The sequence below is a fragment of the Tachysurus vachellii genome, chromosome 22, assembly GCF_030014155.1.
Source record: "Tachysurus vachellii isolate PV-2020 chromosome 22, HZAU_Pvac_v1, whole genome shotgun sequence".
Classification (NCBI taxonomy): Eukaryota; Metazoa; Chordata; class Actinopteri; order Siluriformes; family Bagridae; genus Tachysurus; species Tachysurus vachellii.
The window spans coordinates 2580832-2642500 of NC_083481.1; the positions used below are offsets into that span (position 1 = coordinate 2580832).

At 40.5% G+C, this 61669-nt stretch overlaps 2 protein-coding genes across 3 annotated transcripts; one reads left to right on the forward strand and one right to left on the reverse strand.

Annotated features, from left to right (window-relative positions):
• Positions 1–28597: 28597 nt before the first annotated feature.
• On the forward strand, positions 28598–41639 carry wnt4 (wingless-type MMTV integration site family, member 4). The gene is made up of 5 exons (XM_060858487.1): positions 28598–29124; positions 38224–38459; positions 38552–38683; positions 38808–38950; positions 39886–41639. The coding sequence occupies exons 1-5, from the start codon at positions 29048–29050 to the stop codon at positions 40354–40356; spliced, it is 1059 nt and encodes a 352-aa protein (XP_060714470.1). The 5' UTR covers positions 28598–29047; the 3' UTR covers positions 40357–41639.
• Positions 41640–49590: 7951 nt separating this feature from the next.
• Positions 49591–60669, reverse strand: cdc42 (cell division cycle 42). 2 transcript variants are annotated; one of them, XM_060858284.1, is made up of 6 exons: positions 60558–60669; positions 56818–56969; positions 56517–56589; positions 54734–54843; positions 54449–54646; positions 49591–50835 (listed from the first exon to the last, which is right to left on the reverse strand). In XM_060858284.1, exons 2-6 carry the CDS (start codon positions 56920–56922, stop codon positions 50746–50748), a joined length of 576 nt encoding a protein of 191 aa, XP_060714267.1. In that variant the 5' UTR covers positions 56923–56969; positions 60558–60669; the 3' UTR covers positions 49591–50745. The 2 variants fall into 2 exon arrangements, with proteins under 2 accessions (XP_060714267.1, XP_060714266.1); XM_060858283.1 differs by lacking the exons at positions 49591–50835; positions 60558–60669 and adding exons at positions 52049–52834; positions 60348–60474.
• Positions 60670–61669: the final 1000 nt, after the last annotated feature.

Genomic DNA, 61669 nt, shown 5'->3' on the forward strand with positions numbered 1-61669 from the left:
GGAAAAGGAGTAGAACCTGAGAAACACTTCAATTGTTGCGTGTAGACTAGAAATTTCTTCCCAGCTCGTTGACGATTAATTTTTTAATCGGTTTTAAACGGTATTTTTTTTTTTGTTTTCAAATAAATGTGCAGATAAATTCTACATCGTGACCCAAATTTCATCAGTCGTTTTGCGAATCATTTGTGAGTCGTTTTGTGAGTCATCACAGACAACGGTATTTCAAATCCAAACAACGATCATTTCTTATCACAGAATCTTTTCATCCGTCATTTCCAACATCAAGTTGTCAAGCACGTTGCCATGGAAACCATGTCCAGCGCTTATCGTTACGCTATCTGACGAGCCTATGCGCTTTTACATATAGTTCTTTTTTGTCACAGAACATGTTGATGGAGGCTTTAACTGCAATGATTAAAAAAATGGCGGATCTTTTATTCCGTGTGGCTCTAACCTTTAAAAACCACAACCATTCTGCTAGGTCTTGTCTTGGTCCACCCTTGTATCGTGTTCAGATCTGTAAATACAGTGCTTGTTTATTATTAATGGATATGTGTCATGGCTGTTTACGATTAAATTGTTATCAAAGATGCATATTTACATATTAAATATGTTCCTGTTTTCCACTTCTAAAGCGACTGGAACAACAGTTTTGGTGGTTGTCGCTATGATTAATGTAGCTTTGGCATGCTGAGTGGCTTGCTAATCGTCTCGCTGCCTGTAGCCATCGACCTCACACACACACACACTTACACACTTGGTGTTTGCAAACACATCTTGCCCGTTCCTCTCTCATGCACAGTCCTGTTCTGAAATGTCGACCACCTATATTGCACCAGTTTGCACCCCGGGGCTTCTTTAACCGGGTTTCAGATCAGACTGACATGAGCTTGTGATGTGTTGTGACAACAAACGAAGGCTATAAAAGTGCTTAGAAAAAATAGGGAGGCATAGTGCATAATGATTCTTTATAATAATAATAATAATAATAATAATAATAATAATAATAATAAATGTGTGTAGTAAAATATGTTTACTGTATATAAACCACAAACACAAAATGGTAACAAATGGGAAATTAGACACAGATAGGAAAGGCACATATTAATAACAATCGCTCCAAATACCTGGAGTTTTGGTGTGAGGAGGATTCCAGCAAGACAGATTTGAATTCTGTATGCTGATTGGTTGGAGAGTGTTTATCGATCTGGGTTTATATGTTAATTTTGCGTTGTTCTTTCCATGGTAACGGTTCCTTCTATGAAGCCCTGGTGAAGTTTTCTGTACGGAAACATTTATTTTTGGAGTATTTATGGAAGGAGTCTCCAGTCTCAGCGCTTTGTAACAGTCAGAGTAAGAACTTGTTAAGAAGAATAAACCACTTCAGTGACTTTGCTTCATTGCTGATTACATGACATCCTATGACAGAACACTGCATTGCGCTTTATTCTGTATACAGTTGTGCTCAAAAGCTTCTCTCAGGCTGCCCATTCTTCTTGACAAAATGCCTCCAGTTCCTGTAAATTTATTGGTTTTCTTGCACAAACTGCACATGTGATATCTCCCCAAAGTGGCTCAATGATATCGAGGTCAGAATACTGTAATGGCCACATTTTTTCGTTTTAATTATTCCATTTCATTGCCATGTGACTGACCGCAGTAGTTTAGTGGACAGGCTAGACATCAGGGTTTTTCTCTTAATGAAGTATCTTCAGAGTCTTAAAGGTAGAACACGGCATCCCTCAAGGTTCTGTTCAAGGCCCAATGTTATTCTCCAGTTGTTTACAAATTTAGCATTCAGTTCTAACCCAGTGACACACAATAATACTTAGGTTCAGCAACACAAGACACAAAAGACAGTGTAACAAAAATAGAAAAACTTTGTATTCCTTAACAGCCCATATGTCAACGTCAGATGATGTGACAGTTCATTTAGCGGTTCTTGCTAATCGGTATCACATGTCCACGCTTCTCTTGTGGTTTTAAGCTGAGACTCTGTTTGTAATTTCGGATTGCTTTGTGTCGGTTTGCGCTTTGCTAATACGTTATACTTTATGATAACTTGTTTGCATTTCTACCCATTTTCTTATTAGCTTTAGGAATTTCATAGCGTTGGTTTTTGTTTTTCTGAGTTTTTATGACGCATAGACCACGATAGTTTCATGATGGTTACTTCAACTTCACTAAATGCAAAAACCGACTCGTTTTTGGCCACATAACATAAAATAGAACGAATGTTACCAAACACTGAAGTTCTTCCAGTTGAACAGTTATTAGTTGAGTGAATAGTTGAGATACAAACATACCTGTTAGTTGATTCTGTACATTTTACACTTAACTGGAAAACTGCCAAGCAAATTGTTGTTACTCAGCTATAAAAGTGTCACATTAACCCTTCCGCCTGTGAAGCGTTAGACCCCGGGGGTGAGCCGAGATGCTTCTTTGCGCAGGTGAGTTACTCCTTCCTACAAAACAGAGGCTTCATTTTTCAAGTGACAAATTACACATACCTCCCTGACACTGGCCACTGTTAAGGGTCTTGTTTTTTTTTTGTTTTTGTTTAAATCCCTCTTGTTGATAGGTGGATATGTGCTCTAGAAAACTGTCCCCCAGTTTGTCATAACACGTTAATATCCACAGATACACCTCACATTAATATACACACGCACTGACCAGAGAGAACGGCTTTATCACCGAGCTTTAGTTCAAACGTCTATGATCCTTAAACCACAAATCGAATCTAAGTTAAAAATTAGTTAGTAGAAGTTAGGAATAGCAAAAAAAGACATTATAAATATATATATATAAATATATATATATATATATATATATATATATATATATATATATATATATATATATATATATATATCCGAAGGGGGGCACGGTGGCTTAGTGGTTAGCACGTTCGCCTCACACCTTCCCGCCTCTGCCTTGTGTGTGTGGAGTTTGCATGTTCTCCCCGTGCCTCGGGGGTTTCCTCCGGGTACTCCGGTTTCCTCCCCCGGTCCAAAGACATGCATGGTAGGTTGATTGGCATCTCTGGAAAATTGTCCCTAGTGTGTGATTGCATGAGTGAATAAGAGTGTGTGTGTGTGTGTGTGCCCTGCGATGGGTTGGCACTCCGTCCAGGGTGTATCCTGCCTTGATGCCCAATGACGCCTGAGATAGGCACAGGCTCCCCGTGACCCGAGGTAGTTCGGATAAGCGGTAGAAGATGAATGAATGAATATATATCCGAAGAGGTATTACATACCATAATACTCTACAAAAACGTCCCATAATAGTGAGATTGTGTTAAAGGACACATTCTTTTTATCCAATTATAGTTGAATTTATAGTTTACATTCACATTAAAGCAGCAATAAAGTCTTTTTGGTCATGTCTTCTGGTCATGTTAACGAGAAACTGTAAACACTTGTGCCCTGAAGATGTCAGAACCTTATCTGTTGCCTTACCGAGTTAACAACTCCACACATTTTTTTAAAATCCGCTTTTTTTTTTCTTCTTTTGTTTTTCACGTAAATTCACTGTGGCTATAGAAATAATAACGTATTAGAATCGCTCTACATGGTGACGTTTACTCTCCGTATTTTCTTTCAGCAAAAGAGGCTGGTGAGGGAACGACCGCAATGTAAGTGATCGTGCATGAAAAAGATTAAATGTAATAATAAATTGAAAAAAAAAAAAAAAAAACAATTCAAGCTCATTCATTGCTGTGGTGTAAAAGACGAATGAAATCTGTAGATATATTTGGACAGCAAGTCATCACACAATCCAGTTGTGTATCACGTTTGTTTAACATCATGGCTCCTCTTCAAATATTCAGTAGCTAACCTGAAGCCAACTCGAGCTAAATCCAAATCCTATTGAAAAGCCTGTGCCTCTGTTGACTAAACAGCCTTGTGTCATCCAGTCACTGAAAGAGTGGAAACCCCTCAGGCTCGTCTTCGGCTGAGGTGCGACTGGGACCTGACCTGCTGTAGAGAAGCAATACATCCACCCAAACACCCACACCATATCCCCCCTGTCCTCCTGGACATCACTCAAGTCTTCTTCATGACAAACCAGTCATGTCTGACGACATGCCCGAAGGCCCAAAACAGATTGGTTCGACTGGAATCCTGCAAAGGTGAAAGACAAAAGACAGAGCCCGACCCCGCTGGTTAACAAAAGAGAAGTAAAGGAAGCTGCTACAGAGGAACCCTAAACAGCATCTTCTTTAACCGTGGCCCAAGGACATTTCTGTACCGTTTTCCTGTTTCGGCGTCTTGGGTGGCTTTGGATGGAAGGAACCGACACTGGCGAAAGGATTGTCACGAGGGAATGCGCTAATGTATGAAAACAAGGCCTGGAGCGACAGCCGTCGAGCTGGGGAAGCGCATTAGCCTCACCGTTTTTAAGATGAAAACCAAGCTGCATGGACGCACCACCAAGCACCGGCGGCTTGATCGATATCTAAGACCACCCGTATCCTAGACTTTCCATGAACCCAGAGAGCGAACATTTCAACAGGGTGCTAGCGAGAAGACGTCACGCTGAGACGATATATAATCTCTCACATAACAATACACACAACAACAACAACATTTTTTTCTTCATTGTTATTTCTTTGTGTGTGTGTGTGTGTGTGTGTGTGTGTTAAACCACATTTCCCACAGTTCATCACTTGCTGCTTGGGCCTGTGATAATAGTGTGGGTGCTGCGTAGGGAAAAACTCTTAAAATGACTCGGAAGAATGTTTACCACAAGTGCACTTTCCAGAAACACTTCCAGAAAGGCTACCTAGAAGAATTCAGCTTTTTAACAACTGTAACAATTGGAGGACGGCGTGAAGCCTGCGGCATTGTCTGATCGTGTGTGTGTGTGTGTGTTTCGTTGGTTAGTGAGACAGAAGGATGAACACACTTTAGTAGGAGATAAGCGCAGAGGACAGACAGAGGGCTGTTTTGCTTTGAGCAATGTCAGAGGATGGGGCAGTAGGATGGACACTCGGTAGTCAAAACATGGCTGACCCTTTGGACCTGGGAGAAAGAGAGAGAAGGAGACGGGGCCCGGGGGTGCTGTCACCTGTCACTGAACGAGAAGGAAGAGAAAGAGGGATGAGTCCATACAAGGGACCGATAACCATCTCACAACATTTCACACCTTCATCCTGTGTGTACATCCTGTGTGTGTATATATCTATATAAATGAACACATTTACAAATATGGCATTTGAGCGTGTCTCAAAAACAAACCTCTAAATTTTCTATATTTGGGATTTGGTAAATTTGAGGTTAAGGCTTTTTACTATTGATCAGAAGGTTGTGAGTTTTAATCTCACGTCCACCAAGCTGAAACTGCCCTTAAACCTCAGTTGTATAAATTGAGATAAAATCTGGTAAGTCACTCTGGATAAGGGCCTCTGCTCTGCCTCTACATATATTTATCGAACAAGGGGGCACGCTGGCTTAGTGGTTAGTACGTTCGCCTCACACCTCCAGGGTTGGGGGTTCGATTCCCGTCTCCGCCTTGTGTGTGTGGAGTTTGCATGTTCTCCCCGTGCCTCGGGGGTTTCCTCCGGGTACTCCGGTTTCCTCCCCCGGTCCAAAGACATGCATGGTAGGTTGATTGGCATCTCTGGAAAATTGTCCGTAGTGTGTGATTGTGTGAGTGAATGAGAGTGTGTGTGTGTGCCCTGCGATGGGTTGGCACTCCGTCCAGGGTGTATCCTGCCTTGATGCCCGATGACGCCTGAGATAGGCACAGGCTCCCCGTGACCCGAGGTAGTTTGGATAAGCGGTAGAAAATGAATGAATGAAGGACACACTCTTTGTTGTACTTCGTTGTAATTATAATAATATGATAGTGTGACATTGTTGATATGATAAAACAAATGTTTGTTTAGGTTTGTTTAAAAGGAGTCTCCAGTCTCAGTCTAGCTTCATTTACACGTGTCACTGGACACTGGTGTGCTTTCCAACCTCCTAGCATTAAACTTGCCACTGAAGCGAAATGTCCTGAGGAAGATTTGTCATTTGAATATAAAATTCCTCAGTGTATATCAGCAAACTCAGTTTTTTTTTGTCTCTCTCTTCACTGATTCCACCGGTTTTATTTCTGCAAGTCTTCAGTCTCCCTGCTATGAAGTTACGAGTTCAGGTTCCCACTGCTGGTTGCCATAGTAACAGCATTCATTAGTGGTTTCTTTTTGCGTCTAAAATACAATGTTTTGGAGTGAGATTTGGAGCTTGTGTATAAAATTCAGCGGTCCCATTGGGAGTCGCTGCAAACGAGTCGCATTGAATTTGTTAAGATTGACACTTCGGTGATGTGGACAAGCCCACATCTAGTCTCCAATGCTCTCTGTCCCTCATGTTGCGGGAATCTCACCTTGAAAACGAATCCATTTTGAGTCACTTTGTCGCTACGTAACACTGTATGTATGTATGAACTTATACTACTGTATGTTATTCCTGTGAACGAGCTGTTACTATAGAAACCGTAACCTATCGTGGCTGTTATGAGTTCAGTACAAGTGAGTGTAGGATGTCTGCAGTTTATTTGAAACATGACAAACTTGTCTTAATAATCCTCAGCTGCTATAACATAAGTGCTAAGTGGAGTCCTTGAAGCTTTCGTGAACATTTCACAACATTAAACGTGTAATTGCTGTGGCATCATGACATGCCGTCACACCCCGCCGATTAGTTGCCTTTATTTTATTGACCTCCTCTTGTTATCTTATTTCTCACAGAAACAGGCTGCAAGGACGCGTGTAAATCTTCACAAAGGGGATTCTGGAGCATCCCTTAACCTCCTCCCTATAGAGAAGATATTGAACACATGCCACGTTATCTGACTCACTCTATGGGTCTCACAGAGAGGAAAACTTGTAGCGCGCCAATATATTAAGGGTTTAAGGGCTTTGCTAGTTAAATTCATTGCTGCTGTAAGTTATATAGTCTTGTTATCTTAAGTGATTGTTAGTTTAAGGCTCACACTCGAGCAGATGTGAAAATTAGCCCACACGTTGCGCCAGGTTTCTTGGACGCGGTTCGAGTTGGCTTCAGCAGGACGACGGCGGAGTGAAAATTTTTTAAAAACTGCTCTTCTGTTCACTGCTGAAAATAAAACGGGAGGAAAAGGACAGATAAAAATAAGCAGGACAATTAGCATAGCCAAAGCTTTAGTGGACATGTCAAGAGCAATTTTTAAGGAGCGCTGCAGAAGCTCAGGGGGAAAAAACAGGAGGAGGAAAGAGCGCTAGATTACAAGATTAACAAAGCCAGGAATAAAGACTGGTGTGCAATTTAAGATGGTTACTTGTCACGCTGTGAGAGAGAAAGGGTTGGTGTGAACGCAAACATTCTCAGAGGACAGTTTTCTGTCCATTAGCATGCGCTCCATCGCGACTAGTGTAACTTTAGGTGTCTGATGACTCTTTTGTCCTCGATTTGGTACCTTACAAATGAGCATCGTTACAGCACTCACAGAATGAAATAAAAAAATTAGACACATATTTGTACATATTTGACCGTAATGGCAAGAATGTTTGACACTCAATAAAAGAATCGCAAAATTTTAGTGAAAAAAAGTGTATGTAGAGAAATGAAGGATTTTTGTATCAAGACACAATCTCTACCTCTCTACATCCTGAACATTTACAGCATTACAGCAAGTCCAGAAGTGCTATAAAGTCTCTGTCGGAAAAAAAAAAATAAAAAATCACATCCTCAGGCTAGCAGAAACAGTCCCCAGTCTAGTAAACCCGTAAAGCTAAAATTTTCTTAGATATCGTTAGGAGTAAACATGAGAGCTAGCTTTTTTTTTTTTTTTTTTTTAAATTAGCTGTGTTTATTTAGTGCGTAAGTGTTTAAGAAGATCTAAAGATGAAGATTCACAGAGCTCTTAGGCAAACTGGCTGTGCTGGAAAACAATGAAAATGTCTTCCAGATGCATTAAAAAGCACGAATCCCAAGAGAATCTGAGACCAAATGCATCATCCTGTAGACCAGTGCAATTATTTTTCCTTTTAATGCGTGTCTCATTTATGCACCGGGAATCTGATCGTGAAAAAAAAAAAAAAGTCATTGCCTGCTAGCAGCGTCATTGCCAGTAACGCATGACTGAATCATATGGGAAAGCGGCTGAAGCATCAAACCACAACAAGTGACTGGTCTGGTTCGCATTGTCTTATTGTCTTCGTCTGCTAAACGATATACCGTCCGTGTTACGCGGGAATCTCGCTCGGAGCATTCTGGAAGCTCGCTACGGATTGTCAGAGGTAATTGAGTTCCGCTCGGCTTGGCGCGTCTACTTTTTACTTAGACGTAGCATCATTTACTGCTACATTAGTCACCAGAAATTCGACGCTAAATGAAGGGGCCTCGTGTGATCCGGCAAGACCAGTCGAGACGACGAATAATCAAGGATCCGGTTACCATGGCGATAAGCAATAGACTGAACGTCTCGATTAGGACATCGTTGCCAGTGAGTGGGTCGGTTTATGAAGTACGAGATGACTCGTTGCCGCAATCTTAAAACAAAGTTCTGCAACATTAATTTTAATAGATAAAGATATAGATAAACGATTACTGCTCGTGCCATGGTTACGGTTTCTATAGTAACAGGGACTTGAATAACATTAACATACGTCGACTCACAGCAACCGAAGACGCTTTGTTTTCAATGAGCACTTCAGGTGACATGACAGCTAAAGGACGTTGAAGACTAGCTGTGGGCGTGGCCACAATGGGAGTGAAGACAGTAGAGGTCATGTGATCCTTTGTAAAGAGCTCACACTGTTTCACCTTCAGATCAGCTGATATGATGCAGATAAACACTGCTGAATTTTATACACAAACCAAATCTTCCTTCAGAATATTTCACGTCAGCTGCAAGAAAATAACAGCAGCGATTGAAGAACTTTTTTTGGTTCCTCAAAGAACATTTCAGTAAACTTTTTTTCAACTACAAAGAACCTTTTGTGCAATGGAAATGTTCCATGGTGATTAAAGATTCTTCAAAAAAAACACACACCATGACAAAGAACCCTTTAAGAACCTTTATATAATTAAGAGCCTTACTTATTATCATGCAAACGTAGGGTTTCATGTGGAACTTTTAAGAATTCCTGCAGATGGACAATTTATTATGGAAGAAGAAGAAGAAGAAGAAGAAGAAGAAGAAGAAGAAGACCAAGAAGAAGAAGAAAAACAACAACAGCAAAAAGAATAACAAAAACTAATAAGTTGAGAAACAACAACAACAGCAAGAAGAAGAAGAACAAGAAGAATAACAACACCAAGAAGAAGAAGAAGAAGAAGAAGAAGAAGAAGAAGAAGAAGAAGAAGAAGAAGAAGAAGAAGAAGTGGAGGAGGAGGAAGAACAAGCAGAACAGCAACAGCAAAAAGAAGAAGAACAGGAACAACAGCAAGAAGAAGATGAACAACAAGAAGAAGATCAACAACACCAAGAAGAAGAAGAAGAAGAGGAAGAAGAGGAAGGGGAGGAGGAAGAACAAGCAGAACAACAACAGCAAAAAGAAGAAGAAGAACAACAACAGCAAGAAGAAGATGAACAACAAGAAGATCAACAACACCAAGAAGAAGAAGAAGAAGAAGAAGAAGAAGAAGAAGAAGAAGAAGAAGAAGAGGAAGAAGAGGAAGGGGAGGATGAGGAAGAACAAGCAGAACAACAACAACAACAGCAAGAAGAAGATGAACAACAAGAAGAAGATCAACAACACCAAGAAGAAGAAGAAGAGGAAGAAGAGGAAGGGGAGGAGGAAGAACAAGCAGAACAACAACAGCAAAAAGAAGAAGAAGAAGAACAACAGCAAGAATAAGATGAACAACAAGAAGATCAACAACACCAAGAAGAAGAAGAAGAAGAAGAAGAAGAAGAAGAAGAAGAGGAAGAGGAGGAAGAGGAGGATGAGGAAGAACAAGCAGAACAACAACAACAGCAAGAAGAAGATGAACAACAAGAAGAAGATCAACAACACCAAGAAGAAGAAGAAGAAGAAGAAGAAGAAGAAGAGGAAGAACAATAACAACAGCAAAAAGAAAAAGAAGAAGAACAACAACAGCAGCAAGAAGAAGGTAAAGAGCCGTCAGTTTTTGTTTCACTTCAGTAAACCCTTAAAGTTAGTTATTATATAGTGTTACAAACTATTTAAAGAACCCTCTAGAACTTTGTCTTTTGCTATTTATGTTCCTGTGCATTTATTATTGAGTGCATTAATATAACACTTAGATTAATAAAGTAAACCAGTCATTATAGAGAAAAACTGACAGACTATTCAAAGAAACCAGAAAGAACAGACTTTTACTTTTTTATGAAAATAAATCTGAGTCCTCAGCGGATTTATAGCGTTTATGTTGTGGACATGTTACTGTGGAACGTAACAAATCAAAACTAATCAATAAATATCATGCTTTTAAACGACAAAGTGTATCCATGCAGGAGTGAAAACTGGAAGGAGAGATTTGTCGTTCTTTGCCAGAGCCTCTTAAGCAGGCCTATCAGTCGCCTGAGGAAAAGAGTGAAAAGGGAGAAGTTGATATTGATCCAACTTCCCAGATACCCACAGTCAGGGATCTTGTTAACAGGATTAAGACGCCCTGAATAGGCTTTCACTTGAAACAAAGTACAAAAAAGAGAGAGAGAGAGAGAGAGAGAGAGAGAGAGAGAGAGAGAGAGAGAGAGAGAGAAATGAAATGGTCGAAAAAAGAGCCTCTCTAACACTCTTTAATTCAGGAGCCACTTCTTAATGAGAGTCCTCGTGTTAACTGTCTGAGAACTGCTACATTTGATTAACAAAAAAGCACTTGTTTTTGCTGTGTGTGTGTGTGTGTGTGTGTGTGTGTGTGTGTGTGTGTGTGTGTACATCCCTGTGCAGCCTTCACCACGTGTCTTCCTGCCTATTACTGTCGCAGTGAGTCATGGCCGGCCGTGCAGACAGACATCCGGGACCCTGGGCTTGGCACCTTTCTCTCAACATAAATCCCAATCATGATCCTCCCTATTACAGCTAGCGAAAGGTCATGTGACCCAGACAACATTCTCCAGCATGATTAGGATTAGAGAGTCATCTCGCCGGGCCGGACCTGTCGCCAGTAGCTCTTGCGACTGCTTAGCGCCTAGCTGTCCCTGATGAAGAACAACAAAACCAGTGTCCGTGCCGCTCAAAAGCCCTCCGGATTAGAGACAGGACCCCCACTGGAGCATGACGAGGCCTGGATTCCGCTGGTGTTCAAGACAGCCTTCTTTTGTTGTTGTTGTTGTTGTTGTTGTTTTTGTTTTTTTTCTGACATCTTGTTTATTTGTTCCATTTCCTTTCATACAGCCGCCGCACGGATTGATAATTGGACCTAGGTGGTGTCACCCGGAACAGACGTCTCGTGTGGTGTGATTGAAGTGGTGAAATAAACACATTCAGATCAGAGGGAAGACGTTTCGTTGCTGCTCCGCTGGGTGGTCCTGCTAAAAGCTGTAGCGTACCGTCATGTCCTGGGGACACGCACCAGATCCAAAACAAGGTTATTTGATCGGATTGTTATCTAATTATTTTCTGCTTTTTTGTTGTTCCTGTAGACTGCAATCAAGATCAGGACGTACACCACAGTGTGGTGCTCAGGAACCGACTCAGGAACCGACTCAGGAACCGACTCAGCACCTAGAACCAAAGCTGATTCTATTACTATAGCGTCAGCTAGCTAAAAACGATGGTGTTTTAGTTAACTACGCAACAACACATTGCACTTTGCTTTCATTTGTAGTTATATATGTAATGTTGTGGAATGTCCAGGAAACATTTTAGTTTCTGTTTTCATTCCCTCACCTTGAATTACTAAAAAAAAAAAAAAATGCACTTGTTTGGAAACTTACTGCTTGCAGCTTTAACGCTGTCGACTCTTTCCGTCTACAAATCCGTTTATTTGTTAAAAAAAGTGGTCAAATCCGTTCATTTGTACGCCGTTACTATAGAAACGAAAAGAATCTGTTTAGAGTAAACCAATCAGGAGTGAGTATTCAACAGCTCTGTGTTTGTAATATATTCGTTGTGATCAAGAAAGGTTTTCATCCGAGACTAACGCTCTTCCCCTGATCACGCCGCTTCCTAAAAATAGTTCTAATTTTAAAACCTAGTGCTGTTCTTTGTCATTCCCAGCCATCCACGTGTAGCGGCCGTGTCCGTCACGCCCGGGTCTCTGCGAGTGGCACCTCTGAGGCTGAGCTCTTGGCACGGATTCCACTCTGATCCCCACTGGCACCTCACACCGATGGTATCTTAATCTTTCCCCTGATCACCGGTCTCCCACCTCCGTGCCTGACTATTTTTGGGGCATGCAGTGGGTTTGGGTTCGAGAGTATTTCTAACCTCATCGTCGAGTGGGATAAGAATGGGGAAGAAGGGGGAGGGGGGGTTAAAGGAAAGACATGGCATTGCTTTGAACCTCCAATGCCACAGTCGTGTTTTAATAGAGGAGCGAGACGTGGTGTGTGCACACACAAGTCTGATTCCACTGGGGATTCCAGAGCTATGATCTAATGGGGAAGAGATTGCAATCAATTTCTGGTGTGTGCCGTATTAAGGCCCGAGTAGAGCGATGCAGGGATTTTTACAGAAATGCAGAACACATTAACAGACCAGAAAAATGCAACAGCGAATCTAAAAAAAAATAAAAAAAAAAAGCAAGTGCAAATTCAGCGTGAACTACGGAGCTCTGCGGAAACGAGTCCTCGAACCCAGAAATTCATTTGTCCTGAATCAGTGTTTTTTTTTTCTTTAATGTTATTTTTAGTTAAATATTTGAAATAAGTTCAGAATATTTGCATGTGTTATTTTATCTGTGGCGTAAAACACATTGTACCGTTTTATAAGTTTGACATGTTTTGTTGCTGTTTTTGTTTCACGTTATTGTGTTATCTGAGTCGCTGTCCTGTTATCTGATTTATCTGATTTTGCACATTTTTTTAAAACCTTTTGTGTACTTCCAGGCCACCGTAGAGCTCTGTGTTGAGAGCTGTAATGGAATTGAAGCACATAAGAGAGGAATTATTGCCTCGTCGTAAAACGTAATTTGTTTGTTTGTGGAAGAAACCGCTGAAGACCTATATATATAAAACAGGCGACAATTCCTGTAGATGCCTACGTGTCATCGGATCCGGTACGATCTGGTCTGATCCTCTTGATGCTTTCGCAGCTTTCGTTTCAGTTATCGATGTACTGCAGCAGAGACGAAAACAACACGATTTCCACTTACATATACTTCAGAGTGGATAAAATAGCTGAAAACATTCAGTTCATACCTCAATAATTAGACTTCTGAACTCTAAGAGCTGCAGTTTACAGTGTGTGTGTGAGTGTGTGTGAGTGTGTGTTCGTGTGTGTGTGTGTATGTGTAATGTGACATGTGTTGGGTTATAAACAATAGAGAATTTGGTACGGAGGGAAGTTTGGCTCTGAGGTCTAACCACAAGGCTGTAAAAGTGGCAAGTCATTCCTTTCATTCTCTAGTGGAAGTGCCACTCATCAAATTCCCAGAGAGAGAGAGAGAGAGAGAGAGAGAGAGAGAGAGAGAGAGAGAGAGAGAGAGAGAGAGAGAGAGAGAGAGAGAGAGAGAGAGAGAGAGAGAGAGAGAGAGAGAGAGAGAGAGAGAGACAGAGAGAGAGAGAGAAAGAGAGACAGAGAGAGAGAGAAAGAGAGACAGAGAGAGAGACAGAGAGAGAGAGAGAGAGAGAGACAGAGAGAAAGACAGAGAGAGAGAGAGAGAGAGAGACAGAGAGAGAGAGAGAGAGAGAGAGAGAGAGAGAGAGAGACAGAGAGAGAGAGAGAGAGAGAGACAGAGAGAGAGAGAGAGAGAGAGAGAGAGAGAGAGACAGAGAGAGAGAGAGAGAGAGAGAGAGAGAGAGAGAGAGAGAGAGAGAGAGAGAGAGAGAGAGAGAGAGAGAGAGAGAGAGAGAGAGAGAGAGAGAGAGAGAGAGAGAGAGAGAGAGAGAGAGAGAGAGAGAGCAGGGTGTAAATTGATTTCATTAAGTTCCAGTTACAGAAAGTGGTGCTGTTTTGGAACAAAGGGGGAAAAAAATCAAATAAAACGAATCATGAAAATGGAATCCGGCTGTTTTGTTTTGGATGTTTTTTTTTTCCCCTTCATGGTTAATGTGGTGATTGTTTAGCAACACATTTTCCTCATTTTTAAAATTTTTTATTCTTCTTCTTCTACACCCACAGTTAGGATTTGAGCATTTGACTCATTTCTGTCTCCTTAGACGAGCCGATCCAGCGATATGAGAATTTTATTAATTGTATCATAAATAACAGCTTCTCTTGAGTCACACCAATAAAATTGAATGGCTGCTGTCGTGATTCTGTCTCTTCAAGACAGGTCAGGAATGACGCGGTGCGCTCAGGAGCTGGATCTGATCTCGAGGAATCTGATGAATGTGACTGAGGATGGAGGAGTGATGAGTGTGAAGGGGCAGTAAGGGAGCAGTGATGAGGGTAGTGATGGGGTAGTGAGGGTGTAGTGAGGGGTTAGTAGGGGTAGTGAGGTGGGTAGTGATGGAGTTGTGAACTGTTAGTAAGGAGGGTCGTGGGGGGTTAGAGAGGGTTTAGTGATTAGGGTAGTTTGCAGAGTAGTGGGGGTGTAGTGTGAAGGGTAGTTAGGAGTTAGTAAGGGGTAAGTGATGGGGTAGTGGGAAGAGTAGTGGGGGTGTAGTAAGAGTGGTGGTGGGGTTAGTGATGGGGTAGTGAGAAGGGTAGTGGGGGTGTAGTGAGGAGGGTAGTTAGGAGTTAGTGAGGGATTAGTGAGGGGTAAGTGATGGGCTAGTGGGAAGAGTAGTGGGGGTGTAGTAAGAGTGGTGGTGGGGTTAGTGATGGGGTAGTGAGCAGGGTAGTGGGGGTGTAGTGAGGAGGGTAGTTAGGAGTTAGTGAGGGATTAGTGAGGGGTAAGTGATGGGCTAGTGGGAAGAGTAGTGGGGGTGTAGTAAGAGTGGTGGTGGGGTTAGTGATGGCTTAGTGAGCAGGGTAGTGGGGGTGTAGTGAGGAGGGTAGTTAGGAGTTAGTGAGGGATTAGTGAGGGGTAAGTGATGGGGTAGTGGGAAGAGTAGTGGGGGTGTAGTAAGGGAGAAGTGAAGGGTTTGTGATGTGGTAGTGAGCAGGGTAGTGGGGGTGTAGTGAGGAGGGTAGTTAGGAGTTAGTGAGGGATTAGTGAGGGGTAAGTGATGGGGTAGTGGGAAGAGTAGTGGGGGTGTAGTAAGGGAGTAGTGAGGGGTTTGTGATGGGGTAGTTAGCAGGGTAGTGGGGGTGTAGTGTGGGGGTGGAGGGTTTCGAACCACCAGATTTTAATCTTAATTATTTTCCTATCACAGCACAACATTTTTTATTTTGAATAAACCACACCTGAAAATTTACATGTACTACAGCAGATGTCATTTTTTACAGTAAGGTTTATTTGATATATATATATATATATATATATATATATATATATATATATATATATATATATATATATATATATATGTTTACAAAATGTGATTTTAAAAAAGTTTTTGCATATCTGTTTTGATCCAAAGGCTTTTATTAATTCATGCTAAATTAAGCTTTCAGTTTCAGCTTTCACATTTTTTCAAACATTTTCTGAATCTTTTCTAGAAAAAAGAAACACACAGAATATATGGTCAATTCTAAAGGAATATCAATCACTGAGTTACAGATTTATCACTATATATCACTAAGTCCTGGGGCAGCGGTGGGGGACCATGTCCTGTTGGGTGGGAGGGTGTAGCTCAGGTAAGTGATAGACCTCATGAACCTCATGGACCTCCTGGACCATTACAGTGACTGATAATCTTATAGAATTGACCATATATTATTTGTGTTTCTTTTTTCTAGAAAAGATACAGAAAATGTTTGAAAAACTAAAAGCTTTATTTAACATGGCTGAATAAAGCCCACTTGACCAAAACAAATATGCAAAACCATTTTTTTTATCAGATTTTTAAAACTTATTTATAAAAAAGAAATGACATCTTAGGAAGTTAAAATGTCTTGTACATCTTAAACGTCTGCTGTAGTACGTGCTATCAATTATCAATTTGTGAGGCAAGCTGTCCAGTTGTTTTGCCGATATTACACTCGATCGTTTGTGTTGCTATGGTTGCAGATTTTAGCAATGATTCCCATTGTCCCATCTGGGAATTTTTAAGTCCGAAGAACCCCCCGAAGAGTGTATTATGCTCAAGAACCGATAAACGTTCTAGAGTAAAGTTTACCTGAATTCTTCCAGACTTACTCCTCCCAAGGGTTGAATGATGGAACAGTTTTAGCTTTCCAAAGAAGTTCCAAGTGGAACCATTTCTTACAAGAAAATGTGTGTGTTCTTGTATGTTCTTCCAGAGAGGAACAATTTGAAGAACCCTTGAATGTGTGCTGCATATAATCTTATTTTTAATCCGTATGAATAACCTATAAGGGTTCTAGAGTCGACTTTATATGACTTCTTCCTGAGTTCCACTTGCTGCTTTTTCTCAAAAGAAAACCTTCTGGAACATTCAACATTCGATTTTTTTTTTTTAGCTCTTCACTATACGAAGAAGCAGAAGCCTTGAGTGTGTGCTAGAGTAAAGTATAACTGACTTCCTGACAGATGCTTCTCAAAGGTATAAATAACCTTCTGAAGCTCTTCTGAAAATAATCTACGTAAGAATCACCTCCACGTTGATTATTTTCCTTTAACCCCATGTCCCCGAGTGTTTTATTCCTCACTTGTTGCATTTATTGCCAGCGAATAAAACAGCATCATTATGTTTGGATCAGGTCCTCGTGTGGGAAAGTTCCTCGCAGAGTCTGCAGACATTTGAATATAAAACAAAGGCAGATTTGCTGTGGAGTTAAGTAAGTCTAAATTCACTGTGATGTGAAAGATGGCCAGACAATACAACAAAGCCCAGGGTCATGCCTCACACCAAATCCCGTTAGGCCTGTCTAAGTCAGGCAAGTCACTCCATTCATCTGACAAACGTGCGGTAAGAAAGCGCAGGTTAGAAATCTTGTAAGCCGTCCGCTGGCCGTAATAAACCTGCACTCATCACAAAACACAGCAGGACACCGGGATCTGGATTAACTTCAACTTAAATAAGGACAAGAATTCCTTTCTTGGATTCTTGGATTCCTGGTATATATCCCCAGATTTCCGGAAAACTACAATTTTAATTATGTCTTTCTCTTTTGCAGATGGATATGAAACAATCTTGGTGTTAAACAATCACATCTGATAAAGACGCACTGTTTTGCCAGAGAATCATTAAAGGTCCCCTGAGAAATACAACCTAACCCCAGGCAAGGGTTCTGCACTTAAGAACCCTTGCACCGAAGCTTAACTAGCTGCTTCCTAGTAGAAGAAATCCTTCTGCAAATTTTGAAGTTATTTTATAGAGAAACAATCTGAAGAACCCTTAACTGTGTGCTGCCTACAAAAGTCTACATGAAGAATAAGGGATCTAGGATAAAGACTAACTGATGCCTTCCTGAGAAAGGGTTCTAACTGATACCTTCCTGACAAAGGGTTCTAACTGATGCCTTCCTGACAATGGGTTCTAACTGATGCCTTCCTGACAAAGGGTTCTAACTGGTGCCTTCCTGACAAAGGGTTCTAACTGATGCCTTCCTGACAAAGGGTTCTAACTGATGCCTTTCTGACAAAGTGTTCTAACTGATGCCTTCCTGACAAAGTGTTCTAACTGATGCCTTCCTGAGAAAGGGTTCTAACTGATGCCTTCCTGACAAAGGGTTCTAACTGATGCCTTCCTGACAAAGGGTTCTAACTGATGCCTTCCTGTAAAGTGTTCTAACTGATGCCTTCATGACAAAGGGTTCTAACTGATGCCTTCCCGACAAAGTGTTCTAACTGATGCCTTCCTGACAAAGGGTTCTAACTGATGCCTTCCTGACAAAGGGTTCTAACTGATGCCTTCCTGACAAAGGGGTCTAACTGATGCCTTCCTGACAAAGGGTTCTAACTGATGCCTTCCTGACAAAGTGTTCTAACTGATGCCTTTCTGACAAAGGGTTCTAACTGATGCCTTTCTGACAAAGTGTTCTAACTGATGCCTTTCTGACAAAGGGTTCTAACTGATGCCTTTCTGACAAAGTGTTCTAACTGATGCCTTCATGACAAAGGGTTCTAACTGATGCCTTCCTGACAAAGGGTTCTTTGATCGATTCAACTGTTCCGACTTTCCAAAGAGTTCCTTTTAGAACCTTTCCTCAATATAAAACCCTTTGGTATAGGGGTCTATACAGAATTATTTAGTTACTGTATGGATAAATGAACTGAAGAATCCTTGAGTGAGGGCTCAAATACTCATAAGGGTTCTTGAGTGTTCTTAAGGTTCCTTAAATGACAGAAAGTTCCAGCTTTCCAAGGGACTACTAAGGTTCTTTTTTGAGCCTTCTCTGAAAGCAAAACCCTTTGTAGTATGGTTCTACATAGAACTTTTAAGGGTTTTCCTGCAGGAACAAAAGAACAAAGAACCCTTCGCGTAAATGAGGAAAATGTATTTCTTTTTTTTTTTTACAGTCATAGAGGTTGCTTTTCTAACACTCTATCAAATAAGGCTAAAAACGAGGAGGGTTCCATCATTTTCCTTTCATTGACTCATTGTATTTTTTTTAAAGATTAGTGCACTTTCTTGCTGAAACCAATACTTTAATCTGAGATTTGTCTCGTACTTGATGTTACAATACTATTACGGTTCTCCAGCCATGAACAAACCTTATCATTCTAAAGAACCCATAATGTTCTGTATTAAAAACAACACATCTTCCAGGTTTTCATGCTAATATACATCTATATATTTTTCAATTTGTCATTGTCTACTTGAAGTCCAAAGTCCTTTAGTTGGTGCTTTTCAACCCTGTTTCCCACCAAGTGACCGCTGAGAGCGTGAGCGCCGTGAACCCTCTGATTGATGCCCCCCAATTAAGTTCGGATCTGAGCTTTGTTATGGGCATCCCTCCGTCCCATTCAGACATTCATGCGGCGTCTCCTTTCAGTGAATCAGCACATTCAGGACGCTCTTTGGAGCCATTGACTCCCTATTGTCTGCTCTAGAGGCCTGCTGTCCAGCCCCCTTTGTTATGACAGTTGGGCAGCTTTTATACAGACTAAATAAGATAACTCAGCTGTTCATTTGGGAGGGACTAACCCCTCAACCCCGTCACCTTCACCCAACACACACACACTTTTCAGCCTAGCACAGCACTAAATGATCCTTACAATATTGTCGCGGTGTTCCTCTGACACTCCAAACTGATGATGCTTAGCCAAATTACATCAAGCGACAATGACTTTAACACCACACAATCATTAATAACGGTACCATGCAGCTCCAGTGGTACAGTATGAAAACTGGAAACAGAACCATTTTGTGTTGTGTGTGTGAGAGAGAGAGTGTGTGAGACAGCGAGAGTGAGAAAGGCGAGCGCCGGGGCACACCGAGGTCAGCAGTCGGAGAGAGAATGCCGATGATGGCCAATGAGCTGAGTTACTCAGTAACTCCCTCTCTCACAGCAGGGTACTGGGCCAGCGCAGGATTAGACTCAGACTGGCAAAGTTACTCCAGCTCTCACAGAGACGTATCGCTTTACTACGTAAAACCACTCTCCATCACCAAAGAGCAGTCTTCAGATATTTACTGTGCTTACTTGCACTTTACTTTCTCTCTGTTTATCTTCCTTTCTTGCTGTCAACTGCAACTGAGACTGCGATTCTGATTCATCTGAAATGAAAACACGTTCCGAACGCTAGGAATAAAAACAGATGTTAACAGCATCAAGTGAATCTGTAACCATGTTGTTTTTCAGCAGGAGCGTTCCATTTTCAATTCACTTCAATTCAATTACGTTTCATTCGTGTAGCGCTTTTAACAATGGACATTGTCTCAAAGCAGCTTTATTGACACATAAAATTATTATGTCAATTTATTTGCATTTAATCTTATTTATCTCTAATGATCGAGCCTGAGGCGACCGTTGTGAATAAACCTCCTTTAGGTCGTATGAGGAAGAAACCTAGTGAGGAACCAGACACAAAAGGGAAACTCGTCCTCATTTGGGAGACACCAGAGAGTGTAAATATAAATTATTATAAACTAAATTATTATAAATTATTATAAATTATTATAAACACTAGAGAGAGTGAATACCATACCATAAACACCGGAGAGTGAGATTAAAAAAAAATGATGTCCTTTCTAAGGTTAAATACAGGTTATTTTATGTGTGGTATGTAACCAGGAAATCCTGAGGAACTCATAAACTATCTCATCATCTGAGTTCAGATCCTCTGTTCTGAAGCCTTCAAATACTGAACGATGGAGATACAGAATGTTATTTTGTGTATTAATTTAAGACGTCGTTCACCTCAAAGTGCTTGTTTGGGTCGGCAACTTCTCTTTAATTGTTTACGTGATGTTAGCACGCTTCCATTCGTGTACAGTATGTGGGACTTGAGTACAGCTCCCAGAGAAAAGCCTCTACAGATGTTTTTTCACTGCTAGAAGTTTAAAAGAAGAATCCTGTGATCCTCGCAATTTCAACAACTCGAGTAGAAAAAACAAAAAGCACAAAAAAAAAAAAAACGCTGTAAGTTACGAGTTGCATCGCAAAGTTTTGAAAAAAGCTGCAAAATCAAACGTTTTTGGCAGCAACACACAAAAAAACTCCTGAAGTGATTGACTTATGTTATAACAGCAATTAACATTCCTTCTCTTTTTTTTTTTTATAGTTAATAAGACTATAAAACAAACAATGACTGAATGTTAACTTGAAAAAACAAAACAACACAAAGCTCTGACACTGGAGACTCCTTCCCTAAACATGTGCTCACAAAAAAAAAACAAAAAACTCTTACACCTATATTTAATCCTATTATTATTAGCGGCATGTTCGACTTCCCTGTACGCCTGCCGTTACTACAGAAACACATTAGAACGCTAATAAAAATGACTATAAACACCTTCTGTCCAATCAGAGCAGAGAATGGAGAATGTAGAGGTTTCAGAGCGCTTGCGTGTTTTTGTGCGATGTGCAAATGTTTGCCGGGACGAACAAACACGTCTGATTTCACCAGACGAGAGAACAACAGCGCATCTGTCTGTTATCTTCCACTGGGACATTTCCCTTTATCGATTTGGGTGGAAGTGAACTAGAGCGCACAGTCAACGGTCTGGGTCGGATCAAGGGCGCTGTGGAGACCTGTGCGCAGAAGACTTATCATCGTCATCATCGTGTCACTTATCTTCATCATGAGCACAAAGCATAGTGTCAGAAAAGTAAGGACATTCAAAATAATAAAGAACAAAACAGAAGAATCGAATATTCCAGGATATATAGATATGTAATCGATAAAATACCTGTTTCCAGGTATGACTATATCGGTATGTTATAGCATGTTAATAACTGTTCAATCCTTCTGTAGGAAATAAACAGGCATTGGAAGTAGCACACTATTTACAAGTTTATATATAAAATGAAATCTTTTTTTATTTATTTTTACATACCGAGTTGGTATGTAAAAATATTTCTTTTAATTGAGGTATAGACTTTTTTTTTTTTAATGGTGTAAATTCCTGTTTCTGTTGTAAATGTAAAATCAACCAATATAGATTTAACAATGACTGAACTACAGGAACGTATTAATTTTAAACAATTTAAACACATTTTAATTTTCATTCATTCATCTTCTCCCGCTTATCCGAACTACCTCGGGTCACGGGGAGCCTGTGCCTATCTCAGGCGTCATCGGGCATCAAGGCAGGATACACCCTGGACAGAGTGCCAACCCATCACAGGGCACACACACACACTCTCATTCACTCACGCAATCACACACTAGGGACAATTTTTCCAGAGATGCCAATCAACCTACCATGCATGTCTTTGGACCGGGGGAGGAAGCCGGAGTACCCGGAGGAAACCCCCGAGGCACGGGGAGAACATGCAAACTCCACACACACAAGGTGGAGGTGGGAATCGAAACCCCAACACTGGAGTTGTGAGGCGAACGTGCTAACCACTAAGCCACCGTGACCCCCACATTTTAATTTTATTTATTTCATTTTATTTTATTATTAAATAGTAGCATAAAACAAACATTTTTTTACAAAGCTTCATTTATTAAATAAATTTATTTATAAACATTTATTCATTTAACCCTTGTATCGTGTTCGTATTTTTGTTACTCAGCCGTTGTCCGTGGGTCTGTTTGACCCGCTGCATTTTTGGGTTTTTAATTCAACACAATCAAAAATTTGATGTTAAAATACTCTACAGATGTTTACTTCATCCCAATTACAAGCAATATAAACAGCATATATGTTAATATTTGTCCTTTACCTTTATTACATCACATTTTTTAATTAAAGTGCAACTCGTTTTTTGTTGTTTTTTAATAAAATGTAATAAAAAAAAAGAAAATCAAATTTAATCAATTTATGAGTGGAAAGAAATCAACAAATTTACAAGGAAGCAAAGTTTTTCAAAACTATTGATGTTTATGAATACGGGTCCCACAGACACGAACAACATACAAGGGTTAACTTGATATTCAAATTACAACAAAAAGTATTTTTGTTTTTTGCATTACTGACCTCAAAAATAAACGTCACTTCAATTAAAATTATTTTAGTATATTGTTATTTCATGAATTATTTCGTTTTTTGTCATCTTATTATAATTAGTAGCGGTGGTAAATCGTTCCTCGCTGGTTCGTCGGATATGTTTACTGGGGTTTTGTCACATCACAAAAGAACCTTCTAGATTTCTTGAAGAGTTTTAATTTGAACATTTTATGTTATATGAATTCTGAAAACGGGGGGCACGGTGGCTTAGTGGTTAGCACGTTCGCCTCACCCCTCCAGGGTCGGGGTTCGATTCCCGCCTCCACCTTGTGTGTGTGGAGTTTGCATGTTCTCCCCGTGCCTCGGGGGTTTCCTCCGGGTACTCCGGTTTCCTCCCCCGGTCCAAAGACATGCATGGTAGGTTGATTGGCATCTCTGGAAAATTGTCCCTAGTGTGTGATTGTGTGAGTGAATGAGTGTGTGTGTGCCCTGCGATGGGTTGGCACTCCGTCCAGGGTGAATCCTGCCTTGATGCCCGATGACGCCTGAGATAGGCACAGGCTCCCCGTGACCCGAGGTAGTTCGGATAAGCGGTAGAAGATGAATGAATGAATGAATGAATTCTGAAAACAGATGTTTTGTTGGACATGTAAAACTTTTTACTTTAGATTTTTAGAATTTAGAAACACAAAGCATCTCTATTCGTTCTATTTGTTCTGTTCTTCTTTCAGTCTTGTCACATATCCATACTTTCGATCTAAATCTAGACAGGACCCCCCAGTTGTCCTCCTTCTCCCTTCCCAAGCATGCACACACATACACACACACACACACACACACACACACACACACTTGCTCTTTACCTCTTTACCTGGTCAATATTTGTGTGGTCATGAAAGAATTGCTCCTCTATATTTGAGAGGTGGAGAGCAAGCGGAGAGCAAACGCAACCTGGTGTGATCTATGAAGATAAGCGATGTGCAAACACTTTCACCGTGATGCACAGTAACAGAAAAGACTGTATCTACCCACACACACACACACACACACACACACCATGTATCAGCACTGTCTGACAAGGTGATGAGAAACATATAGTTTACAGTTTACCATCGATGACACGTTTTGTCCATATTTACAGTTACAGTTGATGTTGCGGAACGTCCCTGAGAACTTTATTTGGAACATCTACATACAGTATGCAGGTGGATGAGGAGCCCACATCAAGTTCCTCTGCTGAAGACTGGAAAAAAAACTGCGTGATTATTTTTATTCTAATCTTTAATGGTCCAATGAGTCTGTGCTTATGATTATTTGAGTCACTGTACAGTACTATTGAGACATGTTGCCCTTTTTTCCACAAGATGTTGTGTGTAAAAATCTCTGGAGATCAGCAGCTTCTGAAATGCTCACACCAGCCCATCTGATACCAACAACCATACCCAAGTCCCAGAGATCAGACTTTACCTTTGTGCTGATGTTTGATGTGAACATGAACTGAAGCTTTAACTTAAAGGTGTAATCTCTGGCACTAGAGACTCCTTCCGTAACTGTTAAATAAAGGTCTTCTTAAAGAAAACATCAACGATTAGACATGAATTTTAAATAGGTTTATGTCTCTAATAGGTTTAAGTCTCTTAAGTTTCTGTTGCTATAGGAGCAAAAACGCATGATAGCGAGCAATTTAATAATAACCTGTCCTACTGTTCTAGAAAAAAAAAGGAATCAACACTTCTGACCAATCAGAGTCGAGGAGATTGTACGTCTCTCCGTGGGACAGCAGGTGTGTGTACGGGACTCACAATACAGCCGTAACTCACAGCCAGGTGCTAGGGAAGGGTGGGATATGTTTATTGTGGCCGATGCTAGTGCAAATGTTAAAGAGGGTCTCGCGCGCCACCGTTAGCATACCTCTGGGATGCCGTTGCCTTGGTTACTCCTGCGTAAGCTGGGGCTATATAAAATCTGTCCAGCTTTGGAATGTCATTGTGGCTAGATATATGTCCCAGTCCCAGTTGCCATGGACGGTAGGGTTGTTAAGCAAAGCCTTTCCATGACTAAGCCCCTTTTTCTCCTTTCCAGCCTCTCCATTCATGGTGGATTTCATTTATCACGGACAGGGACGCTCGATTTGTCACTAACCTCTGCACCTCTGGCATTGGCTAGTGACACTTTTTGTGTGTATACGTGTGTAGAAATGTGTGAAAAGAAGTGTGAAGGCAACCTGATGGATTGGGAACTCACTGTTTGGTTTTCGGGTCGTGTCCTCAGCGGCGTTTTGCTGCAAAGATCCGACCATAATCCGTTTTTAAATTAGTATTTAAAATAAGATTAGCATGAACCAGAAACCTTTGCAGGAGGATTGACGTGTAGCTAGATTTAAATACGTAGCTAGAATGTAGCTAGCAAGGATTTTTCACATTATTACATTTTTTCATATGCCTGTATAAAGCCAGTACATGTTGGGATTTTGAGTCATTTATTTATTTATTTATTTATTTAGCTATCTGAAACCTAGAGGAAAATCCTGGACTCAATTGAATATTTTAATTAATCAGCTAGCTAGTCTCATAACAGTGCAGTTAATGACATTAAACATGAACTATTAAATATAAAATTTTATCCTTCGTACGAATGACAGCGAGAGAGAAAACATCTCACGATACCAGACATCGTAAGTGATGTCATCCAGTTAGTCACTGAGTGCTATAAAAGGGTGAAGTGTGACTGAGGTGGGAAAGAAAATGCCAGAGATGTTGTTATTTCAGGGAGTCAGCTGACTGGCTAATGGAAACCTGGATATCAGTTATCACATGCTGAGCCTGACACTGAGAGCCTGCGGTCACGGAGCGTCGGGATTCACGTGGACGCACCACACAGACACCAGGCTGTTTACCAGGCCTCGGTTTTACCACTAGCCTTAGCAGCTGGTTGCTAGGTTAGCAAAACTTATGACTCATTCAAGCACTTATAAACACTTAACAAAAATGTTTTAAATGCTTTCACTTATTTCTTTTTCACCCTGATCAGGAAACGGATTAACCGGCACTCTGAAGATGAAAGGATGAAAAAATAATCTGTCAAAATTAGTTCGTTCCTCACTTACACAATTGCTACCTGAAGTCTGTTTGTCGCTAATCTACGTGTACGAAAGGTATTTTTAAAGCCAATATTTTTGAACATTAGGAATTTCCTGTGAATCGAACCGTGACCACTTCGTGTCATTATTCTTTGTATTCTCTCAGATTTTAAAGTGTCATGTAAAAAATAAAAAATATTTATAAATCTCACAAAGAGGGACTTCTTTTTTCATTCTGCTCGGTGTTTACTGTAAATCCCAAAAATTCCTGTTTTTACTGCAAAAAAAAAGACTAAAATGTGACTTCATGGAACTGAAGCGTGGCCAGTTTTTCATACATCCACGTTTGCGGTTACTGGTAATATGTATTTGTAAAAAAATAAATAAAAAAATAAATAAAGCCAGTGAATAAACCCGTAGCTTGCTTTAAAGTCATTTCGGAGCACTTGTTTGCTAAAATACAAACTTCCTGAAGCAGCTCAGTACCAAACTGTCAGTCAGTTACACCGCCCAGAACGAGTAAATCTCCCTGATATCCGGTTAATCATTTCCCCTGGACGGATTCAGCATCACTGCGCTGTTTCCATGGCGAAAGAAATGAGTGTGAGTTCATCTGTGAAACACAGGGCAGGAAGTTCTGAGTGACACCCAAATAAGCTGAAACTGTCGATCCAAATGTAAAGCGGTGGCAACAGTCACACTCTGAGCCAGTCACTAACCAAGGCCTGCCATTCCCTCTAGCCTGGACAAGCAAAGCTGCCTGTGTTGTTTGCGGTTCCAAGACTGATGCGTCGTTTTAATGGAAAATGTGGAGAGTGTTAAAAAAAAGGGTAAGAGAAAGAGAGAAAGAGAGAGAGAGAGAGAGAGAGAGAGAGAGAGAGAGAGAGAGAAAGAAAAGTGTGCTGTCCGGAAGCCAAACCCCATCTCCTTGGCTCCGGCGAGTCTTGTTGCCGACATCATCAGCGGCGTCTGTGGGGATAACAGATCGCACCTCTTTTGTAAGTGTGGGATTGTGCAGCAGCCAAAGCTCAGTAAATTCTCACCAGCGGGTGCTGAAGGAGCGATCGGAGTCTGACCGAAGGGATTAACTCTGTGACGATGACATTTTGACAGGAGCAGGCGTTAAAATGTGATTATGAAGGTGTAGGGAAGGGTTTGTTCATCAAATCTGGAATGAAACACTCAGTTTTGTGCCGTTTTAGAAATATAATCATATGGAGCTAGCGTTATCTCGGGCCAATCAGCAAACTCTATATGAGGCAACAATGCATAATACTTTTTATCTGTTTATAATTATGTAAAATTGACCTCTGAAGATGTGGGAAAAGTTATATAGCATTACCTGTTACAGTTACTGTGACTGTTACACCTCTGACACCGGAGACTCCTTACTCCGTCTCCTTGCAAAAAAATATCACCACATCAATATTTTTTTTTTTAAATATTGTAAACATCTGATGATGTGGAAAGTCTGTTGTACAGTTCCTCTCTCACTTGTTGCTATAGAAACAGTAACATATTATAAAAAAGGGCATTGTTTGAAGTGTCAGAGCTGCTGTTAGAGAAAACGAATCGAAAGAGTGATGAATCGTGATTCTTATGAAGAATCAGCTCAGCTTTGAGACTAGAACCAGTTCTGTAATTGGTCATAAGGTCAATGTCAGGATTTTAGGAACAAAAATGATGTGCCTCAAGATGATGAAGATGATGATGATGATGATGATGATGATGATGATGATGATGATGATGATGACGATGATGTACATACCCAGACAGGAAGTGCTCGGATAAAAAGTCTATAAATTTTTACCTTAATGGTTTGAGTCTAAGTTCAGTTCAGATGATGAACGCAGAGAGCATCTTTCAGCTTTACTCACTCTCTCCCTCTGTTGGTCATTTCTAGAGCCACGTGACCCCCAACCCCCCCCCATCCCAACACACACACACACACCTCCTTTTCATCATCATCTTCATGCATCTTCTTTACATGCTTTATATCTTTTTCTTTGTACCTAAATAAACAGAATTCATTTGGTCAGAAGATCACAAACATCATGCATCATGAAGGTCTTTACAGAGTCAGAGTGAAGAGTGTCAGCATTACAGCCTTCAGGAAACTGAGAAGCACAACACACCAGAGAGGAAAGCTCATTTTGGGTCATGAGTCACGCAGTCCATCACAGAGTTTACAGTGTATAGAGTGTAAGTCCTGAAAATAGAACAGAATAGAATCAAATTCAATTAATGTTTCTAAGCTAATTTATTATTTAAAAACAACTCAATTTAAATACCCTCTATTCTGTTTTTTTTTTTTCAATATAAAATAAAAAAAATAATAATATATAATATCAAAATATTACTACTAATAATACAATTGTATATTATTTATTTATTACTTTATATTCTTTATTATTATTATTATTATTATTATTATTATTATTATTATTATTATTATTATATAGAATATTGCAATTTCTTTATAATTTAATATTGTGTAAAATATAAATATTACTATTCTCTTACTTCTACTATTTTGCTTTATTATTATTATTATTATTATTATTATTATTATTATTATTATTATTATTATATTTCACCTTCACTGACATGGAGGGAATTGAGAGGAGAGACGTTAGACCTGGTCTAATGTGAGCTGCTGCAGAACTCATACATAACGCGCTTTTAAACCCGCCTCTATCTACACACACACACACACACACACACACACACACACACTCACACACACTCACACACACTCACACACACTCACACACACACACACACACACACACACACACACACACACACAAACCTGCCCCCCACATGTCGCACCGCCCCTACGAAATCCTCCAGGAGCGACTAAATTCGGCGCTCAGAGCGGCGGCGCGTCACTGCGTCTGATCCACACACACACACACTGCGCTCTGAACTTTACCGGAGTCTCGCGGGGCGGCGCGTTAACGGGCGGCGTGCGCGGGCAGACAAGACGAAGCCAGGGACCCCAAGGAGACACCGTGCGCTACACATTGCAGAAAAAAAAAAGAAAGAAAAAAAAAAACAGCAAGCATTCGAGGACGCAGACTTATCAGACTTCCTTCACAGACTGATTTGATTTGTCAAGATGATCTGAACTGTGCATGAGGAGGCACCGAGACGCGCGCGCTCCTCAGACTGGATACCCCGTGTACGGATTTACTCGCTGAAAGTGGGATTTGCCTTCAAAGAAAAATAATCAGAATAACATCAACAACAACAACAAAAAAGTGCACTCGTTTCCTTCCTCCCTGTGGATAGTGTTGATCTTCTTCTCCTTATTTTTTATTATTATTTTTATTTGATCTAAGTTCCAAAATGAGCTCAGGCTGTTTGTTCAGGTCTCTGCTGATGCTCTTCCTGGCGCTTCTCTCCGCCAACGCGAGCAACTGGCTGTAAGTGAACCGCACACCTTTTCCTTTACTATTCCTCAGTGCATGGATCTTAGTGACAGCTGATAGATCAGATCAGGAATATGTGTGTGTGTGTGGGTGGGTGTGTGTGTGCCACGCGTCCAGGACGCACACGCTCTGCAAGACAAGAGCGCATTAAATCTGCTTTAAAAACGTCTCTCGGTTACCTGCTGGATCTTTTAAAGCTCTGATTAAACATGACAGATGGACGCGCAAGGCAAGGTATCAAAAGTTCAGTGTTTAAAATGGACCGGAAGACTGATAGATAGACAGATATCTCATCAGGTATCTTGACAAGCCTCGTGTCTCAGATACACACCTGTACGTGCGTCACGCGCCACAAAGTTTGTTTAAAAGCATGCCAGAAAACATAAGCGTTGTTTATAACTTACAGCCACACATTAAGCAGCAGAAATGTTTATTAAGACTCATAATCACAGAGCTGGAAATGTCTTCGTATTTATTCATTTTACGACACACAGCACCAGGTTCCCAGTCACCTGACCACCAGTTCATACCAACACGGAACTGTTAGGGTCCGAGCTGCGTCTCGACGAGCGCTACGTTTTTAGAAGAAATTCTCCCGGCTCCAAGTGGAACCTGTTTCCACCCAAAGAACCCTCGAGGAACCTGTTGTTTAATAGCTTGAAGCTCTTAGAGAAATTAAAGCTCTTTTAGGGATCATTTGTCTCAAGTGCATTAGAATATAATAGCAAGGTGCTGCTGTCAAGACTACAAAGATGTTCCCAGAAACAAATGTATGTTAAGACATATGTAGAAGAAAAAGATATTTCAACTGATTAAAAAGTTTCAAAAACTACTAAAGGCCCGAGACATCAGTACAGAACCCTGAAATTTGCTTGTGGAACTGAAACTCGCTTATGTGTTATTTATTGTGTTTCGAAAGTGTTCCTATTGAAATTAGGGTTCTTTACACAACCGTTTTATTACAAAAAAAATGTCTCCAAAAATGAAATTTAAATAAACTCTAATAACAAAAGGTTCCTGGAATATTCAGATTGTTCTGCATTATTGTACAGGATAAGGTTCTCAAAAAACCCCAGTTTCAACAAGGAACCCCAGAGGAACCTTCATTTTGTGTGCCCACATTCTGCAGAGTGTGTGTGTGTGTCTGTGTGTGTGTGTGTGTGTGTGTGTGTTTTACTGTACTGTTTAGTACTGAGCAGGCCGTGTAGTGTATTTTGAGGGTTCCAATTGAAAGTAGGGTTCTTTTAGGAACCATTCACGTCAAGTCTTATGGTTCCTCAAGGCATAGAGCAAGTTTCTGTTTGTGAGACTGAAGGTCTTCCAGGAGCATTTTGCTTTTACATCAATCACGTACTACAGAAGATATTTTATTATTTTATGTAAGCTACATCTCCCAGAATCAAGGGTTCTACTAACAAACTTACTGAGATCAGAGTTCTCTTAGGAACCATTTATCCACGATTAAACCTCATGCCTCATGACACTGTGAAGGTTTCTGATAGTCAGACATTTCTAAAAATGTGCATAAGATCTTCCAGGAACCTTTTGTTTTACAAACGTACATCAAACTCCTTTATTAGTTCCTGATTTTAGTTTATGGGTTCTGAAAGTTGATAAAGTACTGTTGGTTCCTTTTAAGAGTTCATTAATTTTGATAAACACCCCCTAAATATAAAGGACACACAGTGTGTGCATGTGCGTGTGTGAAATTTAGCTAAAACTACAGAAAAAACAAAAACAAAAGGTTCCTGGAAAACCTTGAACTGAACGGGTTCACTCTCAGAAACCTTACCGGTGCTTCTTTGAACCTTATTAGTGAATAAACGGTTCCTAAATCAGCTTCAGGTGAAACTGTCATTATTTTCAAACCCGGCGGTGTGTTTTTTTAAGCACTGTTTATTCAGCTAATCTTGTTAGGCTTCTTCCTGAAATCAGGGTTCTTTTAGACCTCATTAAGGTTCCTTTAGCCGCAGTGAACCTTTCTGACAGCTCAGAGAGCGTGTACGAGATCCTGGAACCTTTTGTGGTAGGAGTTCAGCTTACTCACAGCTGAGATGATACAGAACAGGTTTTCAGAAGCGACTGATTGATATTTATCACAGCAAATTTTCCCCCTGAAGCCTCCTTCGTGCCCGTCAGTCGTTTTTTTGCCCGTGTTTTTGGACCTGAGCTCTAGGCGTGGTGACAGGAGAAGCTCTCAGACATGCACAGGCATGTAGCCTACGATAGGATAAGGCAAAAAAAAAAAAAAAAAACTCTTTACCTGTCTGTAGAAATATGATTATTTTGACAGAACGATTTGAACAGGAGCCCCGGGGAGCAGGTAGAAGCAGGCAGCTTCACATCGCGCTTGGCAAAGCTGACAAAAATTAAAGAAGAAAAAAAAAAAAGAAAGAAAAAAGGTGTGTGTGTGTGTGTGTGTGAGAGAGAGAGAGAGAGAGCAGTGAATGCAAGTTTGCCTTAAGCTGTAGCTCAAACCGTGGTTAGATCCTGAATGAAAGGGATAAAAGCTATTTACAGATGTGTCATTTATAATGGCAGCTTCGAGTTTCAAAGAATATAAAACAAGTATGTAAACAGTCCAAAAAACAATAGCACAATAGCTGCTTTAAACGTTTCTAAACAGAGCGCTGATGCTTATTTACCTGCACGTGGGTCATTTACATAACTGCTGGACTACATAACTAGTCAGGAAGAGAGTTAGAGCTAAAAATCTGAGTTTAGCTGTGTACTGATTAGTCTTCGTTCATGTTCGCAAACGGATACGAACCTTTTCGTTAATTTGTCCGTATAACAGACTGAGGGATAAAATCAACATCGAGTCATGCAACAGATCGCTTCAGGTAGACGTGACGTCCATGTTGTCGCAGTAATTAACCTGAAAAGCAAAGAATCCAGATTGTGTTGTTCCTCTGACGGATTATTTGGACGCAAAATTATTACTCTTTATTATTTATTTATTTCTACGTCTGAGCTCATGCAGTTTAAACAACAACAACAACAATAATAATAATAATAATAATAATAATAATAATAATAATAATAAATCAGAAGCATTTTTTTTATCTGCATTTAATGAGCTTGTTTCTTATTTTTTATTTTGTTTAGTTCATTAAATTACATTTCAGTTTGTTTAAAGATTTGAGAAGCAGAAAATAATCTTTACAGCACTGCATGAGAAAGCTTTCACTTCATAAGTCACTCGACATTTGATGACGCTGATGAATTTTCTGCGTTACGATACGATACGTTATGATAAGATACGTTACGATACAATACGTTACGATACGATACATTACGATACGATACGATACGTTACGATACGATACGATATGATACGATACGATACAATACGATACAGATTCGTGTTTAGCATTCATTTGCGAATGGTGATGACGTCTGAAGGAAGTGTATCAAAGCTACGAGTTTACACATCTGAATCTGAATTATTTTATTTTTATATTCTAAATAATAATTATCCTTATTCACGATCCTCGTAAATTGACACGTCGATTTTATTCGAGCGATCGCCACAGCTCTACGTTTTTTAAACACGCTTCCCAAACGGAAGGCTTTCGTCCGTCATCGCTGTTGCTTTAGGGCACCTGCAGCTATTAATTTTAATGGGATTAATCATTAATAAAGCAGCAACACTTTAACGAGCTCGGTCATTAACAAAGAGATGGCAGGTTAATGGGTTTAATCATTAATCGATAGAAATATGATGACTTCCAGCCGGACTGCGTTGCGTCTACACGACGCTGAACGAAGGGTTAAAGAGGTTTACGACATGAAAGAGAAGGTTTATTTAAGAAGGTATATTTACAGTATTGTGGAGCTTATAAAATCTTCGGAACCTCTAAAACAGGGCTGAGCGATATGACAAAAAATATCACAATATCACGATACCTGATGTGTCATGAAAATGATTGAGAGATAAAAAAACAGTTGATATTTTATTCATCTTAAAAAAAAAAAAAAAAAAACGGAGATCAAATATAAAAATACAATTTTTTTTTTGCTTTCAGGTGCCTAAAAGTTTGTCATTTTTACCTTCAAAAAATTCTAAATAAAAAGATGAAGTATGATCATGACACTCAGCAGAAAAGTGTCTTATGGCACAAAGTATCTGTAGCTTTAAATCCAAGTTACATAACTGGATGTAATTGTTTTCTACAAAAGTAATTAACTTTTCGATGGTTTTAAAGTCTCTAAATCTGCCCCCAATATGTCCTCACAAAATAGCTTCTTAGATGCTTTTCTTCATAAACAGGAAGTGAGAGTGTTTGAGAAAGAGACATATTTCAGTATTAAAGATTCACAAGACGGTAAAAAAACGTCACGGAGAAGTTCGCCTCTTTATCTGTGAACTCGTATAAACTTCTCCTTCTTTCAAACGAACAGGTTGGGAGCTATGTTTAAGTTTATTACTAACAAGCTGCTCCTGCAGAGAAAGACACGCCCCCTTACGTTCTAGATCGGATAATTACGTTATCGGTTCTACAGTACTCAGATATAGTCGTGTCCACGTCCATAGCGCTAAAGAAACAGAAACCTGCAGCTTCTTCCGTCTTTAAACCTTTCATTTTTATTCTTATTTTTTATGAGGGGGGGTGGGGTGGGGGGTACGATCATTGTTGTAAGCAGCAGGTCACGCTCGAGCGAATGTCACAACACCTGCGATGGAAAGAACAAAGGTTTAGCCGTGCGACAGTCAATAAATAGTCCACAGCTGATGAGCAACACGAGAAGAAACCGCTAATGCAAAATATATCCTGGCGCCTAACGCCGCTAACACAAATAACACCAGTGACAACAGGTCAATGAAGCTGTGAATGCAGCGTTCTCACACACACGCCCAGGTGATCCTCTCCAGGCTTAATGAAGGGGAAAACACACTTCTCCTTTTGAACTTTTTCATGTAAAAAAAAAAAGTAAAGAAAAGAAACCACCCCAATGTTCGCTAGTTTTCTCTTCTTGCCATGATTTCCACACAGAAATAAAACCGGTTGGCAGTTAGCCTCACGATTGTGCTAATTTCCCTCTCTCTCTCTGTCTCTCTCTCGCTCTGTCTCTCTCTCGCTCTGTCTCTCTCTCTCTGTCCACGTTCTCTGTGTGTTCCTTGTGCTTCTCGTCAATCCTTCGTCGCTCGTCGAGATCTGAGTTTTATCACGCTGAACGCACGAGAAGGCCAGCTGAGCTTCAGGAATGAGACTCGCAGTCTTTTTAAAAATCTGTGGAGATTTTGTCGATGTGTATTAAAGCAATCTGGTTACTGTGCAGGTTTAAGCACTGACGATCATGATCGTATATATATATATATATATATACATAGACACATACTGAGTGTTCATTTTAGGCTTTTTTTTTTTTTTAATTCAGCTGTGTAAAATTATTGCCTTCTTCCCCAAAAAGAGATGAATATTCCTGCATGTGTTTTGCCTCAACTACAAAGTCACTCACTTCTGTCTCACTCCGTTCCTGCAGTCAAACACGGTCACGTCGGACGTCTCACCGTCGCTACAAACGCCTTCGATCCTATCGTACGATTAACTTGACCGGATGCGGATCGGATCTGTAATTAACGCTGTCCAGGAAACGCTCATGGGAGAAACTGAGAAAAGACTGCCCTCTAGAGTTAAAATGAGATGTGTAGAGATGTGTAAAGATGTGATGCTGGAAGGATTTGTGTAATTTCAAGCGGAGGATAAGTTTCGCACGCATGGTTACCGGGTCACGAAAAAATTTTGGCGCAATTCATTTTCACAGACTTTCTCGGATCTGACGTCTGAGACGTGACAGACGTTAGACCAGTTCTAGGCTCATAATCAAGAAATACCTGTGTGTGTGTGTGTGTGTGTGTGTGTGTGTGTGTGTGTGTGTATTCATACAACATAATGACTGGTAATTATGTTATTACGCCAGCACCTTGAGTCGTGACCAAATCTTTCCCTTCTGCATCTTCAGCGAACCGCAGTTTAAAGCCGATCCCGATCCCGATCCCGAACCGAGGCCTTTCTGACAGATTTGCCTTTAATGGCTTCTGAACGGTGCGAGAAAGAAACGGTTGAAGTGGTGAACAGAAATCTCCTGGAGGATTGTGAAACGACTCTGGATAAACACGCCTTTCAGCACGCTGTCACGAGCGCTCTGTGAAGCAAAACCGAGAAATATGTAAATAGCAAATATGGGTGTAAACACAGGCGACGCGGGGGCCTCGCTTTCCTCTCCAATTTGTCACAAGCATCTTTATCTGGCAAGTGATCTGTTTAGATCTGGTTACTTTTTTCCTCACAGAGAGGAAATGTAAACCTCGCTAGTTTGGTGAGTTGTTTCGAAACGTCTGGTAGAAAACGTTTAGAGAATCGAGGCGTCTTTGTGATGAGTTTTGATCTAAGCCTTGGGTCTTGTATCTCGTGTTAATCCGTGTTTTGGGGCCCAGCGCTCAGGGGCCAAAACGAGGTAATTCAACACAAACCTAAAGACTGTCTCTTATGTGAGTTAAAAAAAAAAAAACAATCCCACAGTCTATATCTCCGTGTTTTGTTAACTCTAGCGTGTAGAAGGTTAGGCGTTCGTAAAACAAAGGACGGGAGGACGAGGGAACGACAGATAAAAGGCGCATGAAGAACAAGGTCTCCAAGTGTTCCCACATGAAGAAACCTCTTGCGTGTTGTTTATCAGGTGTTTTGCTTCTGAACCATTTTTTGTTATGAACTCTAGCATCGTATGAGCAGCTGGTACCGATATTCTCAGCTTTGATTTATTTATTTTATTTTGTTTCGGTCCGTATTGTAATTATAATCGCATGCGGACGAAGAGCAACAATGACGACGTGAAGCTTTGCGGTGGGAAACATCACGTGGAGAGAAAAAGTTGTTCCTTTTGAAGAGCACGTGTATATATAAACGCTGCGATGTCCGAGTACCGATAAGATCAGAACGGATTCGGCTTCTTCTGTCTGCTCGGTGATGTCACCTCACTTGGCTGAATGTGGATGAGATGGAGGAGGAGGAGGAGGAGGATGGTGAAAAGAAGGATATCAGTCAAGCTGAGTGCTGAGATGAGTGCTTCAGGAACGAGAAGGTGTTTGTTCTGATCCTGGCCTACAAAATTAGCTCTTGTCGACAGCTCAGATTTGTTGTTGTGTGACCAGCCATGTGGATTCCCACATGTGAGAAACGAGGATGGAACGATATCAATCTTCATCCAGGTTCATAAAGTCGAGGTTTTTTGAAACCTGCTCGATCGATCCAGCAGTTAAACTGCTTTTACATTTACGGAGCTCCTTCTCTCGCCGTCTGTTTTTACCCAGACATCTCCACTAGCGGTTCCCAGAGCAGACACTTGTTTGGATGAGAAGTTCTAAGTGTGTTTCTGACGAGCTCGTGAAACGACCTATTTTTATAAGGTGCTCTTAAGAGAGACCTGGAAGCCAGCGTGAGTCTGAGCAAAGCCACAACCATCTCCTTCTTTTCTCATGTCACCGTGTCCGTGACCCGTCTGCCCCTGCGGTGAGAGCGAAAGATAAAGTTGTAGTTAGCTGCCCCCCCCTCAGCCACCCCTCCTCCGCCTCCTCCTCCTCCACCACCTCCACCCGGTCTGCACGACTCTCCAATAATCTCTCCAGGAACTTCTCAGCAGTTCCACTGTGCTGTGTTTATGTTTGTACTGTTTGTGCTTACCAGATGCTTAAAACAAACAGACAGCTTCGACGGGTCGCTGAACCTGTGGAATGATGCTGAGACGCTCTGTTTGGTCAGTTTTTTTGGAAGATCCGAAATACAGCTCTTTTTCTTTTTTTTTTATCAGTAAGATTTGTTCTGTTTTCGGATTTTGCTCATGGGAATGCTGAGGGCAGAATTCTGCAGATATCATGCAACAAAATATAGCTTGGAACCTTAAAGTATTTGAATGTGGATGCCGTAGCCTAGTGGTTAAGGTGCTGGACTACCAATCGGAAGGTTGTGAGTTTGATTCCCACGTCCACCAGGCCGCCACTGCTGGGCCCCTGAGCAAGGCCCTTAACCCTCAGTTGTATAAAAAAAAATGGAAGTCACTCTGGATAAGGACATCTGCTAAATGCTGTAAATAGTTGTTTGTGGTGAATTTAACCACTTACATTTTTCAAAAGATTTCCTTGGACGTTCAAAACTACAGGCTACAGTTTAGAGTTTTTTATTCAGGTAAAAAATAAACACAAAAAAGTAATCAAGGCTAAAAAATGGAGCATCCACGATTTTTCTTTTCTAGTAAAACATCCAAATTCCTGTTAAATATCTAACTTACCCACAAGTAAACATTAGCATAAACCAACTAGCTGGAAATGTTACCTAAAACGTTACCTAAATAGTAATTAACAAGTAATCGCTGTTTAACATCACTGTAATAAAATGTTTTAAAAGATTTTTTCCTTTGGAATTTTTTTCCATTCTGAATGCATCTACATTTACTGAATGCATTTTTTTATCTCACTCACTCACTCATTTTCTACCACTTATCCGAATTACCTCGGCGTCATCGGGCGTCAAGGCAGGATACACCCTGGATGGAGTGCCAACCCATCGCAGGGCACACACACACACACACTCATTCACTCACGCAATCACACACTACGGACAATTTTCCAGAGATGCCAATCAACCTACCATGCATGTCTTTGGACCGGGGGAGGAAACCGGAGTACCCGGAGGAAACCCCCGAGGCACATGCAAACTGCACACACACAAGGCGGAGGCGGGAATCGAACCCCCAACCCTGGAGGTGTGAGGCGAACGTGCTAACCACTAAGCCACCATGCCCCCACATTTTTTATCCTTTTGGCTTAATCTGTATTTTGTTTATATTTAAAAACCGTAACCCGTCGATCAGAATGATATTATTTTAAAGGTAAAGCAGAAAGCTAGCAAGTTTAAAAACATTAAGTTTAAAAACATCAAGGGAACATTGACTAGCACCTGATACTGATCCCTATATAATATTCTTCACTATAGACACTGCTCAGGATTATCCAGTATCCAGTCAGCACCGTCTCGCTATTATCCGTCTTGTTTTTCGAGCTTGCTCGTCTCATTCCCGCTTCTTTCTCTCCAGGTATCTGGCTAAGCTGTCGTCGGTGGGGAGCATCTCAGACGAGGAGACCTGCGAGAAGCTGCGAGGTCTCATCCAGAGGCAGGTGCAGATCTGTAAGCGCAACGTGGAAGTGATGGATGCTGTACGCCGCGGAGCTCAGCTCGCCATCGACGAGTGCCAGTACCAATTCCGTAACCGGCGGTGGAACTGCTCCACGCTGGACTCCATGCCTGTTTTCGGGAAGGTGGTCACTCAAGGTACGCTCATCGTCCAGTATCACGAGTCGAGCGTATACGAGATATCTCTCTGCCCCGTGGAATTATGTCATGTGTTGCTTTATTTTTGACAGGCACAAGGGAGGCAGCGTTTGTGTACGCGCTCTCGGCTGCGAGCGTTGCATACGCGGTGACCAGGGCATGCAGCAGCGGGGAGCTGGAGAAGTGCGGCTGTGACCGAAACGTGCACGGTGTGAGCCCTCAGGGTACGATGAAAGGGAACAGACTTTTAGCTTAAGGACAAAAGTTCATTCCAGATACAAAAAATCACGTCATGAAGAATAATACATTTTTTAACAAGAGGTTTTCTTTATCTCTCTCTCTCTCTAGGGTTCCAGTGGTCAGGGTGCTCGGACAACATCGCCTACGGAGTCGCCTTCTCCCAGTCCTTCGTGGACGCCAGGGAAAGAGGCAAAGGGCAATCGTCCAGTCGAGCTCTAATGAACCTCCATAATAACGAGGCAGGGAGGAAGGTGAGGCCCATGGACGCTTAATTGGACACATTCCATCATTATTCGTAATTCTGAAGGCACATACACACGCATTATTAGTGTGTGAATCATGCTGATAAACTGTAGATATAACAAAGACCTCAAGGTCGAGATAAACCCCTGATCTGAACATGGGAAGATTTGCTTTTTTGACACAATTAAGATTCCAGAGAAGTTTATTCATGCTGGTTAGCCAGCATACAGAATTAGTTTAACCCTTTTTAAATGTCCAGCAGTGGAATGGAAAGTCTCTTCTGGGAGGTTTTCAATCAATGTAAATAAACCTCTGATGTTGTGTCTGTGAGTCTGATCTAAAATGAGTCAGGATTGTTGTTCTGTCGTTCTTTCGGTGTGTTTTAGACGCGTCTTTTTCCCTCTGTTGATAATCTTACGCTGATTTTTAGATGAACAAACACTCAGATCGTCTCAGAGAGCAGAAATGGGTTTGATATCAACATTTACTCTGAAGATACAAACATCTGTGTGGAGAAAATAAACCTGGAACTTTCCTATGTATATATCACCTCTAGTATTGTAGAGAAAAACAGAAATAGTGATGAAACTCTACACATTATTAAAGTCCTGAGTGTCTACATTCATATGAGCTTTATATTAACACCACTGTGGAGTGAGACGTGACGAAGACGTTCGATCGTCAACACGGACACGAGAAACACGGGAGGAAATTTATTTTATAGAGAACTATTGATTATTGGTACTAGACATTAGGACTGATGACACTAATAGATCCAAAAATGACAGAAAACTGGGAGAAGCTTTACAAAGACAACACTTCAAACCGAAGGAGATATTACGCTTGCGCAAAAATTATGCGTGCAAAAATGATCTGTGACCTGTCTGTGCGTACGCGGTTAAGCCTGTAGCGTAGTAAATTCCATTCCTGTTCTTTTCCTCAGGCGATTCTGAACCACATGCGAGTGGACTGTAAGTGCCACGGTGTTTCCGGCTCGTGTGAGGTGAAGACCTGCTGGAAAGCCATGCCTCCTTTTCGCAAGGTTGGCAACGTGATCAAGGAGAAGTTTGACGGCGCCACAGAGGTGGAGCAACGCAAGGTGGGCACCACCCGAGCCCTTGTGCCACGCAACTCGCAGTTCAAACCGCACACAGACGAGGACCTGGTCTACCTGGACCCGAGCCCTGACTTCTGCGAGCACGACCCGAGGACGCCGGGCATGCTGGGAACGGTGGGCCGCTTCTGCAACAAGACCTCGAAAGCCATAGACGGCTGCGAGCTCATGTGCTGCGGGCGAGGCTTCCACACGCAGGAAGTGGAGGTGGTAGACCGGTGCAGCTGCAAATTCCACTGGTGCTGCTACGTCAAGTGCAAACAGTGCCGCAAGATGGTGGAGATGCACACGTGTCGGTGATGCTCTCCTTCAGAAACCCTTCATTCGCTTTTTCCACCACTGAACGGAGTGAAAAAAAAAACAAAAAAAAAACAACTCCCTCTTTCCTTCTTTTGACTCAAAATAGAATAAATGATTTAAAAAAAAAAAAAAAAAAAAAAAAAAAAAACAGGGAAGATAAGAGATATTCACAGATTCATCCAGTTATAAAAGAACATGTCATACATGGGACACAATTTTAGGGGCAAATAGAGTTCTTTTTTATTTCAAGTCCCACTTGAGAGTATTTTTCTCTCCTTTTTTTTTTGTGGTTACTTTCTTATTTTTATATTGTTCTCTAACTTATTGGAATCGGAGTGATTTTTTTTTTTTTTTTTTGTATTGTGACTAGCTCCAGTGGGAGCGGTATAAGGGTGGAGGAGGGATGGATGGATGGATGGATGGATGGATGGACGGACAAGTGAACATTGGGATGGTTAAAGGAGATGAGGAGACTTCCCCCTCCTGCTTTCGATGCTGCTTTAGGATCTTATCTGGAGTCACGGACATCAAGTGAATTATCTAACAGACTGAGATGCAGTCCAGGTGTACATCTATATTATTTTATTTCATTTGTCAACAGCATTTTAGATAGAGGTGGACATTTTTATGCTGCTTTAAAAAAAAAAAAAAAATCACTCACACGTCATGTACAGCGTTGGTCTTTTATATAAATTTCTATATATAAATTTATATTAAGGAGTATTAAAGAGTTTCTCCTCATTTGTAGGGAAAAAAGAAAACAGGAGAATTCATGGTGTTATTTCTATGTTGTGTTACTAGGCAAAGACAGAAGGCAGATCTGCACAAGTCGTGTATTAAATCCAGTCGTTAGCGAGTTAGCGTCGAAAAACAGGTCGCTGGCACGGATCTGTGACCGTGTTTCAAAACCTACGATATTACAAGTGGTTTTTTTTCTGACCATTTATTTCATGCTCGGTGACTCCAGCACTTTTCATCTCCAGACGCACATAACGCAAAAGAAAAAAAGAAAAAAAGAAATAAATCTCGGAGCGTTCCCTCTGCCGATTAACATGAAGCAAAACGATTGAACTATTTATGGTCATGTTCAAAACAGAAAGAAAAGACAAGACAAGAAAACTTGTGTATAATTCCACGTTTCTTTCCGTAGTACAACCTTTTTTGCTTTACGCCACGCTTCTAAAGAATCATAGCTCTGTAAAAGACTTTATACACTGAAGAGGACTATACTGCATATGAATGTACGTTTCAATGAAATATATGCCTTTTGAAAGACGAGAGAACGAGAGCTGCTGTGTTTCTTCATTCGCGAATGAACACACACACACACACACACTCAACAGTATCCACATCCAACACACTTCCTGCGTTACTAAACGTTACTGAACGATAACGTGTCCGTCTGAACACGATACTCATCAATACAATTAGAAAGTGATGACACTGGTTGTCAGACTTTTGGAGCTTGAATGAGAGAAAAGGTCAAAGCGTGACATGTCCGGCTTGTACCCTCAGCTGCCTGGTGACACGGCCTGGACTGCACCCGTCATACCAAGAACAATAAATATTTATGGAAACTATGCGGTAGGAATGAGGGATGTTGGCCATCACGTACGTGCGGTTTGGTGCTCTAGAATACTAAAGATGGTTCTGCCCTCACCTCAACATCACCACTGGCTCAGCTGTTGCCCCAATGAAGCTTTTTATAAGCACGCAGTTTTTAAACGAACCCGTTGCCACGTCGTACATGCGGCATGAGTAGACGGTGGTTAGAAAAGATGACACGATGCATCTCCGAGCTTAAGATATATACGTAGATCCCTTGAGGACAACGTGAAGAGACAGGAGGACGCTGCCAAGTACTTAGAGATCACCTTTCTACTTAAGCGTGTCTGATGGAACTCTTCGAATGCACTGCGGTAAAAGTGGAAGTAGATTCCAAGAAGACAAATAAATAAATAAATAAATAAATAAATAAATAAATAAATAAAAAACCCCACAATTATACCTAATATATTCTTTCCAGCTCAAATGCTCAAAGCTCAGTCAGCATCTGAAGAGCACATGCTTTCCAGATCTACGTCTATAGCCTTACAGCAGGTTTTCTCAAAGGTCTGGCTCCAATAAGCTCGGGATTACGGTTGGAGGATGGGGCGGTTTGAAATGAGGAGGCAGTTGTCTGATATTTTGGTAGGCAAAATTAAAACGGGTGGGGGGGCATCACCGTGGCCACGAAATCCTCATAATACCAGCACATCCTGTGGAAAAATAAGTACTGATAAATTGGGACTGCTTTTTGTTCGATCGGAGAAATAGAGAGCAAACGGGTCGTTACTGAAAGACGTATCGATGGCAACGACGGCTACTTTTCCTCAAGGCGGATAGAATAAATAAAGAAAGTCGCCTCAATTAGGTAGCACCAATAAACAACTGAAAAAAAGAGAGTGTTGTATAGAAGTGTATAGAAGTGAGGGGACTTTGCTTGCTGTAATACAATCCTGCCATACAAGCTAGAATGGTCCTGTTTCTGCCTCTGACAGAAATACCACACAGTAATTTAATATTTGTGGAGGCTTTTCCTGAGACATAACATGATTATCAAGGTACAGTTCAATGAAGGGTCTTCGAGATCAGAGGCTACTTTTTTATATGACTTTGTTTATGGAAAGGAAAGCTTTCTGTAATCAGGCGAGGCTGTGAGACTTGAACGTGGCTGTTTTCGTTGACACATAATACAAATACGTACGATACGTTTTCAAACGTCGACGTTACGATTCAAGTTTGGGGTCTGATTTGACAAATCATGGTTTACAGCCTGAATCAAAAAAAAAAAGGGGGGGGGAGGATAAGTCGACTCAAAGTGTTCCGGCCTCTCCTTCGAGGCTCGCCTCAAAACTCCGAGATCTCCACCAACATACTTCTCATATTAAAAGAAAACAAGTTACACAAATGAGACAGATGTTTCTTGTTTGTGATGACAGTTGCATTAGTCCCCCCTCCACTATCCATTTTTCCCCCATCACGAAAAGCACCAGGTTGTGCAACACACGAGCAAGGCCTTTACAATACGCGACTCGATCCCAAGGACCTCGCTGAACAGCGGCGCTCGGTTATCGTAAAGGTTTTTGGATGACAAGGTGGTGCATGTCCTCTCTGAAATCTCCCCACCTTTCGCATTCGAGTCGGAGATTTACTCGTGTGACACAAGCGAACACATCATTTTTAAAATTCCAGGACAAGCTCGTTAAAGACCCCCAGAGACCCAGCGTCCATATTGTACTATGAAAAGTGACTAGAGAAGCCTGCGCATGTACAGTACGTAGCAAACAATACTTTTAATCCTCCGCTTCTTGAAAACCCCATCCTGTTGGATTCGTTCCCAGGCGAGTGCCGGTGTGGAGATTCTGTTTCTCTTGTAAAGAATGCAAAACTAAAAGACTCTCAGGAACGTGGCAGAAAGTGGTAGTGTGAATAAGTGTGAGTGTGAGCCCGAATTCCATTTTCACGCTTCCCTATTTCCATTCTTTTTGAAAAACATGCCATTGTGGGTGTCTCAAACAATCGTTGCGGAATTTCAAGTCGAGGCGAGCCCCCGGATTTTGCTACGGCAATTCATCAATGTGTAGTATTGTTTCAGCACGAACCACAAGAATGCGTCCACAATGGCTCATCCGTCAAGAATTGATATATGAAGCCTTTTCCAATCCATGTGCTTATGCTGTGGAAGCTAAATTTGAATCCACATATCTGAACAGTGATGCAACTGTCAAATCTGGAAGAGTGCCTGAAAAGGACGGGTGAGAAGAGGTGAGACGAAGAAGTCTTAGGGCCACGAGGACACAGGAAGTACAACAACTGGTCAGGGTACCGGGGGAATTTATAGGTGTCCCTGTACTTATGTAAAAGGTAGGATGTGACCTGTACAACCCGATGAGAAGACAAGTGTGATAACCTTACGCACCTGTTCTCTAAGAGAAGTGTGTAATAAAGAGAATGCTGATAGAAGGTGACAATTCATAGGGCTTTGAGTACACAGGAAGCTCAACAAGGTGCCTCAGAAAAAAAAAAAAAAAAAAAGTGTTCCGTCTGGTCACCCATAGTTCCTATCGGTGCCCTCGTACTGTATGTGGCGTGAGACCTGTGTAAACCAATACATCCTGTGATTGAGAACACAGGCGTGAACAACGGTATGAATTTAGAGCAACACAGGATTGTTGTGTAAGGTGAGATAGTTAGGACAAAACTGTCAATGGAGTCAGGAGACTCAAAGTTCCTTAAAACCAACCTTGTAAATAATCTGTGATATTAATAACCTAGGATCAAAATCTCACGAGAAAACAAATATGGAGAATTTTTTTTTTTTTTATACCCAAAGGATGAATAAGCGGCGAGTGCTCATTGTAAACAGGAAGCCGAGCAGTATCCAAAACTTGTCCTTGATTAGAACCTCTGAAACCTGTCCAAGTTCCTATCAGTGCCCCTATAAACCTATAAAGGTGGTATGTGACTTGTAAAATCCAATATCATGCCCAGATTTGATACAATGAAGGGCATAAATCAGAATAGTGGTGAGAGGTCAGACAGGTTCTTTGGGCCCTGAGAAGACCAAAAAAAAAAAAAAAAAAACCCAAGGGGGTTCAAAATTTCCATAACTGGATCCCCTGAAACCTGTCCAAGTTCCACTCAGCGCCGCTGTGTATCATTAAAGGTGGGATGCTGTCTGTATAACCCAAAACCATGCCCTGTGCTGAGAATACAGAGAGGAAGGTTATTACATAATTATAATCCAAGAGAAGGAGGTAATTAAGAGGCTGGTAGTTGGAGTTGGAGGTTCTTTGGTCCCTGTGTAGACCAGGAGCCAACAAGGTTCTCCAGATCAAAGTTCTCCATGGTGTTAGCTGTAAGGGAACCCACTTTTCTTTCAGGTGTTAATCTGTAAAGGTGGAATGTGACATGTAGAGTAGGACCCAACATCAGGCCAGAAGATTGAGAACACAGGTGTGGAAAATATTAAAAAATTGTTATCCAAGAGAAAGACGTAATAAAGTGAACACGTACAACACAAATCCTTCACCCAGAAATTTTCCAACCACCTGTGCTACCAGTCCCATGCTAGCTAGCATCACTAATTTGGGCTCGGTTGTACCGTGTTGGTTTTACGGGTGCTCGACCGTCTCGGTCAACACGGACACCTTGAACACCTGTTGGGATTGGAATCCTGCACCAGAAGAGGTGGCTCGTGAATGAAACTCATGTATCGCAAAACGGTAAGTGAAAAATATTGTCATAATAATCCACAATGAAACATGGCACTCGTCACTGTTGGCTTCCCTGCTGTTTTAAACATGACCGTCGTGCTGAGGGCGCTCAGGCTCACGACGAAGCTGGCACACAGCCACATACTGACAGGGTGAGAAATGCACTGAACAGGCCCTGTGGCTTGGTCTGCTTTTCTTACCATCACACCCATTGAAAATGATTTAAAAGGAAAATCCCATTTGTGATTTTAACAGTGCATCAGAGGATAACATTAAACAGTCTTATGATGCATGCACATGATGTAAAAGCAGACTCGCGTTAATATTTAATTAGCTTGCGCTAGCAGATTTCGGCATTAGTTTAAAAGTTCAGGGTGTGCCAAAATGCTCAAAAGAAACTCGAGCATCTCATGAAAGGCCAACCAAATGAGAAATTTAATGTCTTTAAGATGTTTCAGTTTTTCATGAAGTGCTCGTGTATTGTTTCAGGTCACAAAATAGGCCCAGATAAACATTCAAAGCGAAACACTTAATCCACTTAAAAAAAAAAAAAAAAAAAAGAGCATGAATGTAATAAAAGTAAGTACAGTATATCCTGATCGCTGTTGGTGTCATGTGCGGAGAAGCGAACTATAAACGAAAGCAGAATACAACGCATTCCTTTAGCCGATCCGGTGTAAAGACAGAATGCGTGTTCCTACAATACAGCCACGGTAGGTATGCACCTTCCCAAGTTCAGGCTTCACGCGTTGCTATGGCACAGAGGGCCAAAGGGCGGGAGGAGGGGAGGAGAGGAGGGCCAGCGAGATGTGGGTTTTTTGATTTATGACTCTGCAATATTTCATCGCCGCATAGCTGTCTCACTCCACAGGCTCGCTTTTCAACAAATCCCGAGCATGTTTGGCTTTGACTGATATACGGTATCAGATGCTTCCCTTAGCCCTTTTCCAAAGCACGAGGGGCTTATCTACACTTCATCTCCCACTGTACTGACTTACTCCTGACATGCCACTGACAGCACAATTAAGCTCAAAACCGGGTTTCCCTCCGCTAGCAATATTTACAGACTTATCTAGCGCTCCGTAATTGCTTCAGTGCCCCAAGTTTGCACTTTCTGTCCTAATTGGGCTTCCCAGAGGTGCAGGGTTAAAACAAGATGTGATTAAGAAAAATTATCCTTAGGGAGACATCACACTCCTCGTGCTAGAAACAAACGTCAAAGAAGTCAAAATGTTTTTTTTGGATTTTAGTCTTTTCTACTGCAGCTAAAATTAAGGCCAGAATAAAGTCCAGAGCAGCCACATGAACAGCCCTTAAGTCTACATTAGTTGACTAATGGCTTGTTCTATCTGATCGATGCACCGTTTAAATAAGACTTTTGGGAACTGGGAGAATTTGTTATTAGAGTACGTGCAACGAATGCAGTAGATCTGGCCGACATCAATCCTGCTGCAAATTACACTGCTGGGGATTTAAATGTAGCGTGCAAACGTTAATTGAGAGTAATGGTGAAGACGACGTAGAGCTGGTCTACCGGTTTCTCAATGGTGTGCCTTAACACTTAGAATCTGATCTATTTGCATTAACACCACAAATTTGCCTATGATTACCAAACAATATAACATACTTATGTTTTTTTGAGTTACATTTGATATTGTGGACTGTCAACAAAACATTAGTAGCTTGACATGTTGCCAAGGAACCTTAAAGTCCACTCTCTGACACTGGAGACACTTTCCAGACTTAACCATACAAACTCATCTATCAGTCGAGTGCCTGGGGGTTCTGTTGCTTCTACAGGAATGATGACATTTTAGAACGAGTGCATTAATGCAACTTTTTCAGCAGCTGTTAGAGAAACCTTCTGGCCAACCAGAACTGAGAATTTGACAGGCAAAAATAACTATCTACGCATCATAAGCATTAAAGAGGAGTTCGGTCTCCTTGGGTCTAGTCAATCAACAAAACTAAAAACATCAGTGTAAAAGTAAGAGTTCAGCTCTGTGTGACGATAGCACAGCTGGCGATGGCTCTACAGCCGGAGCGTGGAATCTTGACTTCATGCATGCCCATCATCCTGGCTGAGCTGTCAATGGGAGCAGCCTGTATTGTGATATGGTGATAGCGATGCTGATAACCAGGTCTCTCATGCAGGTGGTCGCCCACACCTATATATTTTAACCCACACCCACAAAAAGATACCAGCCATTCAACATAATTAATCGCTTTCTGCGGCTACTTGGTGCAAGTGCTTGCTGACAGATATCGTCCAAGACACATGAGGAATGTGTAAAGGGACCATGTACAGTCAGTTCAATACGTCCCAACTCCCCCACTGATGAAGCTTAACCCAAGGTATGTGTCTATGGGATTTCCCTCTATTGACAATCTCCCAGCATGTGCACCTAAGCATGAAAGGAGAGTTTCAGGCAAGATGAAAACAGAGGTTTGAGTCACTGAAGCTCTGGTGGAGTTGAAACTTTTTTTTTTTTTTTTTTAATTTTCTTGCTTATTATGACATATGATTGTGTCAAGACTTTTACTGCTACACCCTGACATGGGGCTCCAAGAAACCTTAAGTTCCACCTCAACATAACTCCACATTGCTTTATCGTGTGGAAGATGATGAGTTGAACTCTTATGTATCTCAATGCAGCATATCTCTGGTAGACGACTTCACTAAATTCAGAAATTTATTTGCATTGGAGTGTAGATCTACCTGAGAAATCTGACATCATCCTGCAAATTTAATTTAAAAAAGACGATGTCTATGACTCCAGCAGAGACCAGCATATATCTGGCTATATGAATCGGACTAAATCCAAAATAAACGTGTCATTTTCCCGGCCCAGTTTACCCAGAAATAAAAGGTCTCGTCCAAGATTTGAGCCGAGCTCTACGACGTTCTGCTCGGTTCAAAAATCACAGCTCGGCCAATTGTTATAATTTGTGCTGAGGAAAAATTAAAAGGTAAAAAGGACGACATGCATTCTTCTCTCCGATGACAAGCGATCTATCAACACGTCAGGATGGCGATGTTGATCTAGAACTGGGGCAATGCCCTAAAGTATCCCTCATCATCCATCATGGTCGTATACAGTCCTACAGTACACACCGATACTGACAAGGATCAGCATGTTCCATAGCTCGAGTCTCCTCACGGTTTTAAACGACTAGCACTAACACAAACACATCACACGCTTGGATAAGCATCCAAGATGACTATTTACACATATATTCAGCAATCTTATTAAATCTCCAAAACCCACCCACCAACAAATTGCATTAAATGAACAAAAGCCAAGTCCGGTTTCCAAAACGTAGAAATGTTCAGAATTCACACAAGGTGTGCTATAATCAGTACAATCAGGTTTCTTTCCTGGCTGATAATGTTCATGCAAATCCTGATGTCATATCACACAGCGCCCTCTGCTGACACACATACGATGTGGCAGGTTGATTTCCATAGTCTTGGTATTTTTCATTTCTCGCTCAAGAATCAAAAACAAGAGCTTGGCAAACAAAAATTAAACTGATAATATAATATACTTTTGCTTTGCTTAAGTAGGGAGCTTTATTAAGAGTCGATAAAACCTTTTGTGAATGGGTTAAAAAAAAGAAAAAAAGAGAGAAAACACCACAATTTCAGTTTATAAATTCATCCCAATTTCCCCAACGTGTGCGCAATGCCAAAATAAAGGAAATAACATGGAATAATAAAGGAATATCCTTCACCAGTCTGCGTGATGTCAAACCTCAATGCAGTTGCAAATGGAATTTTTCCATTTAAAATACGGCAGTCTCACAATTTGTGTCCACCAACAAAGAGCAAATGAAAATACGATTACCACTTAGTCTGGAAAATACCTCAATATACATTCTTCCACCCCCCCTTATGCCAAATGAGCTTATTTGGGGGGTAAATAAACAAACGGAGCTCTGACCACATCAGTCAGACAAATAGAAATAAACGATGTAAAGGCAATTAAGGTACAAGTTTAATAATCTTTAAAAGAATGCATATACAGTACAAAGGACAGACTTCATACATAGCATTTGGTCTTACAATGAAACAAAAAACAAAAACAAAAAAAAAACAAACAGGTGATAATCGACAGGAAATCAGATCAACCTTGATCCACCTGGGCAACTCATATGGTAGTAAACATGGTGTCGTTGAGGGGCAACTGGAGGCTCAATTTGATCCATTATCACTTTTTTTTTGTCGCCTGTTAAATGACAGGTGGATCAGTGTTTCGCTGGGATCCGGCCCACGAGTGATGAAAAACAGAGAGTGGCGACAAATTAGGGGAAATAAAGGAAGGGGGTGGGGTGGGTAAAGAGAAGATTCTGGTAAAAACAGGAGACTACATCATGTCAGCTTACATTATTAATTAAAGAAGTATTTAACCTATGTAAAGGAAACCAGAGGTGCTTACCTCCATGCATTACAAGTTTTCTAAAGAAAAGAAAAAAAAAAAATGCTTCAGTGGTCCCTGGCGATGCAGTGGGACACGCCGCTTGTTCTGCTAACACTGTTAAAAGTTTCCCTGCGAGAGAAAACCCGGTTCTGTGCGACAAATCCTTTATTATAATCCGCTCTTATTTACATGGTTACTCTTTCGTTCCGCCTACGATGTGGGAATATTGGCAAAGAAAGAGGTTTTTTTTTGTTTTTTTTTTTGTATTTTCTTTTTTTTCAAGCACTTCTGGTGTCATTCTAGTGTAAAAGTAAAGGTTAGAGGTTTAACTCCAACTACACAGGAGGATTCGCGATGCTACTAGCATATGCCTTTCATGCCAGTAACCGCTCTCACCTCACGCATCAGTGAGAAATTAGCCATTAAAAACTTGGTTAAATGACAAACATCCACGTCTTTACGGTTTGCTGTGAAATAACACGCTTATGATGTAAAACTAGATTAATCTGTGGTATGATGATAGGGAGCTCAAAAACAAATCCGAGCCGTGTGTGTGTGTGTGTGTGTTTGTAGGGTATTCTTTCGATTATATTTATTGCAGAGCAAAAAAAAATTTTTAACTCACTTCTTTTTTTTTTTTTTTTTTTTAGGCATTGCTTTTTAAGAGTATAAAGCTGTTGGCCAGCCTTAGCAAAGAAAGACAAGGGCGCTCATAGCAGCACGCATTTACGCTTCTTCTTGGGCTCAGGAGGCTCCAGGGCTGCCAAAATCGCCTCGTCAAATACATTCTTTAGGCCTTTCTGTGGACACAAAGCAGGGAAGAAATGGAGACTCAATGTGGGTCAACACTGACGCAGACAAAAAAAAATAAAATAAATATGAGGGAATAAAACCAGACACTGGATTTTGATGCAAACCGACAAATAAATTAATGGCGTTTTACATGCTTGAGGGAGTCTGAAACAAGAAAGCAGGAGAGCGCATCTTTAAGGGTAATGCAGACGTTTAAAAAAAACAACAACCAAAAAAAAAAAAAAAAAAACAATTTAAGTAGAAAGAGTGGCTTGGTTTGGTTCAGACATACTAACAAGTGGTGCTGTGACAAAACAAAGTGGACAAATGATACAAAACAGAGCTCAGAGACACATAAGGGCTGGTCAGGGGGATGCAAAATACAAACCGAGGTAGAGAATATATGAAAGAAACAGCAGCTTAAATGAACTCATGATCACTACAATAAAACAGTTGATCTGTGAGAAGAGGTAGCAAGACACTGTTCTGGTAGACAAAAAAAAAATAAATAAATAAAAGGTTAGACAAGCAGGATTTCATGATTTAAGGCCTGGGCTATTATTATTATTATTATTTATTTATTTATTTTTTCATAGCCCAATACCCTACTCCACATATCTCATGCTTAAAACCTTGATTACTATAGCACGTACCATTTGTTCACCTTCACAAATTGACCACAGAAGGATTTCTATAGGTGGATCAATTAGCACATAAAAAAAAAAGACATTAAAGTCTGAGGCACACACAATTGAATAAAATGTCTTCACAAGTTTCCTTTCACTGGAACTGTGTTTCAGCACGACAACGCCCCAAAGTTTGGTGCAGGAGACATCAAGTGTTGTATAAGAGACAGGGCTCTGTAAAGGACACCACTGAACACCTGGAGTTTCCTTATATTAACACTTCCCTAGTGGATGAGAGAGTTGTGCAATGATGTGATAATCCACCTCTGTGAGCCGTAAAACGTGCATATCGACTATTTAGGGAGATGATGCACAAAGAAAAGAAGTTTTAAAGAAATCCCGCTTTAAAAAAAAAAAAAAAAAAGTCTCTTAAAATGATTAATATCGCAGCCTGATACACACACACACACACACAGAAGAAAAGCCAAAACTTGCTGCTGTATCATCAGATACAAAAAGCTCAAGCAGATACTTCATAAACAAAAACCCGTGTCGCATCCCGTCCGGTATGTAAATTAACTCCACACTCAAGATGTCGATTTGAGCTGACCTTTATTAATGACACAAATCATTTCACAAGATTAGAAGTAAATCCCAAGACGGTGAACCTGATTGCAAGGTGTAGGCTTAATATCATGTTCAGAATTTAATTCCTATGATACAGTGACTGCAGTATAAAATAATACATTGGAATAAGGAATGAAGAGGAAAAAGATAAAGACTTGAGCGCAACGTGTTTGAGCTGCTTGATCAGTCTACCTCTTTGGCTCCGCCCATTCTCTCGCACAGTGGAAAATTAGAAATGAGAAAGCGACAATTGGAATGTGCTGTAATCTGTGTTACAGGTTTATGTTGGAGGGGAAGGGAGAAAAAGAAGAAGAAGAAAAGAAAACCACAACAGCAAACCAAAAAAAAATGGTAATAGTAATAATTCTCCACAACCGGAGAAGACAAAACAACCTCCATTTAATACAAGAGGTGAAGAAAACAAAAATAAGAAATCTTTAAAAAATAAATAAATAAATGATTGCACGAACAGAGAAAGAGTGAGAGAGAGAGAGAGAGAGAGAGAGAGAGAGAGAGAGAGAGAGATGAAAAAACACTTCATTAATATGAAGCAAGAAAAATAAGACAAGTTTCTTTTGTTAGCAATCAGGAGAAAGAGGTAAACTAGGAAGCAGCAAACATCTGGGGAGAAGTTAGGCGTAATAAAGAAAGAGAAAACGAGAGTTTAGAATATACAGCACTTCCGTTTTCGCTGCGTTTCGGGCGGTTCGAGAGCAGCTAGGATAGCTTCGTCAAATACATTCTTCAGACCTCTCTACAAAGACAGAGGAAGAAGGGAAAAGAAGAAGCAGTAAGGTTAGCAGTTACAGCAAACACACGACGAGGGAAAAAAAAAAACACAGCAGAAAGAAGAACAGTCACCGGAGTAAAAGTGCTAGACTACAGCGGCAGTGCAACGTAAAGAGCTGACGGTCATCTCTGCGATTAGGAAGGAAACCAAAGAACCTCACGAGCACAGAATGTAAACGAAATAGGAGGGACGCACTTCAAAATCTCATGCACCGATGCCATAGACGCTTGTGAATTTACAACTATTTTCTGACTTAAATAGAGCTCGAGGTCATTTGTTATTCATACGTCTTTTAGATTTGACTAATATTGTACATCAGGAGGATCAGATGAGAAACACTTTAATGTCCAGCTTACTGCATGCGGTATGCTAAAAATAATCATTGCTTTAAACTATTTTAAACACCAAAGGTGGACAAATCAAATATTTTTATCAGCCCAGTGGGCAAGTAAAAGCTCTGACAAGTAACATAACATTAATACAGCCAAAGGAAAAATGAACACGTACATGAACGTTATCCTTTCAAACAAAAGATACAAATGTAGAACTCTGGCAAATGTCAGAAAGTCTTTAGCCAACGTCTCGGCTATGAAAACTTGTGTTTGGTCGTCGCATCGCGTCTAAAAGACATTAATCGGATTTAAGAATCATCTTTATTTTGATTTGTTTAAACATGAAGCGCTGGCTACTAATATACCGACTGGTGTCAAATCAATCATCAGAATATGAAGCGAGTAAGGAGTGGAGGTTGTTTGTACTGTTCAGACTGACACAAAGTTTGGAACGTAGTCACAAGCAAATTCTTTAATTCATGTAGCTGTCTGTCAAGAACGATATGTTTGATCAAACTGAAATTACTACGGCTCAGTCGTTTGTCACAAAATATTGTTTATTTTGTTTCTATTGTCGTCAGTTATTGTTGGTGACTTGGGGCACCATTTGCTCAGAGTGCCTGATCGCCACAGCACGCAAACTTGCAGCTATATTGATGCTAAATTTAGAGTTTCTACATTGCAGAATTCTTCTTCCTCCTTTTTTTGTATGTGCGAGTGTACATAAGCATTAACGTATGAAAGCTGATATATAAATGGAACTCTTATGTGAATCTAACTATAAATTAAACCCCAATATTCTGGACACAAAATCAGCTGTTTTTTCCCCCTCGAGCTACTGATTTGTCCACCTCTGTGCTTATACAAACTGTGCCAGTACACCCAGCAACCCGATCCTGGAGGAAAAAAAGCTCAGACAGAAGTCTCAGCGCTATAAATTAAGTAACTACAGGACAAAACACCACAATGAAATGAACCAACTGTGTCTCTGAGCCTCTGTACAGATTCTTCCACTTTGTTGCTTGGCAAGTTACCTCGAAACAGAAATGGTAATGGGCGTCGATGAATAACTTAATTAAAACTTCTAAAATAAACTTCTTAAAACAAAAAACATCTGAAAATCGACGACCGTGTGCTTGTGACTCTTTTAACCCGTTTACTGCATTTCTTTAAATTGTACAGTCGGCAGAAATCCTAACAAGTTTATTGTGTTCAAACTTAACCGAGTAACAGCGATCTGAATTACCTGCGTGAGAGCGGAGCACTCGACGTACTTGACGGCCTTCAGGTCTCGGGCCAGCTTCTCGGCCGTCTCTGGAGTGATCGGCTTCTGTTTGTTTTTCGCAAGCTTCTCGATAGTAGACGGGTCGTCTCTCAGATCGATCTGCGTCCCCACAAGCAGGAAGGGTGTCTTTGGACAGTGGTGGGTGATCTCCGGTACCCACTGAGAACGAGACAGATGTTCTTACGTTAAAAAGGAGACATATAAGAAGGATCAAGAAAGAATCACGCTGACGAGTGCAAGACCAACCTTTTCTTTGACGTTTTCGAATGAAGAAGGGGAAACGACAGAGAAACAGACTAAGAAAACATCTGTTTGGGGATAACTCAGGGGTCGTAATCTATCGTAGTCTTCCTGACCTGTTGGAAGAAGGTGATATGGTTAAGTCTAGACCGAAAAAGCACAAACTGCAGCCAAGATTGAATTTAATTTCTTAAAAATCCATGCATCTACTCGTGTACAGGACTTAAAAATCTCTGGGTCCAGCTGAACTCTAGCATTGTTTAACTGCAGCGAGAAAGTGATTGACTCTGAATTGACTCAACATGCAGGAAGTGAATCGTTTGAGTCACATCCTTTTCCTTCTCTTTCAGTTGTAAAACTAAGCCATGAGCCACAAACTGAGCCACAGGACAGAGCTGTAATGCTGCAGATGTTGGATGCAACAAAAAACCCTCCGGACATGGCTAACATTAGCATGCATGTGCGCTCGTGTTATAAGTGACCTTACACCTGGAGGAATAACTATCAATAAGCGCCTGCTCCTGAAATCATACTCAATCATACTTTTTCCTGATAGAAAACTAGAAATTAATCTGCAATAAGATGTTTTTTTTTCCCCTCACTTGTTGTAAATGTATTTTCGCTGTCATGGGTAACACTGAAAGAGAAGAGGATGCAGCACAAACACTTCCATTCTCCCAGAAACAGATACAATGGGCTGGGAAAGGGAATGTTATTCACTTTCTAAAATACTGGGGACATTTCATCACTAAAAAGAACCAGACATGACACGACACGACAATTATGGATGTGTGATGTGACACAAATACCATACAATGACCCTTAAAAACATTCCCATGATACATGGTAAGAACACAGAGAACAGGTTTGCTAACAAACTTACAGCAAACCAATAGTGTTGGTAAAAAAAATTAAAATAAAGAATTTTACAAACTCTTAATTAAAACACTGACGCGTCGAAGTGAAAGTAATCTGCAATAACTCAAGTGTATTGTGACAATTTTTTGATCTTAATAAGCAATAGATCATAAAATTGCTCATCTCTAGCTGCAAGTAGTCACCAACCTCAATAAAAAAATTCAATATTCGCATTAATCTGTCGTATAAATGTGACGTTGCCAGCAGACAGATATCACAAAAACACAGCTATCATTTTCCAGTTTAATAATAATAATAATAATAATAATAATAATAATAATAATAATAATAATTGCAATCTGAAGTAAAAAGCAACTAAAGCAGCAATACTGAAAAAAACTTTAGCAATAATTAAAAAAAGAAAAACAAATCTGATTAAATAATTTCTCTTATCACACCTTTATAAAAAATAAAAATAAATATAAAAAGCAACACTGATGACGTACTGCTAATAGTTAATAATATCAGGCAGCATTGTGTATCGGAGAAGTGCTTTCAGGAATCATACACATGATATTTTTCCAAATCGGCCCACGCTGTCACCACGCAGATTTTTACCTAATCAATCAGAATCAAATCCTGACTACAGAAGCCAGCAAGAGACTTCCACATACTTTACACACACAAAACGTACGAAAGGAAGTTCAAGCATGAAACGACTCAACGACGGATCCTCCGGTCCGTTTACATGCGTCCGGAAAACAATCACAGCTTAAACCACCTTCCAGGAGAACGTCTGGAATGCAGTGACGCACAGTTTTGTTATTCCTACAACAATGACGATGAGCAGTCCTGCACTAAGTAACACCGGTGCTCCTCCCCATCTCGTCTGACAACATTATTTATCTTTAATTTTCTAAATGTTCTGTACCTGCAGTGTCAAACAGTCCCAGGGTGTAGGGTTCTCCTCCAATCATAACCGTAACTGCATAGTTATCGAAGACCTGAAAACAACCACATTATATATAAACACACACGTATAAAAGACACGTTTGATAGGAATTGGCGTGAAGGCTAGTGGTGACATTATTTCCTTCAGAAGAATAATTAAAAAAAAGACTTAATCTTAAGTACTCACACAGAACAGAAAGCTAAAAATAACTCAAATAAATGACAAGTTCTGTAGAAACATTTAATTTGGGGAGGGAGGGGGGTGTCGGAGTGCAACTCACCGTTGGTACATATTCAGATGGGAATTTGTTAGTTGTGTAGGAAATTAATAGGCAGGTTTTACCAACGGCTCCATCGCCAACCACGACGCACTTGATCGTCTGCATAACTGTGCTTTGTTTTAGTTTAACAGTCCACTCTTCTCATTCAAGATCTGGAAAACAAAAAAGAAGATGCGATTAGTAACATTAGATGACAATCACTTAACGAAGGGAAATAAGAGACATGTACTGAACATAACTGTTGGTTTTAATGTGTCTAAAACAAAGTAATTCTTTCATTAAGAAAAATATTAAGCCGACACGTCCGACACCACGCGACGTTCTGCTTGTAGAAATACTCATAGCGTGCGATCTGAATTCTAACACCAATAAACTATGCATGTGGGTGAGAAAAATAAAACAAATAAGCACTAGTTGACATTGTGTGATTTTTTTTTCCCCCCCAGCAGGGTTTGTTCCACAGAAGCCCATTAGCAGGGTGATGTCTAATCTTCAATTTATTTTTTTGTCTACACGCATCAGTCACAACCTGCAGTCCAAGCGGGCAAAATGAAGCAGAGTAGAGACAAGATGCATAGAGGAAAATGGAGAAATGCGCAGACGTGGCTGCTCCTGGTGAAAACACTGCAAAGAACCTGTACAATGTAAACCGGTAAATGACGACAGAACCACGTGTAAATTTAACTCTGTCCAGAAAGTGCTTTAGAGGAGCTCAATCTTCTGGCTGATCCTCTTCATCCTACGAATAGTTCTCTCGGCACCTTTGATGAACACAATTTAACGCATTTAAGACACAACAGCTGTAATTCCACACTACTGTCCGTCTTTCAGTAACATGATGAAGACATGAGATGGGACAGGAGGAAAAACCTTGAGGCAGGTGGCCTGTGCTAGTACGGGCTTTTCATCACAGAATCATGCATCATACACTTTATTTCTGAACCTTTAAACAAGGGTGTGTAACACTTTACCCCAGGTTTGTACTTCGCATGAACCTCGGCTAGGAAAATATTTTAAGACCAACTATTTTGGACGTAAAGCTTATGGACAGAATAGCGTGGACATAAAACGAAAGTATATCAAGCACGATAGCAGCCTTGTTCAGCTGTGGTTTTTTTATGTTCGTTCTCAAATGATAGTAGCCATATAGTTTTAATGCTTACTAGTTAACTGGACTCTCACACTTTCAGATGCAGCAATGATCTCTGATCATTTCCAAGCTCCTTTTCTTCGTGACATTTCTGTAAACATTTAACTAGAGGTTGAATATGACAAGATTAATCCACTATTATGATTTTTTTTTCTTCATTTTTGAGTAAATGATGATCAGAAACTAAAGTTGTAAGAGGGGACATATCGTATCAAACTTGTACAAAAAAAGGGAAAATCTCAGCTCATGTGATGACATCAAGGCTAAATGAAGGTGAAAGCCTTCCTGAGCATCTACTCCATTATAAATGTATTTAAAATCACTACAGAACAACAAACAGAGCACAGAGCAGGCTACCCCTCCTGCTTTGCCTTATTGTAGGTCACTGCAGCTTTAAGCTATGGCATAACGTCATCTGTTCAGCTGTGACTGTGAACACACACTTGCAGAAAGACAACAAGAGACACGAGAACAGACCTGAGACTGTAACAGGCACAGAGAGATAGAGAAAGAGCATCACATGTGTTTCTGTATAAGGAGACACTAAGTCTGTGCTGAGAGAGAGAGAGAGAGAGAGAGAGAGAGAGAGAGCGAGAGCGAGAGAGAGAGAGAGAGAGAGAGAGAGAGAGGAGAAGAAGAAGAAGAAGAGCACAGATGCAGAACCACAGATGGAGCAGTGCAGGGAGGGACACACATTTCCTTCCAGCAGTCTGCGGAAGTCAGGCTTGACCTCCTCACGCTATTTTGGTGGAGTCCATCCAAGTGAGCTCTTTTTCTCGCTCGTCACTAGGGTGGGTATTGTTATCAGGCGACCGCCTCAGCAGGATAAAAATCAGGATGTGTGACAGTCGCCATTCTGAAAACCTGCATCCTGGGGTTTTTAGCACTCTCACGTACGAATGTGTTAAATTTAAGATTGAAGAGCTAACTCCTGTGAAGTCACAACACCTCACAGGAGGAAATTTGGGCGAGGTGAACGAGATGAACGTCACGACTGAAGCAGAACACTTTTCGCAAAGGGTTACGCCATCTACACAACGATAAACACACACGCACCAGATAGACGTTCACTCAAAAACTGCTCCCTTAATAAAACCACACTTTTTCTTTTCTCGGTCAAATTTTTTTCTAAAAACATAAATTCACAAGCCACAGTTGCTTTGTGCAAAAAAAACCCCCCAAAATCTCTAAAGCACACAAGTCAGGAAAGAACTACATACACACGTCCTTCCTGCTGATCTCTCCTTTATTTAAAAATCTTATAAATAAACCATGTGGTTATTTGTAATAAAAAAACAAACCAATTTATAAGTTTGACCTCATTTACATGTTGACACGGTACCAAATCCTGAATATTCGACGGCATAAAGACACCGCAATAAATAAACAGAAAAATAACTACACTAAACTTAAGACTCAACCGTACACGAGATGGAGATATTTCTGTCGCATCATCAAACCCTGAGCGTAAGTAAATTAAACGATGGGTGTAAATATATCCCGATTTCCATATCTGTGTAATAATCCGTATTTATTACAACTTTTGGCTGTAATTTTTTTTTTGAGCCGGAAATAAAATTTTACAATCTAGATTAAGGAAATGATAAATAGTTTAATTAACGTGAAAGGAAATGAACAATTTGATTAAACATTTATGTAAATAAATGACAAAAATAAACGTACGACTATAACTACTTTTAATTACAAATACATATTAAAACTATATTTTTAAAAAGTTTTAATTCGGATATTTTAGGGGCAGGAACCAGGTTTACATACTAGTTTAAATTATATGAATTATTTTATTAGTTAAATAAATCGACACCAGGCAGTAAAAATTGTGATGGTCGTTTTTTTTTCTGACTAAAAACAAAACTGATTTACTTTAGTCTAAAATATCCAATCAAACTGAATTTATTTGAATGTAAAAACTAAAGAGTTGAGATTCCCCCCTAACGAGACATCAAGTTTAATAACGTTAGCATCATGATGATGATGATGATGATGATGATTAGGGAGGCTAACTTTGTTTCAGTGGCTAGCTACCTAACTTTATCAGAATCAATTAGCGTAACCAGCTAAATTCACGTATTAAATAAAACTTCAAAAGTAAAAACACTAATTACAAGATAAGGAAATTAAGTTAAACGAGCCACCGAAGGCTAAATCAGGTGATTCACCCGGTAACGCTAGTTACGTTATACAGCTAGCTAGTTAGCATTGGGCAGAAATACCTGCTTTTATCCGATGTAATGATGTCACACTGACGGACAATCAAATATCAGCTCATTCGAGACATAATTCTTAATATTTACCGCGTAAATAAATCACTATGACGCGCGAACAAAGTGTATAAAACACAAATCCACGGTTTCCTCACCGGTCACCACAAACTCGTTAGCATGCTGCTAACTTTTAACGGATGTCACTTGAGACGCTTTGTTAAGACGAAAATCGGTCGTTTTCAGTTTCTTCACACGCGACACGATTTTTCTACGATGTTACGGACGTGTCAGGGATTAACGACGTTACTCAAACGTGGAAATTAACAAAGAAATTCGAGATATAAACCGATCCCGGCTCCACTTACCGTATTCCGCTCTGTTTGTTTCTCTGCGCCGGGCGTTGGCAGCTCGTGCACGGGGTTTCCCAGGGATAAGAGCAGGGGCACAGCGCCTCAGTGGAACAGCGCCATTTTACTGATATACTGTTATTATACTTATAGATCACTTTATAGTTATACTAATTTACGACTTCTAGCGTGCATTTAACAATGCATTTAAAAAAAAGACATCTATTCGTTTTCATGTAACACTCTTTTTTTTATAAATAAATAAATAGTTATATACAAATATATGTGAATATATATGTATGTAAATATATATATGTGTGTGTGTGTGTGTGTGTGTGTGTGTGTGTGTGTGTGTGTGTGTGTGTTTGAAGAGTCTAATTTAACATAAAGAAAAAAAAAAGAATATTGTTATACACTTTTATACACGTGAGACATACTGGGATTCACCTGAAACTGGTTTAAGGGGTGAAATGCTGGTGTGAAACTGGTGTTCTGGGATCTTTGGGATTTTTGTGCGACATCAGTCTCTGGTGTTTATGATACACAGAAGGTGTTTATATGATAAATACTAAACCATTGGTTATGTGTCACTTCTGTGGCTGGTGAGAAAGATCAGAAAAGAATGAACAGACTGGTACGAACTGACAGGAATGGTGTGGTAAGTCAAATAACCACTCTTTATAACCGTGGTGAGCAGAAAAGCATCTCAGACACACAGAAAACGAACAGCCATAAAGTAGATAACAGAGTTAAATAACTGTTTTTTTCCCCCCTATTCTGTTGTTTGATGTAAATATCAAAGTTATGTTCCGTAAAGCTGCTTTGAGACATCGTCAATTGTAAAAAGCGCTATACAAATAAAGTTGAATTTGTTTTTAAATTTAAAGCTCTAATTGGCTGTAACAATAATAATAATATACAATAACAACAACAACAATAATAATAATGATACTTTAATATTATTTCTTCTACAACTGCTACTATTCATAATAATAATAATAATTATAATAAAAATTCTAAAATACAGCCTCGCACCAACAGCCATAAAGTAGATAACAGAGTTAAATTTGACTTGTATTTGCATGATTTATGACTAGCACTATTGCCAAATAATTGGCTCATTGGATAAT

Bases quoted from the DNA above. Each gene is read 5' to 3' on its own strand.
- wnt4 (XM_060858487.1), top strand. From the start codon at position 29,048: ATGAGCTCAGGCTGTTTGTTCAGGTCTCTGCTGATGCTCTTCCTGGCG. The intron at 38,460-38,551 runs GTACGCTCATCG...TATTTTTGACAG, and splicing joins CGGGAAGGTGGTCACTCAAG to GCACAAGGGAGGCAGCGTTT. The intron at 38,951-39,885 runs GTGAGGCCCATG...TCTTTTCCTCAG, and splicing joins ATAACGAGGCAGGGAGGAAG to GCGATTCTGAACCACATGCG.
- cdc42 (XM_060858284.1), bottom strand. From the start codon at position 56,922: ATGCAGACGATCAAGTGCGTCGTGGTTGGCGATGGAGCCGTTGGTAAA. The intron at 54,647-54,733 runs GTTGGTCTTGCA...TCTCGTTCTCAG, and splicing joins TCGAAAACGTCAAAGAAAAG to TGGGTACCGGAGATCACCCA. The intron at 50,836-54,448 runs GTAATTCAGATC...TTGTGTCCACAG, and splicing joins AGTGCTCCGCTCTCACGCAG to AAAGGCCTAAAGAATGTATT.